General features: G+C 39.0%; 1 protein-coding gene across 2 annotated transcripts; it reads right to left on the bottom strand.

The window, feature by feature from the left end:
• Window positions 1-1,407: 1,407 nt before the first annotated feature.
• On the bottom strand, window positions 1,408-25,165 carry ASAH1 (N-acylsphingosine amidohydrolase 1). 2 transcript variants are annotated; one of them, XM_069484895.1, is made up of 15 exons: window positions 24,774-25,165; window positions 24,686-24,697; window positions 17,080-17,126; window positions 13,209-13,299; window positions 12,644-12,730; window positions 10,606-10,684; window positions 7,958-8,032; window positions 6,985-7,030; window positions 6,297-6,441; window positions 5,718-5,772; window positions 5,510-5,591; window positions 4,532-4,663; window positions 4,301-4,424; window positions 3,775-3,831; window positions 1,408-2,536 (listed from the first exon to the last, which is right to left on the bottom strand). In XM_069484895.1, exons 1-15 carry the CDS (start codon window positions 24,975-24,977, stop codon window positions 2,447-2,449), a joined length of 1,326 nt encoding a protein of 441 aa, XP_069340996.1. In that variant the 5' UTR covers window positions 24,978-25,165; the 3' UTR covers window positions 1,408-2,446. The 2 variants fall into 2 exon arrangements, with proteins under 2 accessions (XP_069340996.1, XP_069340997.1); XM_069484896.1 differs by lacking the exon at window positions 24,686-24,697 and having other exon boundaries at window positions 24,813-25,165.
• Window positions 25,166-60,948: the final 35,783 nt, after the last annotated feature.

The following is a 60,948-nucleotide window of genomic DNA, read 5'->3' as shown; positions in this document are numbered from 1 at the left end:
ACCTTCCTAGGGGTGCAGCAAGTTCTAGGTGTTACTGCTACCAGTGAGACAGGTTTGGGTCCTGGTGAAAAAGAATTGAGAGGGCCCACCAATGAGGACTGAGTGGCTCGATATCTTTATGTGGATTCGGTATTTGAGACAGGCAAGATCTACTTGGCTCAGGTCCCTTCTGGTCTGCAGGGCCAGTGATTTGTACCAACTCGGTCCATGCCTTGTGTGCCCCACCTCCTTCCCCAGCCTGGTGAGACCACAGGGAGATGCAGTCTATCCCACTCTGCTCAAGCCTGCCCTCCAAGGAGCCCCAGAGGCTAGTGGGAGGCAGCTGGCCTGGGGGCTGAGGGCTTGCGTGCCTAGGTGCCCCATGGTTGAGGGATCAGTATCCCAAGGAATACTTAGAACTCAAGTGCAGTACACTGTCATCAAGAACCACGAAGAGGGATTTTTTACCTTGCTTGCAAGCTATTGAGCCAGCCTGCCACAGCTTCATGGACCCTCACAGACTCCTGGTCAGAGGCGAAGGACTCCAGGCACAATAGGCAGCATGAGCTTCAGGTTTGCATCAGTTCCACTTGCCCCCCCAAGTTCCCCTTCTGTGAGTGCAACCTGGAGCAAGTTAACCTCACCTTCATCCTCGGCAAGTGGGATTACAAGTACAAATGCTCACAACTATTAATAATGTTTTGTGCTTTCAAAATTAAAATAGCCCTTGCTACTACCCAAGGGGAAAGACAGTCAACATTTTGGTTAACATTCTCCTGGTCATCTTTTTATATTCTAGATGTACATTTGGTTATACATAAATACATGTATAAAATGATAAGTAAATAGGCTTATACTGTATATCCTATTTTATAAAATGCTTTACCACTGAACAATACTACCTAAAATTTTAATACCTATTATTTTCTCCAAACTCTTTGATTCACTCCTGAGGAATCAGTCTGAAACAATTAGCACTTCACCTCTTAATTATCATGCATATCAAAGGTTACTATATTTTAAAAAATACATCATTTACCTCATTTCATTTTTACAAGAGGTACAAAATCTGAAGTTTTTTTTCATTAATAGAACCCTGTTTTAACACATATCCTCTTGTAATTCCTCTTGCTTCACTAAAATAATATTGGAATCACTGCAGTTCTGTGGAAGTGCCTCCTATCTGGGGGAAAAGCTGCCTTTGGACACCTGCAAACTGGGTTAAGAGGTGATAACTATTAGTTATGTAAGATTATGACCATTTAGTCATACGTTTAATAGTAACTCACTTACATAACCCTTGCTATTTAATTCAGATACCATGTTCAGCTTGTATTTCTCGATAATAACCCCCCACCCTCAAACCAACATATATGTACACACCCAATCAGCATGCATGACTGCTGACTGACACTAATTCCACTGACTGTTTATTGAGTGTCATGATTACAACTGAGATTATACAAAATGAAGTGAACACAGTCTTGTACAAATGGCGTACATTTCACAGTTAATTGTGAAAGTTAGAAAGGTTAAAAAGTTCTATTGGCACTTTTCATAAGTAGATTTGATTTCTGAAAAACATTTTTAATAATTACACGAAAAGTTTTTAAAAAAAATACATGTTGATCAGAAGTATAAACTGAAAACCTGTTTATTAAATGAATGATACTTAAGTTAAAATAAATGAGTTCACCTGTTTTGCACAAGTCTTTGACATATTTATTTACTAACTCACAGAACCTGGGAATGCAGTTTTTGAAGTTAGCAACTTCCTGGGGTTACTGGGAGGTAGAGAAATTATGAAAAAAGGAACACTTCATTTCTTTGCATAAAAGACCACCTTGCATACTGCTCACTTCATGAACCCCAAAAAGTACTATTTATAGAGTCAAAGGACCATTTATTGCCCATTAAAAGAAGTACACAGCTGAATGTCTGTCTCATCCCCCTGATCACATGTGAAATTATATTGTCATTAACAGCAAAGACAACAATGGTATATTAATTTTAGTAGTAGTTAGAACCAGAGGAAAAGATTGCTATATAGAAAAACATACAAATATGAGATAAAAATGAAAAACTGAATAGCGTGGACTATTTGCTTTTACAGTATTCACACACACATACTGGATTAAATACCCACAGAGAATCTTGATGTATTACAATGGAGGCGGATCCCACATGGTTTAATTGGCCATTCCTGTCCCTAAATGTCAAAGTGAAATGAAACTCAGAAAATTCTAGATGATTGTTTTACTTCACTTTAAGAGTTATCTGTAAATAAGAAAAATGATCCGTTACGGCAAAAACAGTCTGTAAACTAAATGTACGGAGGACAAGCTCAAGACACAGAGAACCTGTCCTGAGTCCGAGTCTTTGGCAGATCCGACAGCTGCACTGGTCAGCCACATCTGCGGTGGTGCCTTCGTGTCTCAGAGGGTGACTCTGTAGGCCAGGCGTGTGCTCACCAACCTATGCAAGGGTCCGGGCAGTCCCGCAGGTAAGCTTCATATTGACCTTTGGCAACATCTATCAACGTTGTGAATACAGTCAGCTGAAAGGAAATTATTTTTACTTTAAGGATGTTTTCAATTCCAAGATGTTCTGACTTACAGAATTGGCTTTATTAAATTAACTACTTGATATTAAACAGTGCTATATGTAATGTATTATATAGTTAATATATTTATATTAATGTATATTATATTAATATAGGATATTAAATAAGTGTTACATATTATTATTAATTAAAGCAACCAACTTCAATAGAACCATTGTTCCAGGTCATGAATATAAATAATCTCAGGAGAGAACCCCAGTTCTTCACAGGAGCTTATTCCTGGGCAGCACACTGCTGCACCACCAGTGCTTTAGGACTAACTTAACCCTCCTCAGTGTGTAACTGACAGTCATGCAAAGCCTAATGGTGTATTAATACCATGGAGCATAAACAGTTTAGCTTTGCTTATCCTTATCCTTAAAATATTTCTAATATAGTGAGGGAAACTGCAGGCACACTGATTACAAAGCACACACGCAAACTCACATGGAGGTCACACAGACTGAGAGTCACCGGATTGTGAGCTCACACACAGACGATGTGGGCAGAGTGAGAGGGAGGGCAGGGTCCAGGAGCTGAAGGCAGGCTTTCTGCGGAAGCCAGGATGATCTGGATGCTAAAGGACAGTAGGACTTTGTTCTCAAGGGGGGCACTAGAGGCATGTTTATCTGAGGGAGAGCTTAGGGAAAAGGACCCAGAAGGGAAGGAACAAGTGGAATGGATAATCAGGGGAGCACATCCAGAACATTCGAGGCATGACTATTGGCAAATGGGATGATCAGAAAATGTTTTGCATTTTTTTATCTATAGTATGAAGAAAAGATAAAAGGATATAATAAAGTTTAAGGGAAACCCTAATTGAACAAGACACAGAGCTCCTGTGAAAATGGATTTCAAACTTTTGTTTTGTGAACTTTTAGGTGTGAGTACAGCATGAGGTTTCTGACAGAAGAAGTCAAGAATAAAATGCTAGGCTTAATTCAAGTGCCACGTAAGTAAAGCTGTAAACAATACTCTGAACAATCTGGACATCAAGCCACGGTGATCAGCTTCTTTGTTGCATTGCAAAAGTTAGGGTTTTAGCCACACAAAAATATTTTTTAAAAATCAGCCTTATGTTTTAGAAAAACATAAGTTCTGTGCTCAAACTGATATAATAGGGAAAGATAAAACATAGGACCAAATTCTTTCTCTAAAAGACCAAAATATATAATAGATATGTTTTAAAATACCTTGTTGAGGACAGGTTTTGTTGACAGGACATCATACAGGGTTGCAAATGAGATATTCTAAAACACAAAAATAGTTTTGTTCAGTAAATTAAATACAGAAGTCAGCAGCCTTATCCACGCGAGTGGGTCATGATAAACCAAGACATTCTTCAATCAACCTCCCCCCAATTTCCCTAAAAGAATTTCCCTTGGGGTCATTGTTAGAAACAAGTAACAGTTTTACTGTATTACTTTTCTTTCTCTAGCTTCCTCCTAAATTCTTTCTTGTTTGTTATTCTAAATTCTTGCCTGTTTGTTATTCAGCTTCACAGAGCAGTATCCATCATTAGAATAAGAAAGGGAAAGTACTGCAAAATTTTGCTCTTTTTAAGTTAAAAAAAACAAAACAAAAACTCAGTGGAGATTGTCTAGAGATACTGAATAAATATGAGGTTTATAAATTCTCTGAAGGCCAAAGAAAAATGGCAGAACTGAGGTAATCTTTAATGGTGACACTTTCTTTCTATATATGACATTGTAAATGTACCTCTGGGGTTATGCGGTTTAGACACGTCTTTGCAGGTGTCCTTCGATTGTCAAGGAAGAAGGGGTTTTTCCAACGGTCATAATTTGTTTCTACCACATACCATCGACCCTGCTTAGGATCCAGTCTAGATACAAAAAGAGAGATTCCCTCTTAGGCTACATGCCTTAAACTTGTGCATATATGAGTTTATGCTTTAGTTTCTACTTATTTTGCTTTACCAAATGTACTTACTCATATACATCCAAAGATTCTTTCCTGTCTCGTGTAATCACACAACCTTCCCCAGACTGGTTGCCTCCCAGGATAAAGTATGCTGGGGCCAGTATCTTGGTCTTGGTCAATATATTCTTGGCTTCTTCATAACTACATAGAAACATTTAAAAAAACTTTTAGTTGACTTATAATGGAAATGTTTAGCTCTGTGGAAACTAAAGGAAACCAAGTATCTAAGGAATATGTTTTTTAAAAAAGGATGGTAAGCGATGGCTCTAGGAGGAAAAATCCCTGATTCCTGTGAGGTAAAATACTGAGATGGGAAGAGGGAATTGTAGAAGGTCCCTCAAAACCGAAGAAGAAATAAAATGGCCCCAAGATATCATCTTCCACCCTTATTGTCCACGCCTTTCACTCAACAATAGAAAAAAGGGAAATAATATTAATTGCAGAACATAGGACTCAGTAAACCTTGAAAATTGGGGCTATTAAAAATTGAGATGGATTATCAAAGAAGACTACTAATTAAATCTTATTCCCTGGAAGGTACTAAAGATAGGATTGATACCCATTTATTCTAAGTTATTTGGATTCAGTGCAGGCTGAAGGAAAGGCAGTTTTGCTATTGTAAGATTTCTTCTGTACCAGAGCAGAATAATATAACTTCTAGAATAATATGTATTACCACTTAGATGAAGATTTTATTGTACAATTTTTCTCTTGTGTATGGGTGATTATTTTTGTACACCAAAAACATTCCATAGGTGCCCTTCATAGTGTCAATATCCCTAGTACTTTTTAATAATTCATATCCTCACTATAAAAACACACAACATGGACAGAGAAAACATGAATAATTCATATGAGTGTCAAGGTTCATCTAAGACATTCTGCATAGTTCCTCAATGGATGTTAAGCTGAAGCTTGGCAAATATTTTTATATTTTCATATGAATAATTTACAACAAATATTTGATAAAGCAACCAACCACTTTACCTAGTACTATTTTCCAGAACTGATCTAGTGATAAACCCTATCCACATGGCATCTTTCTTTCCCATAATCCATTCTAGGACACCTGGAAGAGATCAAACACAGTGTCAGGATCTGGAAAAGGTTAGACTACTTAACCAGAAGGCATAGTCCAGTCCTCCTAGTAAAACAGTTGTGAAACCCCCAGTTCACTGGAGAACACTCTACTCACCCAGATAACCCCCATTTATACTGAAGCGTTCATTTAGTGTCAGACTAAACAGTCCCTGAGAAAAAGACAAAGCAATGAAGTCAGAAACTCCAACCTTCCTCTTTAAGGTCCTATCACTGTACTTTATAGTGGTATATAAAGGGTTGGGTAACAGGAAATGCAAAGATAAATCAAAACCATGTATTAACAAGGCTTTTTAAAAAAGTTTAAAGCATCTGCACATCTAGTGTGTGAGATAAGTAGGTGGGATGTTATTGGCCACACCTTTCGGACAGGAAACTAAGGAGCAGAGAATTACCGCCGACCTGCCTAAGCGAGCAGCAGACCCAGACTTTGATCCCTCTGACACCTGGCCACATTCTCCTTATCCCAGAACAGGCTCAGAAACCTTCATTTCCTTTCTACTCTTCTCTACCATGCAACCTTAAACCTAGGAAAGGGACAAGAAGTACAAAGGGATGAACTGCGGCTCCATATTCTTTTTAGGTCCTCATTTTCTTAGACTCCACCCTTTCTTTACACATACTAAAAGCAGGACACAAAGCTACCTTTAAAATTACACGACAAATGGTTCCTTACCGGTTTGAATCCTGTTAACATGCCCACATAGCCTGCAAAGCTTGAAGCCTTGAAGACAGTTTTATTGTTTCTTTGGAAGTCCAAATTCACTGTTAAAGGTTTTAATTCCTCAGTTATGACCCAGGTATTATTATTTGTGTTCCACCTACAAAAGACATATTTCGGTGACACTTAAGAACATTGATGTTAATAGTGATGAATACAGTGATGAAAGCCAGGCATGACACTATGTGCTTGATCTACCTAATCGCCATGATCCATCCTAACAACAACCTTTACAATATGGATCGCTTCATCCCCTATTTTATAGATGATAAAACTCAGGCTCAGAGAAGTTAAGTAACTCTGCCAATGTCACACAGCCTATAAAAAGTGAGCCCCAGATTCAAATTTAGGTCTCTAATTACAAAGTTCTTATTTTTTCCAAAAGGTCAAGATGACAAATAAAATAGAATGCAGACATGCATGTGTGGCCTTCAGGCATCCTCCAGATTTCTTTTCACTAGGTACAACTCAGATAAAAGCCCCAAGTAACTAAGTGAAAGTGTGCCCATCTTGTCTTAACATTTAGGAATCCATTTATCTTCAGTTATGGTCATATTTTAGGCGTGACTTGGGACTTACTTTTCATCAATGTGATATAATCTACTCTTCTTATAGAGTGATACATAATGTGTTCTTTACTTACCCAAGAAATACTCCAAAATCCATGTTTCTCCCATGTAGCAGATGACCTATTTGAAAGTAAGCAGAAGAGACCCACAGTGGTAGTTAAGATAATACAACTAATTCTAAATCAAAGATGGGACACTTAATTTTGGTTAATTTATATTTATAACTGTTTCACCTAACAGTAGGAATTAAGAAGCATCCTGAGACCCTAATCTTTAACAAGATCAAACTGTTGTCACTGTGACATCTGCGAGACGCCCCCACAAAATCTGAGAGCACGGGGTTCCAGGTAAGGTCAGAATATAGGAAAAGGATCAATGGTGATTCTTTGTCCATTATCACATGGTTCTATCAGACAAAGATATCTTAGCCTCAACTAATGTGACTTACCAAATGTTTCCCTTCAGGCATTGTCACCTACAGCTGGACACCTCAAGGGTTAGTTGTAGGCAGACTTTCTACCCAGAGTATTAGGTCGAAAACCAGGGTGAGTCGGAGTAAGACATCCTGTGCCTTGTCCTCTGGGGACCAGCCAGGAAAAAAAACATGGGAAAGTGAGGCCATTATACACAGGGTCCCTTGGCTGGGAAAAGACGGGAGAATGTTTGTTCTGGGCCTCAAGAAAAGCAAATATGTCGTTACATATGTGAAGATAACGTAGTCCCTCCTGTGAGGATTTCTATCCAATCATGCAGACAGCTATAAGCAGACTATAAGGAAGGTAAAAACGTTTCTAGGCCTGAAACACTTATTCTGGGTTTTTTGCAAGCCTGAATTAAACTTTAATAGGTATTCTAGTGGTCTTAAAATAAGGATAGTTTTCAATGTACTTATAAAAATTTACCAAGGTATATTAAGCTGTTTGCAACATACACAGAATTTACCTAGCAAACCTGCATTTTAAAAGTTCTAATTCCATTTATTTAGAAAATTTTTCTTTTACATGGTGCTTTGCTCTGCCCACCCTCCCATGGCACACATTTATTTACCTTCTTTATCTTCTGTTATTATTGAAGTACACATGGTAAAAAATTCATAAAAAATATTGAATGAAATAATCTCGCCTATGAGAAAAGAAACAAAAAATTTTTGTTAATGTACAGAACCATGACAGTGTAAGAAAAATTTGTTTTAAGAAGTGTAACTATTTTCACTGTATGAGCGTGTGCTTTGGCCAGTCGGGGTGTGCCTACAAAGCTGGCAGGGTGGCGCATCCTTCACCAGCCTGTCCTCTCTCTAGACTCGAGATAAAACAAGTCATCAAAGAGGCAGCTACTGGGCGAGCTGAACATACAGGCAAGTTGGAATCATTCTACAACATGATGTCTACATTTTTTATCAATATGTTCCACTCTAAATTTTCTTTGGGGAGCTCAAATATGATAATTTAATACATCTGAGAAAGGTGATTTAAGAACTAGTAATAAAATTAATGCAGAATTGCCAAGAAAATCCACTGTAGAATATTTTGTATTTTGAATATTTTTCCAAAACTGTGTAATACCATTTAGCATTTAATTCAAAAGTATACATACAGCACACTTTGTCTCATTTAATGTTATAATAGTATGTTAAGCTTATGTTTTTTTTCACCCCCCACTCCAGTGTTTAGTGTATTTCCATTTAATTTCTATTTTGGTGAAATTTTATTATAAATTTATAATAATTTTTATAATTTATACCATTACCATATAAATCATCTGTTAATCTTAATCCATTCTTCTCTTGAGATGTTTAATTACTTGCTAGAGTTTTTTACATAATAAAGGAATTAGACTTGCTTCTTATAAAGGCTGCAAATATATATTTCCAGTACATCAACTATCTTTTTAAATCCTTTTTTATAGAAGCAAAACAAACAAAAAATAGCCACTTTTGTTGATAAATACTACTGATTTTCACAAATTTTCAATCATCTTTCTTATAAAACTGATGATTAAGTACTGGCTACTTAAAATAATGACTGCTGCTTTGCTAGCTCAAAAATAAAACTTTTGGGGTGGTGGGGAAAATCTTTTTCATTAATACCATAAATTGGAAAGTGAAATTTAAAAAAATAACTTCCAAGAACATCCATACCTAAGGATAATTTTAATGAATGATATATAAGACCTTCTCCCTAAAAATAAAAAATACTACCAGAGAAATAACAACCTAAATAAATGTTGAGATTTATAGTATTCATGGATCAGAAAACTCAGTATTACAATCTCAAAGTATCAGTAGGCTCTTTGGTCCAAGCTGACAGGCTGATTTTAAAATGTACACAGGAATACAAAAGGCCTAGAATAGCCAAGACAATTTTGAAGAAAAACAAAGTTAGTAGAATTACACTACCTACTTTTAAGACTATAAAAGATTTATTATTAAGGTAGGATGGTACTGATATAAGGAAAGACAAATAGATAAGAAAATAGAAAGTCCCTAAACAGAACCATGTATATAGTCACCTGATTTATATCAGAGACACCACTTAATTTACTGAGGGAAAGATAGTCTTTTAAATAAATGGTGTTTAATCAATTGGATATACCATATGAGGAAAAACCTGACCCCTAACTCATACCATATACAAAAATTAATTCAAGATAGATCATAGTAAATATAAAAAGTAAACATAAAACATCTAGAAGAAAATATACAAGAATATTTTCATGGCTTTGGGATAGGCAAAGATTTCTTAAATGTACACAAAAAATACTGCTCGTAAAAGAGAAGACTGATAAATTAGACTTCACTAAAATTAAGAATTATTCATCAAAAGACACCAGTAAGAGAATAAAAATGCAAGTCATAGACTGGGAGAAGATACTTGGAATACATATTATTTGGCAAAGAACTTATATCCAGAATATATAAAGAATTCCATCAAACTAATAGAAAATGGGCAAAGACCTTAATCAGGAATTTACCTTTCCCCAAAAGAAACCCCCAAAAAGAAAAGGTCAATAAACTGTTCAATTTCATTAGTCATCAAGGAAATGCAAATTAAAACTAAAATGGGATACTATGACACTCAAAAAATGGCTCAAATACTATCCAGTGAAGACGTATCAAATGGAGAAAACTAAAACTCTCATATTATGCTGATTGTCAACTGATAGAATCACTTTGGAAAACTGTTGGCAGAATCTACAAGGCTATACATACAGCTACCCTATAATCCAATAGTTCACTTCCTAGATATACATCCAAGAGAAATGAGTGTATGTGCCCATCAAAAGACATGTACTAGAATGTTTTTAACTGCTTTCTTCTTCATATCCACAATCTGAAAGCAACCCAGACACCCTATTTATACAGTAGCATACTACCTATAATGATAAGTACAAGAAACCACACACAACAGTTCATATTCCAGTTCTATTTATAAAAAGTTCAAAACTAATTTATGGTAAAGTCAGAATAGTGGTTACTTGAGGAGGCAGTATCATCTGTGAGGGGGCAGGAGGGGGCACTCTGGAGTGCTGGACTTTTCTATGTCTTGATCTGAGCTGTGGTTACGTGCCCAGATGCATTTTTAAAACTTCAATGAGCTGTATACTTAAGATCACTATACTTTATGGATATCATACCTCAATAGAAATATTTTAAAGTGTTTTACTAAATTTTTTAAAAGCTGCAAAGTGAACTTTACCTAAAGGTATATCAGTAACAGCTGCAATTCCCTTCAATTCCTCTTCAAAGGGGCCAGGAAGGTTGCCAAGTAGACCAGGCTGAAAAACAGATAAATTAACAATCATTCAACCTAGAAGCATGGTTTGAGATCTGGTTTTTGCCATAAAATTTGTTCCACATGTTGCTATCACAATAGGTGATAGCCACCACACCTGGCTAATTTTTCTTTCTTTATTTTTTTTTTTTAATAAAGAAAGGGTCTCTATTGCTCAGGCTGGTCTCCAACTCCTGGCCTCAAGTGATCCTACTGCCTCGGTCTCCCAAAGTGCTGGGATTATAGGGTTATTTTTACATCATATATTTCTAAAAGATTTTCTATGTAATACTCAATATCGGGTCCCTATACAGAGACCTATGATTCTTAGACTGTTTTTTCCAGCCTTGTATTTCCCCATTCTCCAGAGAGGGTAGGACTATAATAATTCCACCTGGATGACCTGACGTGACCCCCAACACAAGAACATCATCATAACAAGCACTCCTTATCTTCGCTCAAATTCACCCTCTAGCCATTGGCATATATCCTTATCACTATTTCCTTCCCACACTCACAGCAACAAACCTGCACTATTTTATTCCTTCACAAAACTGTTTGTTATGGTTAAAGGCTGATCTTGGGATAAGATGCATTAATTGCATTCTGTTAGCAAACAACAGACATTGAGCAAATTCAATGGTGGATATCATAATTTTATTCTCAACGACAACTACTCACTAACATCTAGATCACAATTTTAAGTTCACAGCCTTTTGCTGAGATAATGGGCTTAAAATTTGCAAGTCCCATTTTTCACCAACTTGGTAATTATATGTAATATGACTTAACTAAGCATATTATTTTTTCCCCTAGCAATTCAAAGCATTGCACAAGTGGAATGTTCCAGCCAACTTAACAAACAAGTGTGACTTAATGAACATGTATTAAACCCATTACATCTAGGCACTGTGCTGTATGTCACTGAATCCTTACAACTACCATATGAAATATGAAATATATACTCTTAGTAAATACTATTCTCCCTGATGAGAAAACTGAAGTTTCATCGGTTAAGAAACTTGCCCAAGGACACAAAGCTAGTACGTAACTGATCCAGCCTTAAAACCCAAGGTTGTCTGATTCCAAGGCACCTAAACATTTTGCGGTGCTGCCCTCCCAACTGCCACTCAGAGTAGAGGGGAAACCAGGGCATGTGCAGTATGTGGGGTCCTCTTCCTCTTTTGCTTCTGCCAACACTTTTTATTTTGGGGAAGTCTGGCAAGTATGAACATCAAGGACAGCCTTAATCCACGGCTCTAAGAGCATAAACATGAGGGACACCAGGTGTGATGCTTGGCAGGTACAAGTGTTAGAGGGAGGATGTTCCCTAGAGAACCTCACGGGTTCTAGCAACCAGGTCCTAAGTGTCCCGTTGGTTCCACGGAAATAAAAAAGGGGCTCAGAAACAAAGTCTTCCTGCATGACCAGGAAGAAAACAGAATGGTTTGGCGATTGCACAGCCATAAGAAAAACTCAACCCAAGTGAGTTTCAAGGGTCAGAGCTCCACAGAATACAGGGCTCGGCTGAGTAAGTCATTTGGTCACATCTAGAAAAATCTCTGGTTGTCCTGATATATTCACGCAAAATACTTAAGGAAAAAAACCAAGTTTTCAATAGTGAACGTACAATCCTCAGTATATATAAAGGGTAGGAAATGCCATACTCCCAGATGAAATCTGTCCATTTGCCCACTGCTCTGTAAAATAGTCCATACTTTTAAAAAACATGAAAGATCACTTAACTCCAAAATTTGCCACGCTGTCATCCCATAAATCCCCAGAATGTAAGTACCTCTGAAGTTTTGGCAGTGATTCAGAATAAATGCAAATTTGTCCAAGTTCTTGAGAAGAAGTTGTTGAATAGTGTCTTTAAGTAAATACCAGAGCATTTTCTGCATTCTATGTTTATATGTATATTTGTGTGTGCTCATAATTTATTGTGGAAAATAATATTTCTTACCAACTTTTGATCCACTATCTGCATAACTTTTCCACTTGGCACAAATGCATTTACCATGTTCTTCATGGAATTCATTAAAACCTTTAGCTGAAAAATAAATAAATAGATCACTTAATAGAAGACACTTTAAAGTCCTGAGATTTAACATCAAGATTGCTACAATAAAAATATACAGTCCTTTTGACTTGCCCATATGTAACTAAAATATAGAGTGCTATTTGAAAATATTTTTAATTAATATGTTAATACAATGAGTCCAATTTTATCTTTAAAATGACATTTGATTCTTAATTATTTAGATGAAGATGATACAAAAGGAAAGAAACAAAGGCAAAGTTGCAAAAAAGGACAAAAAGCTACAGAGGAATGACATCTTTTCCTCTACTATTTTTTTTCTATGACCTTTGAGAGAAGTATCTTCTACTATCATTTATTCTTACGTGGCAGAAAGGTATCAAAAGCACACTTTTAAACTACTTTATGGATAACTTCATGAAGTATTCTTTTAAAAATACAATTATATTCAGTAAAGTCAGAAATAAGAGATGTAAGCATCACAGCATACCTGTGGTGCCTTGTCAGCCATCAACTGGTGCCATCTTTTGTAGGGTGGTAAATCAAGATTTATGGTGTACCACGGAACTGGGCCCCTGTAGCTGTAAGGAGAGGTGCATTATCTTGAAATGTGGGAAGCGGTTTTTTGAGGGGGTTAGTTAGTTACATCTATAAGGGTACATGAGAGACATATTCTTAATAAGTGTAGAAGTTGGTTACTCAAAGCAAAATTTGCAGAGAAAGTTCATTTTGTACCCAGTGCTTCTGCCCTGTGTTGCACATACAGTCATAACTCGTCCCCGACACCTTGGCCTCGAAGTACACATTAGGAAGGGCTGGTGTGACCTGGTTATATGTAAGGAAACCAGCAGTGGCTCAAGAGCTATAACCTGATTGTCACTGATGGAAAACACCTGCCTTTTCTCCCCTCTCCTAGATATTTGCAGAGTTAGTCTAGGCTCTGGACGTTTCTCCAATTGGTTTCCCGGTCTCAGAAATCTCTCTATCTAACCAAATTATCGCCACATCATTGTCTGTAGTGCTGGCTTCAGTAAGGTCACCTTTTAAAGCATAGAGTGGCAACATGTATTAGCTTCCCATGATTGGCTTCAAGAACCTTCACGATTGTCTCAGCCATCCTAATCTTCCCTACTATACACTTTCTCTCTTCTCATTCTTCTGTATTAAGTCCAAGCCTAAGCACTATTCTATTACATACACTCCCCAACTCCCTACTCTTTAACTTACACACAGCAACTTCTACTGTGAGGATACAGCGGTGTCCAGGGCCTCATCAATGGAGCTGGACCACATTTCTGGTGGACGAACCCTACAACTATTTCTGTTGCTACAGGAACATTATTTTCTGGCACTTATTACTAAACTGAAATAACTTTTAAGGGTGTGCCATAACATCAGCGTAAATCTATGCCTAAAAATAGCCATCCTTTGATCCACTGATCTGCTCTAGAAAAGCACAGAGTGCACTCTGGGTGTGCTACAGTGTTATCAGTCTCCTAAATTAAAATGTTATCTAGACTTATGTCTATAGCGGGGCTGGGTTATTTCCTCAAAGTCATGAGCTGTGTTTCTATTTGTACTTCTTCTGTAATGAATAATTACTTGGTTCTCTAAATATTGCTGCTGCGCTTGGAGCCCTGGTATATGTATGAGGTTTTATGAAGCTATTAACCAGCAGCCAATCGTGTTGCAATTTAGATAGAAAAGAAAAGCACTCTTAATTTGGGAAACATACATTTAAACAGTATCACAGTGAAATTTTATTTTTTTCTCAATGCACTTTCAAGTTCCCCATTTCCTTAGGAGCTGATATCTACATGAAATACTACAATACTTAAATCCTAGAAAAAAGATTTTCATTACAACAAATTCATTCCATTTCTGACTGACCTTAATGTCACATCTAAAATTTTGTCCCACAATTCAACAAAGTAATTACTATTCCCCCTATTATGGGGCAGGTGCTACATCTATTTGGGTTTCCATAAATCAGTGGGTCCCAAGATGTGTGTTTGACTTATGAACTCTAATCAGCTGCTCCTCCCCTATCATATCCAGCCAATCCCAAACCATGCCCCTACATCTGCCATAAATTCCTGATTCAGTCCAGAGCCTTGGACAGGCTCAAGGATTTCAGAGGAATGGGGAGAAAATTCACTCACTACAGTAAAGGATTATAATGAAGTGAGGTTGATGAGACCCCAGAAACCTCTCGATAATAAAACCTCCACTAATGAGAATTTTTTGAGAGAACTTTAATCTAATTAACAAAATTATTTTAATGACTAAAGCTTAGCCATAATCCTACATTTTGTCTCATTAAACAGTCTTCTAAAGTATTTTAGTATTTAACCTCTGCACTTCAATCTCCTACAGAAATAAAAGAGTGTCTACCTTAGGAGAGCAGCGAGGATTACACAAAATATGCAAAAAATACCAGCAATGGTATTCAATCAATAGTAGTTACCATAGGATTTTCCTAGTTTCATACAAACAATAAATATCATTGAATCATTCTTGAGACTTAGCATTTGCTATGTCCAGGTTATCATAACACCAATCATATCCCACATGGCTCCCCAGGTGGCCTGGAAACTAGACCGAGTGACACAACATGCACATACACAAATAAGAGAGCAGATGCCACGCACCCAGTGAGCAGTGGGAAAGAAATGCTTAATGGGATTCCGATGGATACAGGGGTGATCTGACTATCAGTTTCTGGATCTCCAGCATTGATTTGACTGGTCGTGCAGGATAAACAAGCATCTTTTTCTTCCTTCACAGCTGCCCATGCATGCAGCCAAAATCTATACTCTTGATTAAAAAGGATGACCTCACGGGTACAGGAAGACTATTTGTGATGCAAAGGTACATGAAACCACACTTCTCTCCCAGATCTCAAGATCCCTTTATAGTTGCAAGACAAGAAGAATCAGAGCAAAGCTGGGGATTTTTGGGTGTCCTGCTATACTCACGCAAAGTACTTTTAAGGAAAAAATCAAGTTCTCAAGGCCAGCGGGGTAGAAAGACATCCTGCAGAAATACCAAGGCAAGGAAAGAAACATGTACTTTATGTATTTGTGTAAATGTGTGTTTGTTTAGGTGCATGTAAGTGTGTATACATGCATGTACACATGCACATACCTAGACACACACATGCATGTAGCAACGTGCAACCAGTTAAAGGCCAAATCAGGGATGGTTTATGGTTTGCAGGCCAATCAATTCACAGACACAGGTAAAGCACACAAAAAAGGAAGTAGAAAAAAGTCCTTCAATATGGAAAATACTCCTTAAATGTTCAATGAATTGGGGCAGTGAGATCAACCAAGATGCAATCAGCAAGGCACTGATGGCCAGTATGATGCCAGCGATGACAGCAAGGAAGACCTTCAGAGAGCGGACCACTAAAGAAAGAGCTGGAACGTGCACTGGCTTTAGAATCGCATTGAAACTGGTTATCTCTACGTTACTTCCTGGTAGACATTTGCCTCTCTCTACATAAAGGTGAGTAAGTCGAAAGAATTTAGTTTATTATAGTTTCACGCTATCTGGGGCAGAGGCTGTTTAGAATACATAATTTAGATGAGTAGTACAATTAATCTGGAATGCTATAAAAACTGCAAATGTCATCTTGATGTTATTCTTTAAAGTTTGCTCTATTTTCCCCTACCCTCAGCAGACTACTTTCAGTGAGATGGAAGAGCAGGAAAAAACGTCACTATTCCCTACACCTTTTTCTTCTTTCCCCTGTCCTGTACCCTCTGGGCCTGTAAATTATTACTATGTCTTTCTCATAGGCTCATTTAACCACTAAAGATTTGGAAAGACCAAAATCTACACTAAAAATATTAATGCTAAGCACATTAAAACAAGATATTGACCCTTCTCTTATGTGTTCTAATCCCATCTTATCCTGAGTAGCTTTATCACATGTCAAGGTTTATTTCTAGAATGTTTCACATATGAAGTCTCATGATTTCTTGTTCCAATATAATTTGGTGGTTTATATTCAGGCACCACAGATAATCACAGGTCAGCTCAAACACAGGTTTGCATTTTCAAAGATGAGAAAAATGCTTAACAGTAGATAGAATTTAGTAGAGAATGAAAATCCCTTTTTTTCCTATGTCTCTGATAGGCTAGAAATGGACATTTTAATTATGGAGTATTTGCATATTTGTCTAAGATCTTAGCCAAATGCATTATACACAAACCCAAGGAAAAAAATCTTTGTCTCAGGATGGAAGACATGACTTAAATTTTTAGTCATTATCATTATTTTAGGAGAGCTCATCACATAGGAAAAAATCTCCACAAAGGTCAAAGTGAGTTTTGATCCTCTGATGTGTACTCACGTTGGTCCAGAAGGAGGATAGGTTGATTTTCTGCAGTCTTCTGTCCACTAAAAAACAAAGAAAACTAAAAGTTTCAGAAAATAGGTGTTTGCTAACTGAATACATAACTTTCAAGAGTAGTTACAATCTGTGAAGACAAAATCAAGTATGATTTTGCCCTTTTAGACTATTTCAGTGCCTCTTAAGTCTTTTCCTTGCAAGAAAATTTTCAACTTCCCAAACCATTAAGTGCATTTTCAGTCTCAATTCAACTTACACAAGTGCCAGGTGTTGTAATTTCGCTCTTATATTGTAAATATATTGAGTAACGAAGAAATATTAAGAAAGGAGATGGAAAATATGTTAGATGGGTTGATTTACCACTAGAAGTAAATGACTTGATAGGATGTGATACTACCTGAATGGATGACCCAACTCTATTGCACCCTGTCCTGGGATTTGCCTCCCAAACCAGATTTTCAGGGCACACTGCACAGGGCCCTTCTCAATCTCTCCGTAACTTACCATCCCAGCCTCATCTCCTGACACTCCCCCTCATACATATAGCTACCTGCAAGCACTTCCTGATCTCTTACCCTTTCATGTCCGTGCATGTGCTGTTTCCTCTTGCTAGAATGCCCCTTCTCTACCTGGGGAACTTTTGTTCTAACTTCCAAGATCCAGTTCAAATATTTTCTTTTTTATGAAGTCTTCATGTATCTCCCATATGAAAACACGCATCCCTTCCTCTATACACCCACAGCATTTGTACACAACCTCATTACCATATTTATAACATTGCATTATAATTATTTGTTTGTGTCTCTCTTCAATAATAGATTCTGTGCTCTTTGAGGTGAGTGAGGGCAGAGCCCCCAACACTGAGGTCACTGCCTCAGACAATGAGTAAGAGAGACTATTTCAGGGAGAGTTGCTCAAGCTTAGTGGCAAAACAATTTTCTCCTAACATAAAATGATCAAAAGGTCCGCACAGATTTATGATTCTTTTGGTACTAGTTCAACATGGCAAGTATATTTATCTCCTTTCCTTTGGAGGCCCAGTACTGTAAAACTAAAATAATTGTCTTTAAAAAGTACAAATCCACAGTAAGAGGAAGTATGGAAGAAAACTACTGGAACTGTAGTTTGAGCTCAGAAAACTTACCTGCTGCAAAATTTTTTTAACTTTTGATAGCATGGGAGAGTATATAAAGTAGGTTGACATCTGTGATTCAAACATTGTCAAAATGACCTTACCACTGAGTAAGTTTCTCATATAAGTGAGGTTTTGCCTTGTAATCTGGGGTCGAATTCATTAAGAAATAATACAAGTCTGTAGCAAAAGCTAATTTCCAAAGCCTTTAGGCTCAACAACAGTGGCTGAGGGCAGTTCTTGTTCAGAAAAAGTTTGGTCTCAGCTCTGAGCTCAAAAACTGTGTAAAACTTTACTGCTACTAAGCTTTATAACTGCTCTAAAATAGGAGATTCAGGATGTTCAGCTTCTATTTCTGACAAATATTCACAGAAATGATGATGGTTATGGCCACAAGAATGAAGCTCAAGGTTTACAATGCAGGTCCAATAACACATGTTAGATTCAAATATTTTCCACAAAGTATCTGAAACTAAATAATATAATTAATAACCATAAGCTTTAAACACCTTGCATTTTCACAAGTTTTGTGGATTTGCTCAACTCAGCCTTCTTCTGCTCACAGATATTTAGATATCTTAGCAGATTCCACTTCAGGTTATACTGAATTACTGTTTTCTCAACTTCTCTGAAAACATCTTTGCCTGTAGCTGTTTTACATAGACTATTCACAGAGGCTAATTCTTCAGCTACTTCAAACTCAGCACTGACTATCTCATATCAACAACTGATCGGTATTAGTAACTTCAAGAGCCAAGGAAAACCACTCCAAATTCCCTGCCGTGTTCTTTAATTGATATTTATGATGCTTCCAAAGTCTGGAACGACTGTTCTCACTTAAAGACACATGAACAATTTCATTTTCTCTGCACACATTTCTTCTGCTGCTACAATCAAATACAATTTAGTTAATGCTCCATTGGTAAATGGCTTTTGGACCTTTGCTAACAAATGAGCTACCTGCAGACTTGCTTTGGTTGCAACCTCATTTTACTTCCTAAAATTTGTTAAAAAAAAAAAAAAATCTGCTTTCATGAGCTACTCTGCTTTAAATTTTCTTGTTTTTCTGACCATTACTTTCCCATGAGTTGGGAATATTGTGATGTGTACTTAATCTGAGTGCTTAATTTTATTGTCGTGCCCTGGACAAGAGGCCCAGCTCCATCAGTGACATGCGGAAGGTCACACTGCTGGCGAAAGAAGCAGAGTCCGTGGCTTCCACTGCTCCATCACACAGCTTCCCACAGCGCGAACAGTAAAACCAATGCCTCAACTTAATTCCTAGCATGGAATATTCTGCATCCAGTTTGGGGCTTCCTATGATCACCAGAATCAACTCAGCAAGTAAGTGAAATGCAATGACTTTTTATCCCTCCCTCATAATTGTATTTGCATGCCCTGGGTTCTAAAGCCAAAATAAAAAACAAGTTATGGGCACATTTCTTACCAGACAACTGTGAGAGAAGTTGAAAATGCTCTGTCAAGTATTAGGAGAGAATCTGACCTGCCCCAGAGGTAAGAGCTAAAGAGCAACCTAGCAACAGTACACGCGGGAGTCTGAGGTTGATAACAATGGTAATCGCAGCTGCAGTAAACAGACAGGAAATCTGCATAGATCTGTCTGCAAGAAAAAAGGTAAATGTGAAAGAAAGTAAGAAAGCTAGCAGCCATGAGACCACAGTATTTCAGGTGTTTAGAAGACATCATCACCAGAGTCATTTACTCAAAAAGTTAGCTTTGGGGGTAGCATGGAGAGCTATATCCTCACCCTCACATAAGAATTCTACAAGGGACGCACAGTTTCAAAATCTGCATACAGCCCTAAAACAAGATTACAATGAACTTAATGTTAAAGTTTCTTACTATCCCTAAATTTAACTATACATGGTTTTCATAATAGACAACTTTATTAAGATTGGTAAAAATTTAAATAAATGATAGATAAAGATTATAAACGTAAGACAGGTAGAGACACTCTGTAACGGGCTTGGTATACTGTGCTACTCTATCAGAGGGGAGAAAAAAAATCAAACTTAGAAGCAATATTCTCTCTCTCCCCACCCCCCCTGCTTCCTAAAGGTGGATGTGATGAAAATCTGATGTTTCAATACATGTGAAACTCTCTGGAAAATGTTTTTAAAAGGTTTCCTGGGTCAGCGAATTCTCTAATTTTTCAAGGTATTTGGTAGGAACTTAGATCTCTTTGAAATTAATCAGTGTTTATGTCTTACCCACTCATTAAGAAAAACTACAGACCTACTGAACATAACCTACTTGGGAAAACAACATATAAAGTGAAAATTATTCATTAAGTACTCAGTGAATGCTCCATGCCTAACAGAAATGACATAACTCGTCCACCTCCTTAAAATATTTGAGTCCTACAGAATTAATAAGAACCTCAATGAACTGTACGCCTCTAGTAATATGTAAAAAAGTTCTGAAAGAACCTCTTAGTATTCAAATATTCGAAAAAAGACAATGAAAGATAATTTAAAATTATATAGCTCACACCAGTTTTCATACTCATCAGAAAAGTTGAAAAACTCTAAAACAGTTTTTAATTCAATTCTTTAATTCCTCAACAACTATTTTCTAACTAAGATTTGTTTCCTAAAGTGTTCTCTAAAACTTAGCAGACACACACTGAATAAGAAAAGGCGTATTTTAACGTATGTAACAAATCAGATGAGCAGTTAAATGTTTTCATTTTTCTTCTGGGCTTTGGATGGGATGGCACTCTATTTTTTTTTTTTTTTTTAATTTTTTCCTTTTTTTAAGAGACAGTGTCTTGCTATGTTGCCCAAGCTGGACTTCAACTCCTGGGCTCAAGTGATCCTCCCATCTCAGCCTCTTGAGTAACCAGGACCAGAGGGATGGGACCCTATGGGATGGCACCCGATGAAACTACTGATATTTAGGTAAAGGGAATGTGAATAAACCCTCCATGAGGAGAGGGACCCTGTCTACCTACTTGACTGGCCCATTCTTAGCACCGGGAACAGAGTCAGGCACACAGTAGGCAGTATCCGTTGACTAAGTAAACACATCACACCTGTGTGTTCCCTGCTTTGGCGTGCTGGGGAAAAGCAAACACCGAACAATGAAACTGGCTAGGCCAGATGGGGTTTATGAGATTTTTGGAAACTCTGTGAAAATCACTGCTAAAAAGCTGATTCAATAGCTAACGTCGACAATGTTATTACTTGTATGAGACACTGATGCATAAAAATAAGTTTGCTTTAGCAATTAATTACTGAGCATTATGTTTCATTTTCACACATCTCAGGAAGCTGCTCAGATTTGTAACTGAGAACAGTCATCTCTCCCACTCTAGTTTCTTTCCTCCTGATCACTGCTCAGCCCACTGCGCCCCCAGCATTGCTCTGACTAAGATGACCAACGACCTCTGGTTGATGGATCCTTGACATCTCAATAGTAGTCACCATAGCTCACCTGTCCCACTCTCTTCCCTGAGCTGCCTGTCACACTTACTCTCCTGTTTTGGCTGCTGCTTTAACTTTGCCAGTTTCTTCTCCGCCTGACATACACATGTAAGTTACTTAGCCTTCGCCTAGTTCTCTTCTTTGCTTCTCTTTCTCTGTCCTCTTTCCACCTGAGTTCATCTGCTCCAATGGCTTCAGATAGTATCATTTATGCCTACGACTCCCACAATCTCTCTTCTGAGCTCCAGTCCCAAGGGCGGACTGGGTATCTCTCTGTTACCCGGAATCCAACATAACCAAAAAGAAAATGATCCCACTCTTCAGCCCTGAGCTTTTCCCTCCCCGTGTTCCCTGGCAGTGATGCCACCATTCACCCAGCTGAGCACATCAGAAACATTCGGGGCATGCTGACACCTCACTTCCTTCTGCTCATTCTGCCTCCCGATGTTTTCCAGAACCATCTACTTCTCTCCCTCACCACTGGTGACACTGTCTTTCAATGCACCTTGTTTTCTCCTCTAGACTAGACACATGTCCACTCTCTCTCCCCTCCAACCCAGCACACTTCTGCTGTGCAACTCTGCTACCTCCAGACTGATCTTTTAAAAGCAAAAATGTTATCTTGTTGAAAACCATCCAGGGGCCTCCCATTGTTTTTAGGATAAATCTCAAAATTCTGAACAGAGTCTACAGAACCCTGGGTGATGTCATCTGGGTCGCCCTCTCCAGACTTTTCCTGTGCTACTCACATCACCACCATCTCTTAATAGGTTATTTAATAAATCAAATAATGAGGAATAACTCAGGAGGGCCTTAAAATATGCACATTGTGAAAAGCCTCAAAAACAAGATGTTCCAAATCAAATGATTTTTGTAATTTTAAGCCAGTCCTCGTCATTCATATTTATCAAAAGTAGTTCTGAAATATCTTTTGTTACCATGAGGCTACAAATAGCTTATCATATAATGAGTCAAATTGAAAAACTGCTTATTCTGGTCAGAATGAAATCACTAGACTTTTTTGAGATTCCAAAGGGCCTTTTGGCTGGCGGGTCCAGGATTTTCCAGCCCAGTAAAAAAAATCAATGAGGCTTTAGCACATGAGGATCCAAATTTTTATTCTGCCAAGTGGAGTTATTAAAACCAAACAAACCCCACACACATCATATCTACCTCTGCCGCTATTTTATTTTTTAAAATAGCATTTTAATAACAACAAAAATTGGGAGTCCATAAAATCAGAATAAAGGCTAACATTCTAAATTAGTAATTTTAGTTTTATGCCCTAATTTTGATATTTCACTGAAGATCTATGAAAACAGCTTCCCAAACTGACATTAGATTTTTGACAACAGCTATTCTAGAGTCTAGATAACAACTATTAAATTCTTTGAGAAGTATGATGATTCTTCATGTTCTGAAAATAGCTATTAAAATACTTTTGCTAGGAAAAGTATTGAGGAGGAAAAAAATACAAGCCCCTGACATCTGAAACTACTCTGATGTTGGTAGCTAGACCTCAATATTATTACAAGCTGGTCTGACACTCACGGCCAGGTTATATGTGTTCTCCCCTTGGACATAAACAATCTCAGGGTACACCTACCTCAGATAAGGTTATTTTGAGACATGATACAATGAGATAAAACAATGCCACCTCACGATTTTATCTAAGCACAGACAAAAAAACAAGGGCATTGTGCAACTCACAAAATACCAAACACTCCCTCCTCTTGCTAAATGAATGACTGTTACTTCTTTACCCAATTAGAATTGCCCCACTTTATAGAAGCATTCTATCTAAAGCAAACCCACGATTCCTGACCTACCCCCAACTCACACAACTACAGCCTAATTTCTGTAATAAGTTTTTTCCTAACCCACAGTTGCTCAAGGTGTAGGTTCCCCGCCTTTCCTCGAAGAATACAAAACCCAGTTTTCAATGATGGGCAATAACAGTATCAAAGTATTGACTTCTTTAAAAATTCCCATAATAACAACTACTCTCATGCAACTTAATTCCCTACCCATACTAAAGCCAAGTGATTCTATTTTTCCTTATAGCCTTTCAATCCTGTATACATGTATATACTGTGTACTTTTCTATTAGTGAGATCACTGTACATACTATTCTGCTTTTATCTGCTAAACATTATATCGGGTTTTAATGGCTGAATAATATCCCATCATGACTTTATTCTTAAAGCATTTCTCCTTACAGGAATCAAACAATAAAAGAGGAGAATGCACATCCTGCTCCCACTTTCAGTATTCTACCTAAGCTGTTCAATACCACTGTCATCTAGCCTCAGGTCAGACGCACCGGGTTCCTGTTTATCCAACTGTTGACAAAGACATATGCACTCTTATTGCTTTTAACGACATTAATTATGAAAGAGCACTGGGCGTCAAGAGGCTTAAGTTTAGGTAAGCTTCGATACACAATACTGTGTCCTCTGGCGATAGATTTTCTCCCTCTAGGTCTACTTCCTCTTCTGTAAAATAAGGAGTCACGCTGGTCCCTCACTGTCTCTTGCAATTTACCCAGTCTGTAGCCCTGTGACTCGCTAGTGGGAAAGAGCCACGGGACAGGCGTTCCCATGACTCGGGACCAGAGGCCACCGGGGTCACGCTGCCGGGCCTGCTCGAGGCTGCTTCCCGCGCCCCGGCTGGGGACCACTCGCCTTTCCCAGGGCCCTGCAGGATCCTGTGCTGGAACTTCTTCAGGAGAGAGCACCTGGTCATCAAGCAGTCTGTCGCTTGATTGAGTAATACACACAAACCGACGTTTTATGTGAACGTTTCAAAATGCAAAACCCTGGTAAAGTTCAAGTACAATCACTCAAATGTGAGGATGTGCGAATCACACCCAGCCATTCTGCAGAGATTAGGATTTCCCTAAAAGGTGTTCTAGTTCCTAGTATCGAATCAACCGGGGACGGGGTTCAACAGCCCGCTGTGCACCCACAGCCCCGGGCACGAAACCACAGACCCCCGGAAGGACGCCGCTCCGCCCGCCCCGCCACACCTGCGCCCGCAGCTGCACTCCCCACTCCGCGCCTGCACCTGCGCCCGCAGCTGCACGCCCCACTCCGCGCCTACACCTGCGCCCGCACCTGCACGCCCCACTCCGCGCCTGCCTCAAGCTCACTCACCGGCGGCGCGTGTTGCGCCACTGCACAGGCGACGGCCGCAGCCAGGAGGACCAAAGGGAGGCGACTGCAGCCCATCATCGCTCCAGTGCCGACGCCTCTCCGACGGGCGCCCGAAAATGCCTCTAGAGGGATCACCTGGGCCCCTCGCAGGCCGCGCCCCCACATCCGCGTGACCTGCGACCCGGGACGCACCACTCGGGGCTGGAGGGGGGTGGGGATCGGAGGAGACCAAGCCGAAGGGAGAGGTCGGGGCTTTCAGTGTTTCAGTGTCGTGGAAGGAGCAGTGGGCAGAGGGGACCTTCGGGCTGCTGAAGAAACCTGCAAAATGTGTCAGCGCGCGCGTCGGGACATGATGTCGTCCCCCCCACACCGCGGACAGTGGTTGGGCCGAGCCGGCGCCCCGCCCCTGCGGGGAGCCGGGCGCTTTCCCCAAGTCTGGCCCGCAGGAGTCCGTGCGCAGGGCACTGCGGGGGCGAGGGGCGGGGCCAGAGCGAGGGGGCGGGGCGAGATGGAGGGGAGGGGCTCGAGGGGGGTTGTGGGACCAGGGTTGGGGAGCGGGAGGAGGGCAGGGGGTGCTTCCGGGGGCTCCCGCCGGGTACCCCAGCCGGCCTGGCGAGGTCTACGCTCGGGCCGCTCTGTGCCTAATGCCCACGAAACGGACCCGCAGAGTCTCCCAACGCGAAGTAGCGCCCGCCCTGACCCGTCTTTGCCCTCTGAGGAAAGCTGGCCCCGAGCGAGGCAGGTTGCTCCCCCCGCCCATGGGGGACACGGGACGAGGCGCAGCTCGAGTGGCCGGGGGGTGGGGGACGAGTGGGCTCATCTAGTCCACTCGGACACTCCGGCCTGTGACTGACCCCCTTGGGCTCCCACAGCGGAGCTGACAAGTCACAGAACTGAGGCTCTGGCTGCTGGCGCTTAGACTCGGGGACGTGACCAGGCAGGCCCGGCGACCCTTCTCGGGCTCGTGTATGCGGCCGCTGGGCGGCTGCGTGTTTTCGCCCAACTCGGGGACGACTGTAGCGGAGCTGAGTAGACCGGGGAGGAGCGCGGACGCGGGCACAGGGCACAGGCTGGGCTTTCGTGCGAGGGACGCGAGGACGCCAGCGCCCTGATAGGGTGAGTGACTTAGAAGTCCAACAGGAAATCCTGCCCTCTGGGTTGCACTTCCTGCTTGAGCCTCTGTGACATCCCAAGCAGCATTTTTAAAATGTTTCAGTGAAACTCAGAACACTGTCACTAAAATCTTCATATGTTTCTTTTGCGCGCGCGTGAGAGAGAAAGAGAGAAATTGCAGCTTTACCCGTTTGTGTTACTTCTTTAGAAAATTCAGACTCTTTTGTTGGAGGTTGGAAATGAGAAGTTGATGTTTTATTTTTTTTCCCCCTAGATTTTGGAGAAAGGAAAGTAGATGACAGTGTTCTTTTGAAGGAGGAAGTTTGACTTTTGAAACATATCCCGTGATTAAAGCGCATTTGGGTTCTTGAGTAGTAAGCAACCAGATGGTAGAAATAGTCATTATTAAATAAAAGAATATTTAATGTGCTATGAGAATATTAACCGGTGACTATGTAGTCTGGCAAAATCAGTCTCTTTATGAGGAAAACGTATCAATTGTCATAATATTCTTAGGTACAGCTTTCATATGATGCCTATTACACATTGTTGATTTTTTCAGACAAAATTTAGATCTGCTTCGCTAAAATTATACCATTGTATGTATGTCTTTTACTTTTTTACATACACTTTTTTTTTAACCTCTATTTTTCGATACTAGAAAGATACAGAAAATCAAGGCAAGGTGTGTGGCTACAGGAAACTCTGCAGTGGTTTTTGGCATACTGACCTATTCATAGAAAATGACATTTAAGGGTACAAATGAACGATTATGTCCATGGAAAGGGTGATTCAAATACTGTGCAGAAACATCAAGTTTAAGACTTGGATAACCTGTTTAGTACGCAAGAGTCGGCATAAGTAATCTAATTGCTTATGGAATAGCTGAAGTTCTTGGCAAGCTGTGGACTTCCTAATCTCCTACCTAACATACTAGGTTCCTGAGGTGGAGCCTTGATTTAAAATCATTGCAACCTAACCTCTCCACCCTAAACAGAATCTATCACATATAACACCACATTACCCAGAACGGGTTTGACTTGATTTCATAAAACTGAATATTTTGTACTAGAAGGTCAAGAAATATAGAGATAATGTTTCAGTCTGAAAAATAACCATTTTAACAGAAGTATTTACCAATAGATTATTTACAATCTTATTTTTTAAAAAAGGTTTCATATATTTAAGATGTTTTCTGAGTTTCAAAACAGGTATTTGGCCGGGCGCGGTGGCTCACGCCTGTAATCCTAGCACTCTGGGAGGCCGAGGTGGGCGGATCGTTTGAGCTCAGGAGTTCGAGACCAGCCTGAGCAAGAGCGAGACCCCACCTCTACTAAAAAAATAGAAAGAAATTATATGGACAGCTAAAAATATATATAGAAAAAATTAGCCGGGCATGGTGGCGCATGCCTGTAGTCCCAGCTACTCAGGAGGCTGAGACAGGAGGATCGCTTGAGCTCAGGAGTTTGAGGTTGCTGTGAGCTAGGCTGACGCCACGGCACTCACTCTAGCAACAGAGTGAGACTCTGTCTCAAAAAAAAAAAAAAGGTATTTGTTCAACTCTTCAAGAATCTACGAGGATTGATTCTAGAAGGAATCTAGATAATAAAACATGGAAAATGGAAAATAAGAGGTCATACAAAATTATTACATGTTCTTTTCCTCTGGTAACTATCACTAAGAAAGATTACTCGATTTATGTTTCAGATAAAAAAAAAGTTCAATCATTACCTTCAGCTTGAGGTATATTGACACTGTACTTTATTGCATTACAAAACTACAAATTTAGTGGTCACATTTAATCTAATTGTCCCCACATATAATGTCAAAATAAGTTATATTATCCATCACTTTGTATTTATCTTTCTTCTGCTTTGTGAAACATTTTTGATGTTTTGTTGAATCCCTGACACCCTGGACATATTAGAATTTGAAGAGCCACTTAAAAAAAATCCTTTCTCTTATTTCCAGTTTCCTTGATGAGACTTACGATTCTGACCCCAAAATTATTTTCAATTCTATTCAAATCTAATAATCTCTAAATGTTTTTGTCATTATTACTTCATAATCCTGCACAGTTCCATTTTTTCATAGTTCATATTACATAAATAATTAGTTACTTTAACGTTCTAACATGTCATTTCTAATAAGTCTGTAGTGAATTTATTCTCACAATAAATACGGAGCACCTAACATAGGTGCTGGATAAATGAAGAACAAATGATTCCTTCCCTTCTAGATTTTTAGTTGAAAAAAATGAAGATGGAAGGGGAAAATGTAAATCAGGCAAATATCTTGAAAAATTTCAATACATTTGGTTCATTATTCTAGACTCTACCATCTGTTTTAATATTGTACATTGGCAATGTTTCACCAACCTCAACTCCACTCCCCCATTATGTGACAGCTATGTGACTTGGATGAGATATACCCATATCCTTATCCCTGGGGATGGGCCATGATTGACATTTAAAGTCACCCTATCCCTCTGGGAACCTGCAGCCTCAAGGCCACATGTGGCGCTCCAGATCCCCAAGTGCAGCCCCTCCACCCAATCCAAACTTCACAGGACAAATCCTTTTAATAAAAGATTTATTTGGATTCAATCAAAAGGCCACACTCAGGGATCCAGAAGGCCACATGTGGCCCCAAGGCCTTAGGTTCCCCACCCCTGGAGGCCTTAGTCACTCAAATGCTTGAGCCAGACAAGCTATGGTTTGATGCTCAGCACTTTTGCCCAGTGGTTGAGGCAATTGTGCTCTCTCTTCTGATAGGAAAGAGGAAGTTGGTAGTTCCCATTGCTGCTGGCATGTGTGCTATAAACTTGCAGGGAGCCGCCTAAGATTAAATAGATACCATGGACAGCACAGTGGAAAGATGGAAAGAAACTGGGTCATTGATGACATTGTTGAGATGCTAGGTCAGCCAACTACAGAGCTTGTCCAACAACTGGACTCTTCATTTACATGAGCCTCTACTCTTCTTTGTTATTAAAGCTAGTTCAGGTTGTTTTGCTTGCATTTGGAATTACTGTATCTGAGAGTATCCTAACTGATACACGTATAAAAGTAGGTATTTCTCCCTTCTCAAGAGCAGAGGAGGATGTACTGTAAAGCTGTGAAACTCATGTTTTATACCTTCACTTGCTTCTGCATTTTCCCAGCCTTCTACCAAATTTTATACCTGTAATGTTTTTTTCTTTTCCTTGAAAAGGACCACCTAAATTGCGTAAGCTTCAGGCCTCACAAAACCTGAATCTACCATCAGATGATTTGGGAAGAAAACTTCTACCTTTCTCTCCAATGCCCTCCATTCATGCCTCACTAGGGAAGGAGTGACATTTCTAATTGCTAACTAGCTGAAAGAATCATAGCACACACATGTCCTGGCCTCTCTCTCTGGCTCCCTCATTCACATCTGCCTGTCCACAGTGGTGAGTTCACTGCAGCAAGCCTGGATGAGAAGAACAGAAGTGGAAATAGTTGCTGCATTCGAGGACATTTTCCCAAACTGGCACATCACCAACAAATTTTAAAAACACTGTGTCAACAAGATGACTGTGAAGACTGAAGAAAGACACCCTGAGAGTTCTGGAAGATGTGGAGAGAAAGTAATCAAGGAATGGAGCCCCTAAGTACTTGCACCCCCTGCTATCAGGGTCCAGGTCCTGCCCTCAGCTTACCCCTTTCATGTTAGAAACTGGCTGTGCCCCTGGGAAGAAGTTTGCATTTGTCAAATGACTGAATGCACAAATTCATTCTAGAGGAAAAGGCATTGGAATTGAAGATCAACCGGAAATGACAACAGAAGCCAACAATAGCAATTATGATGTGTGTATAAAAAGTACTAAATGACCATTAAGTACAAAACAGAATACTACGTGCTATGGAAGATACACATGCAGTAAAATACAAATTCCAGATTTCCAGATCTCAGGGAGTTTACAAATTTACAACAGAAAAAGGATATAACATTGATATATATGCACACAGATACACAAGGGGACTTCAAAAAGTTTGTGGAGGCCCATCTGTATTGATATGGGGGGGAAAAAGTTTGTGGAACATGAAATTAAAGGTAAAAATAAAAATATATAAACTGTATTTCTCAACATCAAGGTCAAGACATTTTTGTAAGTGATGGTATCAGCCATTTAGTCCATTCCAAAAGAACTGAAGTTCATAGGAATTTAACTATGTCAATATAGTTTTTTATACATTATTTCTTTAAAAAATGGGTGTCCTTCATAGACTTTCTGAGATTAGGAAACAAAAAGAAGTCAGAAGAAGCCAAATGAGGACTGTAAGGTAGATTTTCCACCAAAGTTGTCACAAAATCGCCTTTGTTTGATAAGAGGAATGAGCAGGAGTACTGTTGTGGCGGAGACAGACTTTCTGGGCTCCTGGGCATTTTTCTGCTAAAGCTTTGGCTGACTTTCTCAAAACACTGTCATATTAAGCAGATGTTATTCTTTATCCCTCTAGAAAGTCAACAAGCAAAATGCCTTGAGTATCCCAAGCAGCTGTTGCCATAATCTTTGCTCTTGACCAGTCTGTCTAGCTTTGACTGGACCACTTCCTCCTCTTGGTAGCCATTGCTTTGAGTGCACTTTGTCTTGCCCTGGCCCCTCTCCATCTGTTTCTGTTGGTAATTGTCAGTCCTCTTCAGTTAGGGCACAAACACGATGAATTTTTTCTTTACAAATTGATGTGGATGGTCTGTTGCTGTGGGCATCATCTTCAACATAGTCTCATCCCTTCGTCAAATGAGTTATCCATTTATAAACTGCTGATTTCTTTGAAGTGTTGTCCCCACAAACTTTTAGTAAAGGATCAGTAAATTCACCTTTCTTCTACCCAATCTTCACCATAAATTTCATGATTGTTCTTGCTTAGATTTAAGTAGAATTTGTGTTGCTTGGATAGGGGCCCTTTCAAACTGATTATCTTATCCTTTTTAGTGCCTCAAACTAGACTCTGTTCAGACATGTTATAATTAAGTTAGTATGAGTTTATTTTGGTGTAAAAAATTTAGAAATCCATGTATAGTTTTTTCATAACATGCATTTTCCATGAACTTTTTGAAGTCCCCTCATATATACATACTTATGAAGGCAGCTGCAATTTAAACATATTTTATATCATGTTCAGTTATAGTAGGTTGATAATATGAAATTACCATGTTTGTAAATAAAAAGGTATTTGAACATTAACACCTTCATGTAGTCAACCTAATTGTACCATCATCCAAAACATTCACAGTTACTTGACTTGGCTAGGAAGCTGGGTGCCATCACACTGTAGTTATCTGCAGACCTCTGGGGGGGCTCCTGCTTCACCTCACTCCTTGAAGGTTTTCACACCTAACTCACTGTCACCCTTTCTAATACAATTCTTGCCAACTTTCTTGGTGATTTCAATATCAACAAAGACAATCCTTCCAACATTTTGGTTTCTTGACCTCTTTTCTTACAATGTTCTTGGACTCTATTTTACCTCAAACACCCGGTTCCATGGTTATATCTTAGACATTGGCATATTTACATCATTTTGCTTCTGGGAAACCACTCTCTTTTGATCCTTCTCTTGCTCACTGGCCAGATTTTGAATATCCTCTGTTGGTTTCTCATCAACTGACCTCTATATGTAGGAGTGTCCTGGGGCTTGGTCTTTAGACATGTTTCCTTTTTTATCTGTGCTCACCCCCTATGTGATCTCATCTAATCTCATGGATTTACTCCCACCTGAATATTGATGAGTGCTGTGGATTAAATGTGTCCCTTCCAAAATTCAAGGGGTAGTATTAAGAGGAGGGTCCTGTAAGAGGTGAATAAGTCATGAGGGCTCCTCCCTTGTGAATGGAATTAAGGCCTTTTTAAAAGAGGCTTCACCTGGCATCTGGCCTCTCTTGCCGTTCTGCCTTGTGTCATGTGAAGACAGTTAGAAGGCCCTCACCAGAGGCTGGTGCCTTGATCTTTGACTCCTCAGCTTCCAAAACTATGAGAAAACAAATTTCTGTTCTTTGTACATTACCCAAGCCCAGGTATTTTGTTGTAGCAGCACAAACTAAGACAATGACTCTCAAATGTATGTCACTAGCTCAGACCTGTCCCCTGAATTCAGACTCTAGCTACTTCTACTTTGGATAGCTAATAAATTCTTAAATGTATCATGTCTACAAATGAACTTATTTTCCCTGTCCCAATTCACACCATCCCTCCCCCAATCTTCCCCATCTCAGTAAATGGCAATTCCATCTTTCTAGTTTGCTTAGGCCAAAAATCTTACAGTCACTTTGACTTTTTATCTTCTTACCCTACACCAAATATACCAGCAAATCCTATTAGCTTTACCTTCAAATATGTGATACCCAGAATCTGGCCACTTCTCCTGCCTTGGTCCAGGTTACTTTCATCTGGATTACTGCAGTAGCTTTGTCATTGGTACCCCTGGGTTCTCCCATTCTCGATCTAATCTCCATCTAAATCAGTGACATGCTCCTCAAAACCCTCCAGTGACCTTCCACCCCACTCAGAATGAAAGCCAATGTTCTTACCATGGCCTGCAGGCCACTTTTGGTCCAGCTAGCCCAACTCATATCCTACTAGTTTCCCCCTTCCTCATGATACTCCAGCTGCATCAACCTTTTTTCTGCATTTCAAACATGCCAAGTATGCTCCCTTTGCATGTACTACTTACTCCCTCAGTCTGGAATGTTCTTTCTGAGATATCCTTTTGGCTCACTTACATGCTTGAATAACCTCTTATTAGGGAGGCCTTCCTATAGCATCATATATAAGACAGGACTCTGCAGGTACTCCCTGTCCTCCCTACTCCGCTTCACCTGATATGGTACCTACACTCTTTTTTATTTGTTTAGCATCTGTCTCCCTCTGACCAGAATGTAAGCTCCATGAGGACAGAGATTTTGTTTTGTTTACTGCTATGTTCTCGTGCCTAGAACAATGTCTGGCATACAGTAGCACTTAATGAATATTTGCTGAATAAATGAACTACCAAAAATAACTGCATTGGCATTATAATCCATGATGTGTCTACCAATATAGATATAAGTATAGATATAAATCTATAAATATAGATATAAATCAAATTAAGGTTACTAACTGTCTTCTCCTGAGGACTGTCCTTTATTCTGTTACATACTTCCTACTTTTAAAAAAAATTTATGCTTTTTAACAAAATGATGGCACTAGGAGAATTTTAAAAATATTTCTGCTTAGCAAAGTAAAAACTTACTAACCCTATCTAGATAATACAAAAATATTTTGCATTTATTACTGTTCCCTTAAGTTAAAAAGTGTCAAACTGACTTTGTTCTATCTATTTCCTTCTCACTAACCCACCAACACTTTTCTATCTGGATATTTCACCAATCACTGTGACAAACATGTTCTTACTGAGGTACCCAGTGAGCTCTGTAATGCAAAAGATGATTTTCATTTTACTAGATCTCTCAGTATATCAGATAAAATTGACTACTCCCCCTTCCTTAAAAAGCTTCCTTTTATGGCTTCCGTTCCACTCCATTGTGCTGGTTTTCCACGTCCTTCCTTGACTTCGTTTCCCCAGTCTTTTGCCAGCTCCTCTCTACCAAATCATCCTAGTGTTGGAAATCCTAGGTCTCTGTCTTACTCTACACTGTCTCCCAAGGTGATCTCATTCCCTCCCAAGGCCTCTGTGTCCAAATTCTGTACCTGGTATCTACCCGTGGTACTTCATAGGTGCCTCAAGACAAGTCGGAAACTGGATTCATCAGTTTTCCTACCTGCCTCCAAATTTCTTCCTCCTCTTCAGTAAATAACATCACCACTTACTGTAATACTCAAACCAGGAATTTAGGAGTTGCCTTGACTCCCCTCTTTCCTTTATCTCCTACATTTAATCTTAATCATTAAGACAGTTAATTACATTTTGAGCAATTCTCAAATCTGTCATCTTCTCTCCACCCTCCCTTGTAAGCATCCTAGTCCAGGCTACTATAATTTCTTGCCTCCACCCCTGTAATGAATTTTTGCCTGACTCATAGTTTTCTTTATCACTTTTCTCCAAAACATCCTCTAAAACTGCAACCAGAATGGTCTTTTAGAAGTGCAAACCTGATAATATCTCTTCCCTGTGTAGCCTTTCAGTGATTTTCCATTACCCTCATGGTCAAGTCCTGAATTCTTAACATGGCTCAGAAGGCTTTGCTCCCAAGCTGGATTGCGTCTGGCTTCATTTCTCATTGCTCTTCCTTACTCATTCCCTTCCAAGCAGAAAGCAGTTCCTCCAAAGCACCCTACTCTCTCCAATCTCAGTGTTCCTGCTCGTGGGGTTCCAATGCATGGTATATTTTCCACTATTCATCGCTCAGAGTTCAGTATAACTTATGTCCTCCTTAGAGAAGCGTTCCCTGACCTACATCTCTCCAAAGTAGATTTGTTCCCCCATTAATGAATTGTCAGATAGCCTGTAATTTTCCTTGCCTGTACTTTGCATACTTATAATTATTTGATTGATCATTTATGAATTATTTAATGTCTGACTTCCTTAATAATCTATAGATTCTATGAAGACAAGAATCATATTTATGTCATTCATCAGCATATCTGCAATATCTAGCATAACGCTTACCATACTGTTGGGCCATGATATGCTATGATTGATTAATTGACTACTTATAGAGTGAGGACCTACCCTCTTTAAATAACAATACTTTATGGGAAAATGCATTCAGGTTCTAGCCTGGGTTCTACAAGCCTGTCCTTCACTCTCCTTAACCACATTTCTTTCATTTTTTTTCTTTCTCTCTCTTGTTCTCTCCATACACAAAGAAATGGCATTCACACTCTCCAGCATATAGGTATGAAGTGTCTAATGTGATAGGCATTGGAAGTGTGGGTTCTGGAAGAAAGATTGGGTCAAGAACCTAAATATGAGGCACCTTGAGGATCAAGTTTGTATATCAGATTATATATGAGATAAGTTTTCTTTTTATTCTGCAGGTTCTAAAGTAAAGTTTTAGGAAATTTTTTTTTGTTCTTGTAAAAATACAAGAAGCCAACCAAGCCAATCACAACCCTATGCCTCATTTTATTAGGATCATGTAGGAAAAGATAAAATCCACTCTGGGACACTAATGTTAGATCTATAAATCAAATGCAAACGTCTGAAGGCATGGGATCTACAAGTTGTGGAATATGAACAAAATTAACCAAATGACTAATCCCATTTACTACCACAAACAGTGAGTAAAAGTCCCCACTATTTCATGTTCTTGCGAACTCTGGTATTAACTGATTTTTAAATTTTTATCAGCCTGGTGACTGAATATGCTATCTCGTCGTCGTTTTATTTTGCATTTCTTTAATTATTAGTGAATCAGGGTGTTGGAATTGGCTTTTATTGGCTCTCAAGAGCCACTTGGGTTCAGTTCCATCACACAGGAAGCTTGAATAGTCTATGATATTTACCCTACAGAAATAAGCAAACACTACAAGTCAGAGCTTTCTGGCCACTGGAGGGCCAGTTGTTAAATATTAACCAGTCCATCACTGTTGATAAGGCTGTTTACTCATCTCTTTATGGGCTTTTGTTTCCTCTTTTTGAAACCCTTGTTTGGTTTTGCCTATTTTTTTAAAAAACTGGGCTATCTTTTTTTTTTCTTTTTAACATATGCACAGTTGCTCTTTATGTATCATAGATACTAATCTCTAACCAGTTAAGTGTGTTACAAATATCTTCTCCCAGAATGCAGCTTGTATTTTCATTCCTTTTCTGTGTATGTTTTTTTATAATCCTTTAAAAAAATTTTTTGGACATTCAAAAATCTGTATGTAATTAATATGTACAACTTGACGAGTTCAAAGATAAGTATATACTCATAAAACAGTTCCTGTAATCTATGCTATAAACCTATCTGTCAACCTCCAAAAGTTTCCTCCTGACCTCTTATTATTATTTTTGTGATAAGAACATTTAATATAAGATCTATTCTTTTAGCAAATTCTTAAGTATATAATGCAGTATTTTTAACTGTACTCACTATGGTATACAGTAGATCTCTAGGATTTATTTATCTTTTATAAAAAAAAAAACTTTGTATCCTTTGACTAATACCTCCCCGTTTCCCCTTCTTCCAGACTCTGGCAACCACCATTCTACTCTGCTTCTATAATATGAATTTGACTGTTTTAGATTCATCCTATAAATGGTATCATGTAGCATTTGTCCCTCTGCATCTGGCTTATTACACTTAGCATGAAGTCCTCCAGGTTCATCCATGTTGTAGAGAATATGCAGGATTTCATTATTTTTTAAGGCTTAATGTTATAACATTCCCTTGTCTGTGTATACCACATTTACTTTACCCATTCATTTAAGTTCATCTCTTGGCTATTGTGAATAGTACTGCAATAAGCAAGGGAGTACAGATATCTCTTTAAGATCCTGATTTTAATTCCTTTAGATACGTAACCAGAAGTGGGATTACTGGTTCATATGTAGCTCTAATTTTAGTTTCTTGAAGAACCTCCATGCTATTTTCTATGGTGGCTGCACCAATTTACATTCCCACGAACAGTGTACTAGGGTTCCTCTTTCTCTGCAACTCCACCAATGTTTATCTTTTTATTTTTTTCTTTATAAAAACCATCCTCATAGGTGTGAGGTGATATCTCATTGTGGTTTTAATTTGAATTACTGTAATGATTAGTGATATATAAGCACTTTTTCACATATCTGTTGGCCATTTGTATGTCTTTTTAGAGCAATGTTTATTCAGTTCCTGTGTGCATTTTTAACCAGGTTATTTGTTTTTTTCTTTTTGCAATTAAGTTATAGAAGTCTCTTATATATTTTACATATTAACCCTTTATCAGATATATGTATTGCAAACAATTTCTCCCATTGTGTAGGTTACCTTTTGCCTTATTGTTTCCTATGCTGTGCAGAAGCTTTTTAAGTTTGAAGTAATTCCAGCTTCTTTAGGAAAGCATTATGTGCTATTTTGTCTCAGTAGATGGAAATGTTTTGCAAAAGAGAAAACTGTAATCAAGTGTTTAGAACATGCTTTTGAAGGATGTTTCTTACTTTTGTGTTTAATACCTTATTTTGATGGGTTTACATATATACATTTAAAAGCTAAATCTAAAAATGCTTTAGAAGCATTTTATGCTGTTTTCTTTCAGTGAGGAAAACTGTCTCCCAAAGAAAACTCTCTAAGCACATGTTTAGAACATGCATTTGGAGGAAAATACAACATAACAAAATCTACAAGACATAGTAAAAGCAGTGCCAAGAGGGAAGTTGATAGCAATAAAGACCTACATCAAAAAAGTAGAAAAATTTCAAATACAAAACATAATGATAAACCACAAGGAACTAGAAAAGAAGTGGGGAGAAAACCCAAAATTATGAGAAGGAAAGAAGATCAGAGCAGAACTAAATGAATCACAAAATATGAAGAGAAAACAATCTAATTAAATCATTGTAAAAAACTGATATCAAAGGAAGACTGCAAGCTTGGAAGAGAGAAAACAAAAGAACCACAAAACCAAAGAAAACAATGTTTAAAATGGTGATATTATAGAAGCAGACAAGAGCAACATGGCAGAATGCAAGGTTCCTGACTCTCCTTCTCCCCCATATGCACTGAGTCAACATCTATATATGGATCAATCCACTCTGAGAGCAAGTCAGAAATAGGTTGAGAAACATAAAATGGGTAGGAAAAGGTAAGGCACACTCTGGCACAAACCCCATACAATTGGGAAGGAATCCCCACACCCAGGTTGACCCTGAGGAAAGAAGGCTCTGGACCACGTGGATAGAACTCAAACTTTAAGGTTCCCCATGGTTTGGCTCCTAATTCACCAAGCTCTGAGAACAAAAGGGATTAGGCCTACACAAGTCTGCGTAGACCGTAGAACAAGGTGGAAGTTTTATACAAACATACAAGTACTTCCAGGGCTTTTATCCCTTGGGATAAGAACAGAGAAGGAGCTAAAACTCAAAGCTCTTAGGATCTCTCTGGAAGGGGTTTGCCAGGGTACTCCACCAACTGCTGCTGTGGACAGATGAACTTTTAACTAGCCTGCATCAGGGAGTTAATTGGCCAGCAAATACAGACTTCTGGCAGCCTGAAGAGAGTTCAGCACTTCCTGATTCTTCTCTTCCAGCTTGCCCCACCAGTAAAATAACTGCATCTTAAACCTTTTAGCTTTGGAAGAAGAGACTAGATATATGCCAGTCTCCCTAGCAAACAGTACTAAGACGTTTTAAACAGGCACACATGTACTTCCAGGATCTAGGTATACCTCCTGGGAGCAGGGCAGAGAAAGGGCTAAAATGTATAGTTCCCAGTTTCTTTTCAGAAGGAGTATCTTACATATCCTTCTAGTGGTACTTGATGGCCTGCCTTCAGGTAGTTAGTGGGGCAGGTAAATAGACCTCCAGCAGCCTGCACAGGGACTCTGTGCTTCTTTAATCTTCTCCCCTGTCTCCACTCTTGGTAACTCCATGTCTACTGACTCTTCCTGGAAGGAGTTTGTCCATGCATTGAGTGCCACAACTTCTAAAGCTCTCACCCAAGAGACTGCCTCATTATCCACCTATCCCTGGGTGTCGCCCTAGACACAGTAAACAAGAGGTAGACTTAAAAGGGGACCTCTCCAGCAGCTATCTCCCTAGGATCAGAGACTGCAGTCTGAGTGAAAGTACAGGTACTGCCACAGATCCTCTACCTGGCTTCGTGCAGAGAGTCGGAGATAAATGCCTATTCTCAGATTTACCCGGAGGAGAGAAGGAACTGAACTAGACATTTAACACCCAACCTTTGCAGGTACATCTAGAGGGTTTGGATTCTATTCGACCTGTCTTGGGGTATAAAAGGGTGTGGCACATCTTACTCTTGTCAGAGCTACCACAAACCGAGGCAGGACTTTGGAAAAACACAAGGATTTGAGAGGTACCTAAGAATTTCTGATTGGCTGGAATAAATCAGGACAGTGTTATTTCGGTGAAATACTGTATTCACCAGTTTGTACTTCATGCTATGCACTGTGTAAAGACACATGTAAAAGAGCATTATAAGAGGTCCACTTGCCTCAGTGAATTAGATTAGTGTCATTTCCTAGAATCACTGTTAGCACTCTGAGCTGCATGTTATTCATTCTCTAAAAAGACACGTATAAAAGATGTATGTAAGAATGTTTGCCCTCTGGATGAATCAGGATAGTGTTATTTTTGTGAAACACTGTTAAGCGTTACCTGCTGTACGCTCTATAAAAATCATGTACAAAAGATATTTCTGAGTGCTAGTTTCATGAATGAGTCAGGATAGTGTTATTGTGTCATTTCTGTGACACACCTTGTTTACCACTCTGTCCTACATGTTATAGTCTCCCTATCGAGGTAGTGTATGATTTTAATAGCTCTTTTTACTTGAATAAATTAGGTTACTGTTCTTTCTATCTAACCTTGGGTTCACGAGTCTATGCAGCATGCTGATACTCTCCAAAGAGACAGGTGTAAAATATGTTTGTAGGAATGCTTGTTGTGTGAATAAATCGCAATAGTGTTTTTTATGTGAAGCACTGTGTTCAGCAGTCTGTGCTATGGGTTATCCAATATCTATTGAGACATGTGTAAAAGATTTTTCAAAGTACTCTGTTTGCGTTAATGCATCAGGATAGAGAATGTTCTGTGAAGCATTTTGTTCAGCAGTCAGTGCTGCACATTATATTTTCTCAATAGGCATAAGGGGGAAAGATGATTCTAAGGGCTGCTTTTCCCTGGATGAGTCGGGATACTGTTTTTTCTAACACTGCGTTCTCTGCTCTGTGCTGCATTTATACGTTCTGTAAAAAGCCACATGTAAAAAATGTTTCTAAAGGTGCTGGTTGCGTGAACAAATCAAGATAGTTATATATGTGAAACACTGTGTTCAGTACTCTCTGCCACATGTTACACACTTTCTAAAGACATATGTATAAACATGTTTTTAAGAGTGCTATTTGCTAGAATTAGTGTAATATTATTTCTCTGGAACATTGTGGTTTTGTTTTCTAGGGCTGCCATAACAAAATACCATATACTGGAAGGGTTACAGAATGGAAATTAATTTTCTCACAGTTCTGGAGGCTAGAAATCCAAGTGTTGGCAGGTTTGATTTCTCTTGAGCCCTCTCTTGTTGGCTTGCGTATGGCTACCTTCTCACGGTGTCCTCACATGGCCTTTCCTCTGTGTAGGTGCAACCCATTGACATCATTTTAACTTAATCACCTCTTTACAAATTTATCTCTAAATATGGTTACATTCTGAGGTGTTAGGGATTGGGATTTCAGCATATGAATTTTGAGGGGGACACAATTTAGCCTGTGTTCCTCAGTCTGTTGTGCCTATTATCCACTCTAAAGCAATGTGCATAGGTGATGTTTATATGAATGCTTGCTGTATGGACGAATCATGATAATTTTTTAATGTGAATCACTGTCCAGCACTGTGCTGCATGGTATGCAAAGACATACATATAGTGGTATTGCAAAGAGCACTAGTTGTGTGAACAATTGATACTGTGAAATGTCTTGGAAACACTGTGTTCACGACTCTGTGCTGCGGGCTATACATTCTCTAAAAAGCCATGTGGAAAAGATATTTTTCAAAATACTTGTAAAAATGAATCAGGACAGTTTTATATCTGTGAAATAATGTGTTCAATAATATGTGCTTCGTGTTACATATTTTCCTAAGACACATGTATAATAGATGTTCGTTAAGAACCATGATATGAATGAATTAGTGTAGTGCTAGTACTGTGAAACACTGTGTTTAGTACTTTATGCTGCCTTTCATACATTCTCTACAGATACATGTGTAAAAATATTTTGAAGAGTGTGATTGTGTGGCTGAATCAGTAGTTTTATTTCATTGCATCATGCATTCAGCACTCCTCTGCCCGGTATACACTCTGTAAAGATATGTGTAACAGTTGTTTCTTCGAGTGCCAGTTGCATACATCTATCAGTATAGTGTTATTTAATGAAGCGTTCTGTTCAGCTTTCTGTGCTGCATGTTAGACACTCTCTGAAGACACATGTATAAAGGAGTTTCTAAGATTTCAACTTCTGAGTATGAATTAGTTTAGTTTTATTTCTTGGAATTAAACTGAGTTCAACACTCTATGCTACATGTTACGCATTCTTTACGACACATGTAAAAGATGTTGCTAAGACTGCTATTTATATGCATAAATCAATGTGGTGTAATTTCTGTAAAACTCATTGTTCAGCACTATTGCTGAATGTCATGCACTCCATAAAGTTTTATGGATCAAAGATGTTTCTCAGAGAGCTAGCTGTGTGAATGGATCAATATGTCTATAAAACACTGTCATCTCTATAAAACACTATTTGCAGCATCCTGAGATGAATTATATAATATCTCTAAAGAGACACGTGTTAATTATGTTTCTCTGAGAGCTGTCGTAGTCCATTTAGTGTTGCTAGAAAAGAATGCCTGAGGCTGGATAGTTTATGATGACGAAAAGAGGTTATTGGCTCACAGTTCTTCAGGCCGTATAAAGAATATGGTGCCAGTATCTGGTCAGCTTCTGCTGAGGGCCTCAGGCTGCTGCCACTCATGGCAGAAAGCCAAGGTGAGCCAGAGATCACAGGGTGACAGAGGAAGCAAAAGAGAGAGGAGGAGGTGCCAGACTCTTGGCCTCTTAGGGGAACTAGTAGAATGAGAACTCACTCACTCCCCACCCCAGGGAAGGCATTAATCTATTCATGAGGGATCCACCCCCATGACCCAAACACCTGCCATTAAAACCCACCTCCACATTGGGGATCAAATTTCAACACGAGGTTTGGAGGGGAAAAATATCCAAACTATAGCAAAAGCTAATTGTGTAATGAACATATGCAATGTTATTTCTGTTAAATCATACATAGTGCTCTCTCTGCTCCATGTTATACACAGAAAATAGAAATACATAATTGATGCTTTTAATATTCATATGTGGCTCAATAAACTAGTATAGAATAATTTCTATGGAAAACATTGTGTGTATAATATTTGTAATAGTGCTAGGTGCGTAAATGAAGATAGCGTTATTTCTGTAAAACACTGTGTTCAGCACTCTGTTGCTTTGTTGTATGCTCTAAATACAAAGGTGTAAAAGATATATAACAGTGCTAGCTGTGAGTTTGAATTATTATACAGTTGATCCTCGAACAACATGGGTTTGAAATGCACAGGTTCACTTATACATGAATTTTCTTCCACCTCGCCACCTCTGAGACAGCAAGACCAACCTCTCCTCTTCTTTCTCTTCCTTAGCCAACTAGTACAATGTGAAGATAATAAGGATAAAGACCTTTATGAGAATCCACTTCTAATTAATAAATAGTGAATATATTTTCTTTTCCTTAATTTTCTTAATCTTTTCTCTAGCTTTTTATTGTAAGAATACAGAATATAATGCATATACAACATATGTGTTAATTAACTATTCAGGTCATTGTTCTGGTCAGTAGAAGGATATCAGTAGTTAAGTTTTGGGGGAGTCAAAATTATACATGAATTTGTGACTGTATAAGGGATCAGTGCTCCTGACCCCTGAATTGTTCAAGGGTCAACTCTAGTGTTATTTCTGTTAGGAATGTGTCAGCATCCCAGGCTGTGACTGTGACATACTACTTTTTAATCTCCGTTATAATTGTCGGATAACTCTATATATAACTCTACATATAGTAGAACCCCAATAAGTTAAATTAGATAAGCAAATTAAAATGATCTGTATCTTTAAAGAAATTAAATCTTTGTAGATGAATGTGAAATCTTTTGTAAACCATTATATATATCAGAAGGTTAGTCATATACTTGATGTTTTATGTAGTAAATCTCTCAATTAGTAACTAGCAGAACAGGTTCTAGCCCTAGCTCTGCCAGTAACTAGCTATTTCACCACAGGCAAGACACTTTCTTTATTTGGATCTTAGTTTGTAAAGGAGCAGGTATTGGGCAATAGAGCATAACTGTGCCTTTTAATCCCAACTTTCTCCAACTCATTACTCATAAACTACATGTGTGTGTAGATTTTATTTCTGTTCTAGAAACTGTAGCCTCTATCTCTGCATTTTTTATTGACACAAAATATTTTGCATTACTTATGGAGGACATGTATTGGTAACACGTACAGACTGTGTAATAATCAAGGCAGGGTGTTTAGGGTATCCATCACCTGGAGTATTTATCATTTCTGTATGTTGGTAACATTTCACTTCCTCTCTTCTAGCTACATTTATACAATACATTGTTGCTAACTATAGTCACTCTACTCTGCTATGGAATATTAGGGCTTGTTTCTTCTATATAACTGTATGTTTATTCCCACTAATCACCCTCTCTTTATCCCCTCTCCCACCCACACACACTTCCACCCTCTGGTATCCATTATTCTATTCTCTACCTCCTTTTAGCTACTACATATGAATAAGAACATGCAGTATTAGTCTTTTTGTTCCTGGTTTATTTCACTTAACATGATGACTTCCAGTTCCATCCATGTTCCTGAAAATGACAGGTTTTCATTTTTTTATGGCCAAATAGTATTCCATTACATATATATACACACACTGTATTTTCTTTATCCATTTGTCCATTGATGGACACTTAGGTTGATTCCTGATCTTTGCTATTGTGAATAGTGCTGATATAAACATGTTTTGTGAATTTACCCCCTTGATATTCAAATTTCTTTTTGTTTGGATAAATGTCCAGAAGTGGGATTCCTGTACTGTATGGTAGTTCTGTTTTTGGTTTTTTTGAGGTGTCTCTATACTCTTTTCTATGGTGGTTGTACTAATTTAAATTTCCACCAATAGTGTATAAGGGTTCCCTTTTCTTTGCATCTTTGCCAGCATCTGATTTTTTTTATCTTTTTAATAATGGCCATTCTAACTGGGGTAAGGTGATATCTCTTTGTGGTTTTGATTTGCATTTCCCTATGATTAGTGATGCTGAACATTTTTTCATGTATCTGTTTGCCATTTGCATGTCTTCTTTTGAGCAATGTCTATTCATGTCCTTATTCCACTTTATAATGGGATTATTTGTTTTTTATTGTTGTTTGAGTTCCTTGTATATTCTGGATCTTAGTTTCTTGTAGGATAAATAGTTTGTAAATATTTTCTGCCATTCTGCAGGTTGCCTGTTGACTCTGTTAATTGTTTCCTTTGCCATGCAGAAGCCCCTGGTCCACAGGTGGCATGTGTGGGTGGGTGCCAGCTGTGGGGACAGGAGTAGGCCACTGGTCTTGTCCTTAGGCCCCTGGTAGCACATTCAGGCATTGGCTGTAATAGGCAGGGGCAGGGTGGTCCTCAAGCTGCCAGCAGAATCCTCAGGTGAGGGCAGTGGTGGCTGTGCTGTGGGTTTGCCACTGAGGAGGGCAGGGCCCCTTTCAGTGGGAGCAGTATATTCAGGCAGCTGTGGCCTGAACAGTTTGCTCACGCCTCATTCCTGGAATAGCCCACAGCAAATGTAGTGGTATTTGTCCTCAGGGTGTGTGAAAGTACCTGGCCTCCCTTTGCCCTCCTTGGCCCGGCAGAAGCAGCAGCATCGATCCCACAGCAGGACTCAGTCCATTAGGGGCTGATCTCTCAGAATGGTGCCATGCTGCATCTGCTCAGGGATCAGAGCCTGTGGGACTTCACATGAGCTCCCGCTCTGGAGCAGTGCCTGTGTCTAACCTCTAAGCAGCTCCCTCTGTTAGTCTCAAGGCCTGTAAGGATTGAGACGCTCTCCCAAAGCTAGGATTGTAAAGGTCTATGGTGGACATGTGGAGTCCTTAGGGGAGGGGGTTCTCTCATTTCCCCTTTCCTCACAGCCAGGAGCTTCTCTCAGCTCCCAGCCAATCCCAGTCAAGTGAGCTGTTCTGAGAAAGCCCAAGAAACTGCAAGAAAACACAGAGAAGGAATATATAAATTTATCAGAGAAATTTAACAAAGAGATTGAAATAATTTTTAAAAATTCTGGAGGCGAGGCCGGGCGCGGTGGCTCACGCCTGTAATCCTAGCACTCTGGGAGGCCGAGGTGGGCGGATCGTTTGAGCTCAGGAGTTCGAGACCAGCCTGAGCAAGAGCGAGACCCCATCTCTACTAAAAATAGAAAGAAATTATATGGACAGCTAAAAATATATATAGAAAAAATTAGCCGGGCATGGTGGCGCATGCCTGTAGTCCCAGCTACTCGGGAGGCTGAGACAGGAGGATCGCTTGAGCTCAGGAGTTTGAGGTTGCTGTGAGCTAGGCTGACGCCACGGCACTCACTCTAGCCTGGGCAACAGAGTGAGACTCTGTCTCAAAAAAAAAAAAAAAAAAAAAAAAATATTCTGGAGGTGAAAAATATAATTAATAAACTGAAAAATACATCAGAATGTCTCAACAGCAGAATTGATCAAGCAGAAAAGCAATTAGTGAGCTTGAAGACAGGCTATTTGAAAATACACAGAGGAGAAAAAGGAAAGAATAAAGAAGAATGATAAATGCTCACAATATCTAGAAAATAGTCTCAGAGAGGTATATCTAAGCATTATTGTCCTTAAAGAGGAAATAGAGAAAGAGGTAGGGTTACAAAGTTTTTTCAAATAAATAGTAACACAGAACTTTCCAACCCTAGAGAAATTTATGAGTGTACAGGTACAAAAAGGTCAAAGAACACCAAGAAGTTTCAACCCAAATAAGACTACCTCAAGGCATATAATAATGAAACCTTCAAAGGTCAAGGATAACAAGAGAATCCTAAAAGCAAAGAGAAAAGAAGCGGATAACATATAAAGGAACTCCAATATTTTTGGCATCAGACTTCTCAGCAGAAACCTTACAGGCCAAGAGGGAGGGCGATGGCATATTCAAAGTACTGAAGGAATAAAATTGTTAACCAAGCCAGGTATGGTGGCTCATGCCTGTAATCCCAGCACTTTGGGAGGCCAAGGCAGGAGAATCACTTGACACCAGGAGTTTGAGACCACCATGAGCAACATAGCAAGACCCTGTCTCTACAAATATAATTAAAAAAATAAAAAAGTCATCACCATGACTACTGCCTGTAGTCCCAGCTACTCGGGAGGCTGAGGCAGGAGGATAGTTTGAGTCCAGGAGTTCGAGGTTGCAGTGAGCTATGATGATGCCACTATACTGTAGCCCAGGCAATAGAATAAGACCCTGTCTCAAAAAAAAAAAAAAAAAAAAAAGTCAATGAAGAATGCTGTATCCAGCAAATCTATTTTTCAAATATGAAGGAGAAATAAAAAATTTCCCAAACAAACCAAAGACTACCATACCTGTCTTATAAGAAATGCTAAAGGGAATTTTTCAGTCTGAGAGAAAAGGATGCTATTGTGCAACAAGAATAGCATGTGTATAATCTGAAGGTATAAAACTCATTGGTAATGGTACGTAGACAAATTCAGAATACTCTAATACAATCATTGTTGTGTATAAACCTCTCATCCATTTAGTATGAAGACTGAAAGGCAAATCTGTCAAAAATAATAACTACAACAATTTGTGAAAAGATAAATACAAAATGATATAAATTGAGACAATAAAAATTTTAAAAGTTGGAGTGGGGGATAACCCACTTTCACCAATGGACAAATCATTCAGACATAAAATCAAGAAAGAATCATTGGGATTAAACTATGCATTAGACCAAAGGGGCCTAACAGACATTTACAGAACATTTTGCCCAACAACTGCAGAATGAACATTCTTCTCATCAGTACACAGACATTCTCCAGAACAGACCATGAGTTAGGGCACAAAACAAGTCTCAACAAATTGAACAAGATCAAAAATTATATCAAAAATTATATTTGATATAATAATTTTCTGCAACACAGAAAATGTGTTGCGTTTTCTGACCACAATGCAACCAAACTAGATATCAATAATAAGAGGAACCTTGGAAATACACAAACACGTGGAAATTAAGCAACATGCTCCTGAATGATCAATGGGTCAAGGAAGAAATTAAGAAGGAAGTTAAAAAATTTCTTGAAACAAATGAAAATGGAAATATACCAAAATCTATATGATACAGCAAAATCAGTAGGAAGAAGGAAGTTTATAGCAATAAACTCCTATATCAAAAATTAGAAATACTTTAAATGAACAACATAATCCTGTGTCGGAAGGAGCTAGAAAAGCAAGAACAAATCAAACCTAAATTTAGTAGAAGAAAAAGAATTAATGAGCATAAATAAATGAAGTTGAAACTTAAAAAGATACAAAAGGTCAATGAAATGAAAGCTTGCTTTTTTGAAAAGATAAAATCAACAAGCATTTACCTAGACTAAGAGAAAAGAGAGAAGATTCAAATAAAATCAGAAACAAAAAAGGAGACATAACAACTGATACCACAAAAATGCAAAGAATAATTAGCAACTACTGTGAGCAACTATATGCCAAAAAATTGGAAAACCTAGGAGAAATGAATAAATTCCTGGACACATACAATCTACCAAGATTGAACTATAAAGAAACAGAAAAGCTGAAAAAAACAATAATAAGTGATGAGACTGAAGCAGTAATAAAAATTCTCCCATCAAAGAAAGGCCCAGGCCCTGATGGCTTCACTGCTCAATTCTACAAAACATTTAAAGAAGATATAATAACAAATCTACTCAAACTCTTCAAAAAAATTGAAGAGGAAAGAATTCTACCAAACTCATCCTATGAGGCCAGGATTACCTTGATACCACAATCAGATAAGGACACAATAACAACAAAAACACAGCCCGATATCCCTGATAAACAGAGATATAAAAATTATCAACAAAATACTAGCAAACCAAATTCAACAACACATTAAAAAATCATTCACCATGATCAACTGGAATTCAACCTAGGGATTGAAGGATGGCTCAACATATGCAGATCAATAGCCAAGATATTGAATCAACCTAGGTGTCCACCACTGGATGAATGGATAAAGAAAATGTGGTACATGTATACAATGGAATATTACTCAGCCATAGAAAAGAATGAAATCCTGTCATTTGCGGCAACATGAATGGAACTGGAGGTCATCTTGTTAAGTGAAACAGGCCTGGCACAGAAAGACAAAATCACATCTTCTCACTCATATGTGGGAGCTAAAATGTGAATCTCATGAATATAGAGTATAGATTTGCTGTTACCAGAGACCAGGAAGAGTAGAGGAGAGAAGGAGATGAATAGAGATTGGTTAATGGGTACAGAAATACAGTTACATAGAAGAAATAAGACCTAGTGTTTGACAGATCAGTAGGATGACTATAGTTAACAATAATCTATTGTATATTTCAAAGTAGCTAGAAGAGAAAATAGCTCGATGAGAATATTTTAAAATAGCTAGAAAATAATTGGAATGCTCCCAGCATAAAGAAGGGAAATGTTTAAGGTGATGAATATACCAATTACCCTGATTTGATCACTACACATTTTATGAATGTATCATAGTATCACATATAACCATGTACATCTGTCATATGTCAACAAAAAAAAAAAAAAAGGAAAAAAAAAACAACAAATCCCACTGACATTTTGTGGCTGAAATAGAAAAATCCAACTTAAATTCATAAGGGATGTTAAATAGCCAAAATAATCTTGAAACATAAAAACAAAGTTGAAGTCTCCTGATTTCAAATTATATTACAAACCTGCAGTAATCAAAATAGCGTGACACAGGCATAAAGCAGACATACGGATACAAATAGATATAAAGACCTATAGACAGGAACAGAGTAAAGCCCAAAAGTAAACCTTCACATATATGGTCAAATAATATTTGACAAAATGTCAAGACCATTTAGTGGAAAAAAATCTTTTCAAAAATGATGCTAGGAAAAGCCAGTCAGTAGCCACATGCAAAAGAATAAAGTTGGGCCCTTAAACTACACAATATGCAAAAATTAACTCAAAGTGGATCAAAGACCTAAACATAAGAGCTAAAACTATAAAACTCTTAGAAGGAAACATAAGCAAAGCTTCACAACATTGAACTTGACAGTGATTTCTTAGATATAACACCAAAGGCACATGCAACAAGAGAAAATAAGACAGCTTGAACTCCAGAAAATTAAAAACTTTTGTTCCTCAAAGGACACTATAAACAGAATGAAAAGACAATCTGTGGAATGTGAGTAGTATTTACAAATCATATATCTGATTACAGACATATCCAGAATGTACAGAGAACTCCTGAAAACAACAACAAATAACAATTCAAAAATGAGCAAAAGACTTGAATATTTATTTTTGCAGATGATATACAAATTCTCCATAAGCACACAAAAAGATGCTAAGCATCATTAATCATTAGGGAAGTGCAAATCAAAACTATAATGAGATATAACCTCATAGTCATTAGGATGGCTACTGCCAAAAACCAAAAAATAACATGTTTATGAGGATGTACAGAAATTTCAACCCTGTGTAGTCAACACTATAGAGGGGGATGGAAAATGATAAAGTCACTGTGAAAAACAGTATAGCAGTTTCTAAGGAAAAATAAAATTAAAAAAAAAATTACCGTATGACCCAGCAATTCCATTTCTGGGTATATATACAAAAAGGACTCGAAAGCAGAATTTTGAAGAGAGGTTTTCACACCCATGTTTATAACGGCACTATTCACAATAGCCAAGGGGTGGAAACAACCTAAGTGTCCATTGATAGATGGATGGATAAATAAAATGTGGTACATAGACACAATGAAAGGAAATTCTGACATGGATAGATCTTGAAGACATTATTCTAAGTGAAATAAGCAAGTCACAAAGGGAAAAATATTGTATGATTCCACTTCTATAAGGTCCCTAAAGTAGTCAAATTTATAGAGGCAGACAAAAGAGTAGTGGTTACCAGGGGTTGAGGGATGGGTAGAATGGGGAGTTACTATTTAATGGGTAAAGAGTTTCAGTTTGGGAAGAGGAAAAGCTTCTGTAGATGGATTGTGTTTATGGTTATGTAACAATGTGAATGTTCATAGTATCTCTGAACCTTATGCCTAAAAACAGTTAAGATGGTAAATTGTATGTTATGTATATTTTACCACAATGACAAATTGTATGTGGGATACAGTTAAGAGAATCTTGTTCTCTCCAGGGGAGAAGGGAAGTGCAGAGAGGTACAGAGATGTGCATGTGACTATTTGAAAATTAAAAGTTCTCCTTAAATAAGAGAGAGAATAAACCAGTTCTGATTATTAGTTATGTGACTTTCTGCAAGTGGGTAAACCTCTCCAAGCCTCAGTTTCCTAAACAATAAAAACACAAAGGGTGATATTTTTCCTTTATTGTTAGTGTTCTTTTTCTTCCCCCCTCAGATGGATTGCACAGCCTACCAATCAGTGCTCTTAGGGCATGATTAACACTACTGTTCGCCAAAGCAGGAACCCCCCTATTATACCTGCCTATTCCTGTGCATTCCACAATAGAATGAATGAATGAACAAGTGAGTGATTACTGTGGACTGTTCTGTTTCTTTCTATCTCACGCTTTCCTCGTCTACCCATCCCATGTGCACACAGGCACAGAGACACACACACACGCACACACACACGCACACACACACGCACAAAGACATGCAAATTTTGTAAATCTGTTCTCCTCCTACTCTAAGAATCACCAGATTTATTTTATTGACTCTCTTTTATGGCCAATTTTCTTCCTAGCATTTTATATCTTTTTTGGCAGTTCCCTGAAGGAGAAGGAAGTATGCATTTTGTTGCCAGGCAACGAGTATCTCCAGAATGCACATTGCTTTTTTTAGATGGAAAAGGGAGTGTTTAATTTTTGCAGCTGAGGTTTGATTTCAGTTCTTGAAAGGTCACTCAAATAATTGAGAGTTATGAAGAGTTTCTCAGTGCAACTTGTAAGCCCAGTCTTTCCCTTTTCCCCAGGTTAGGACCAGGAACTTTCAGCCAAGTTGTCCCTGTTCAAGGTCTCCTACCGTATTTTAAGGGAGATACTTCTGTCTACAAATAGCAACAAGCCCAGCAGGTCTTTACAAAAAGGCAGATTTTACTTAGCCTGAGAGGCAGGAGCAAGCAGACAAAAAGCAGGAGCATGTAGATAAAAAGAGATGTTTTAGATATTATAGATATGCATAAGGAAACATTTGTGGCAATAAAACAATCTAAATGATATCTTTTATGGGGAGGGGGAGTTTTAGGGTGACTGCAGGAGGGAAGAATATTCCTTCAAGATAATAATGGAACAATGAAGTCAGATGTCGTCTCCTGCACCTCATTTCATTTAATCATAACTCACACACAAATGATCAAAACACCTTTTTTGATTTTCATCTTTTTTATATTTTTCATTTGACTTTATTGAAAAGATTGGTAAAAAGTAGGTTTTGAACTTTTTAAGGATGACGTATCTGTTCACTTCCCTTAGAGTCTATGGTCCAATGGGGACAATGAATATTTTAAATTTTCTATCTTACTTATTTTTTATTTATTTATAATTTCCCTTCTCTGTATTTCCCTATGTGTTCTATTACCTCGTCACCCAGAAGATGCCACTGCCACTATTTATATCATTCGTAAATAGACACAATCTCACATGCCACCTCCTCCAAGATGCCCTCCAGTTTCTATTATTTTTTCCTCTGTGATCTACATGTCTGTTCCCGTGTGAGAACGTTTGGCTCACTGTAACTGGTAAAAGAGTTAGTTGGTTAAAAGGTTTGACAGCCCAAGTAGTTTGTGAATAATGAGAAGGTTTGGTTCATTTCTGTATGCCCCTAATGTTTAGCATATGAGTGAGTACTCAGTGCCTACATAAATGAGCTATGGTTATAGGCAAGTTTATCAATAGAGATTTCACAGTATTCTTGTAGTCTAGCACAGAGTCTCTTTCTTGGGTGTGAAAGTTCAAAGTCATGATTCAAAAACATATGGCAAGATCTTCAAGAATCTCCTAAAAAAGAAAACATTATATCTAACACAGTTTTATTGTGTATCTTCTAATCCTTTGAAAATGGATAACTACTGTAGAGTTAAAAAGGCAATCAGCCAGTTAATAAAAGTGTTAAATTAACTAGAGTATTTGAAAATAAAGCCACACTGACCAATAGTTGAAAGAAAAAAAAACAATGGTAGATGCATTATAATGACACTGACAGTTTCATTTTTTTCCCTTGCCCATCAAGCGCTAGGTGCCATAATGCCTTTCTCAGAAACAGTATGTATATATATTAAACTGGAGGCAAAAAAAAAAAAATCCCCTTTCTAATATAAAATAATCACTCTGGTTCTTTAAATAGTGAAGAGCAGCTGCCATCTAGTGACTTGTTGCTTAGCAATGCTGCTGTATACCTTCTCTCCTCTCTGAGCTAGGGAGTCCTTCCCACCCTATGCTGGGATTGAAGCATTGGCATTTTTCTGGAAAACCACTTTTCTAGCCTTCTGTTTTTAAAGCTGTTACCAGATCAAGTAGAGTAACTAATGAATTCTAAGTTTTGAAGTTCAGGCAAATGAAAGGGCAAAGTGAGAGCTCACAGACATACAGGCTTCCATGTGTAAATCGGAAACCACCTAGTAATTATGCACTTGCCCCAGTAACAGGAAGGAGAGTAGCGCAGAGGAGGTGAGGGAACTTTTTTTTTTTTTTTAAAAAAAAGCAGGCAGTGACTCCCGGCATCCTTCAAGATCTGGTGCAAAAGAGAAGGACAAACAAAAACAAAATTCAGGAAGATAGTAGCACAGTGTCAGCCTTTTTTGTTGTTGTTTCTTTTCTTTTTTCTTTTTTTCATTTTTTGGTTGAAGTCAAAGTTCTACACATAACTGGTTAAAAGGTAATGGAAAAATTTTGTGTGAGATAATTGACAGAAGTTCTTTCTTGATAACCTTTAAAAGCTTGCTAATTGGTGATCCTAAAGGCTTTCAAACGAAAGCCAGAAACAAGCTAAATGCATCCAATATGTGACAAAACTTAACAAGCGATAGGAAATCAATTACTCTGTGCAGTCACACCTCAGAGATAGTACAGGTTTGTTTCTAGACCACTACACTAAAGTGAATATCACACTAAAGTCACACACGTTTTTTTGGTTTCCCAGAGCATGTAAAAGTTATATTTACACTATACTACAGTCTAAGTGTGCAATAGCATTATGTCTAAAAAAATGCCTACCTTAATTTAAAAATACTTTATTGCTAAAAAATGCTGGCACAGAGACACGAAGTAAGCGCATGCTGTTGGAAAACTGGCACCAACAGACTTGCTTGACACAGGGATGCCACAACTTTTGATTTGTGAAAACACACACTATGTGTGAAGTGCAATAAAGTGAAACACACAATAAAATGAGATGTGCCTGTACTCACAGAGAAGAGTATTCTAATTAGCTGCAAGCCCTCGAGAGGATATGAAAACCCTAAAACACTGCTTAGATTTCAGTGTGCCATAACTTACCCATTCCAATGTTCTCATTTGTCTCGTATTCAGAAGTGAGAACTCTTATTGTTCCCTCTCTCATGTTCTTGTGTGATGAAGGCAGCAGTGTGGCACACTAGGGAGGGGTGTGAGGTTGGGTCTCAGCCTGCTGAAGGAACTGGGATAGCACACATACTTTCTGGGTCTGGGTTTTCTCATCAGTCAGACCAACTGATCAAAACATTTCTTTCTTCAGGCTTAAATTTCTTATTCTGATCTTGGTCTTATCAGCTATGACGTCCGGGAAAGCCACAACCTTTCTGATCCTCTGACTCCACCAGGGGAAAAAGTATCAGGGAAACTGGGCACCGTGATTCTAAATTCTTTCCAGTTCTGTATTTCAATGATTTCTTGTTCCTTCACCAAGGAGATAATAGAATGAAAAGGACTCATGTTTGAATGAACAAAGCCACGGAAATCACAATGGGAGTTTTGGGAGAAAGAAGGATAGCATGTATGACCCAGGATCATTACATACTGGAAAACTAAGCATGAAATGTATTAAGAAGGAAATTCTTCATCAGCAAAAACAAACCAAAAACAAGGCACATCACCACCCATTTCCCTAAATCCTTCCGTCAGATGTTATTTACAAAACAGAGAGAGGCAAATAGAACAATAATACCTCTCATCTAGTGTGCACACATGTATAGAAATCTGAAGAATGGCAAGCTGATAATTCCAATGTTTAACACCCGGCTCTCCAGTGGGGATTTCCTAGACATGCAGCTGCAACCAACTCAGCACAACACTAGATGGCAGTAGATATGGTCAGAAATGAAGCCTTATCTAGTGATTTGAAAATCAGGGGAATTAATTCCCATCTACAGCACAGTTCATTCCTACAGATTTGTTGGACCTATTATTCTGCTTCCCCGTAGCAATAAATCTTTTTTTAACTCAAGCATCATATGACCTTGGAAATCATGTAGACTTGGAAAGGTAATAGATCTTTGAATGATGCCTTATGAAGTCATTCTGATGGTTTCCAGATGATGATGAGTTTTAAACATGTTTTAATACTGAATTGTTAGGTCCTGAAGATGCCTGTCTCGTGTCTTGTTGTGAATGTTAATAGGCCTTGCTTATCTTTCTCCTTTCAATATATGTATTTATCCACTTGTATATACATAGCTACTTATATAAACATCGGAGTAAGCATATATAAACAACATGATGGACCTGGCTGCTTGATATAGTGTGTAGAGCACTGGACTAATAGTCGAGAGACTAGCTGGAATTATTCAGTGCTGTTCATATTACATCCTCCATCATTTCAGGCCCAGGTTATTATAAATGGTAAATTAAGGATTGAGAGTATAGGACCCTTAACTAAAGTCTCTTTTAGCTCTAACATTTCCTAATTCTATATTCCTCCTAAACACAATTTTAAACCACCTTAGACAAAGAAGACAATATCCTAGTGCTACAGAGATCAGAAACATTTTATCTCAGTTATATAATTATCTTTTCTTCTGATAATCTCCTGGGGAGAGAGGTTAAAGCTAAATTGACAAGGGGACAGGATCAGATCTTATTAACTGTTGTAATTTTGTAACTGTAACCCTTGCTTACTGGTGACTAGAACTAAGCACAACAATTAAACAAAATACCTCCATGTAATACCTGGACAAATGTCTTTACTTGGTGTCTGTGGCCAGGCTATAAGTGCCATGTACCCAGGAGAGCCAGATAATGAGGAAGGATCATGTATAAATGTTCTTAAATACCACTTCTGCAAAAAAAAGGATAACAGTTTAAAGTGATAGTGCTTGTTTTAAATCCAGGGACAAACACTTCAGAATAATAAATGCTTTTTCTGGTAACAGTACCTGACTGTGGGCTGTTTGCATTTTTGGCAAGAAAGGAGAGAAGAGCACTGAGATAAACAGCAGCTTAATTCCTTTGTTTAGCCATCAAGAAGTAATTACCTTTCAGTTTTCCAGATACCTGCTAGAAAAACTCATCAAAATGTTTAGACTATCCACAGAAACAGACTCAAGTAGAGCGTAGACCCTAGAAATGGATACAGCTGGATAGGTCCAAAGAGCATGAAGAAAGCCTCCATGCTCACCCACCATGTGAACAGAATTCCCAGCATTGTATGGAATCATTATATATTCATAATGTTGCTGTCTTATTCAAAATATAAATACTTCCCAGAAGAGATCACAGGGAAACTGATATCTATTAGTCCCCTAGCATGCATTGTTTTATGCTGTCAGTTTCTCTCTAGCATCCAGCAGATTGAAGACCTTGGAAAATAGAAAGTGTGAGAGGTGCAGAGAGTAAGGGAAAAATTGTGTGCTGTGTGCCATAGACAGAAATCTCGTCTACAATATTCCTAGTTACTTCAGCCTATCTGGCTTGCAGACCCTCCAAAATCCCCAACAACTTCCCATAGCTGAACACCAGTTTGTCAGTGTACCTCTTAAGACATGTTTCAAAGAACTAAGCATGTGTCAGTTATATGTCTGAATGGTTGGGATGCCAGGTTGCTGAGTGCAGGCACCAGGTCCCTCAGAGAGGAAAAGGAGCTAAGAGGTGGATTTCACCTTGGGCTTATTTCCCCTGCATCAGCCAGGTTTCTTAGCTGCCACCACCAGAATCAACTCTGCTTATTTAGACTAAGAAGTGCTTAATCATAAGGATATCCAAAAATTTTTAAATTGGTAAGAAGGTTTGGTAACAAGGCAAGAATGCAAAGAGACAAGGTTTAGCAAAGATCATCCCATAGAAAGAGCTTGCTCAGGTGTCACTGGACAGTCAGTACCACCATTGCTAGACTGTCTGCACCACCCCTGACCCCCAGCCAAACTCTGCCACCCTAGGTCCATTACAGCCACCACAGGAAGACATCCCTGTTCTTTGTGTCCCTCCTGAGGATTCAAAGTCCTTAGTGTAGCATCAGATTGGCTGATCCTAGGTCTCATGTATACATTCCCATTCTTCAAGATGTAATATCTATCTGCCTAGCCTTCAGCTTCCAGTGTAGAATATTGGACCTGCGTTTTCATCTTGAAATTCCCTCCAGATGGGATGTGTGTTTGGATGCCAAGAAGCTCAAAACCATTGTCCGATGTTTTAGTCATAACTGAACCAAGGCCTTGGAGATGAAGATACGTGTAAAATAGGTCACTCTTTTGTTCTGTTTAATTTTATGACATCAGGCACTAAACATAGTTCTGTATTAGCTCCATCTTCTACAAATGAAAAACGTGAATTTGAAAAAAATACATTTCTCTAAAAACAGAGAGTCTGAATTACCTGGGGGAGAGTTGTTGCACTTTAGTAGGATTTTACCTCTATCCTTATTTATCCCCTAAAGTTGAGGATCAATATTCTAACAGCCTCATCCAAGGTTTCTTTTTTCTTTTCACTTTGAAGAAACCAATTTTAGCTAAGCCCACAGATTGCTAAGAGGAAAGGTGAGAAGCCAGAGGCAGCTTGTCATTCTGGGCTTAAAAAGGGAAGACACTTGAACCCAATTTCCTTGAATCTGAATGATGAACAAACTGACTAATTTTCTGGGTTGATTGAAACTCAAAGCCGAATACTCCCACTATCTCCCCTGGAATGTAGGCTCCACATGTGCGTACTGGGAATTCTGACAGGAGTGAGTGACAGCCTTAATCCCCGTCTCTCTTTATTTCAGTGACCTTTTCCGAGAGGCAAACTCAAATGTGCTCGAGTTTGCAACCTTGTACAGCTTAAAGAGAACTGAGGGTAATGTGGGAATTAAGGACATAAAAGGAAGATGATTTCACCTTAACAGACATGTTCTCTAAATATGGCAGAGTAATAAAATTTGAAATATACCTCATTCTTTTCCTTCTGGGTCCCTTAGAGATTCTCCTCCCCCTCAGCTCCCAGCAATCCTCAAACCATTAAAACTAGAACATGAGATTGAGGCTTTTAGCCCTGGGAAAGGGAAAGGAAAAATGTTTTCTAAGAAGGGGAAGAATGTAATGACAAAATAGAAACACCTAAATACAGGGTGTCCCAGAAGTCTCCATACAAAGGAAAAATTTTGTAAAATTTTATAATGAATATTTTGTAAATAAGGGTACATTTAGCTACTATTTCCCATTTTCCCTATAGATGGTGGCCTTTGGGACACCTTGTAGACTTGGTTGAGAGGGGACTTTAGAACCACAAAGTTGGTGCCACATTTCTCTGCAGTATGTCATTGTGACCCAACATGGTGCCAAAGGAGGCACAGGTGGCTAGCTGATGAAGGTACCCATTTGGGTGGACCTCAGGGTGCCATCTTAAGGCTCCACCCTCAAGTGTCGAGTCAAATAAACAGTTGAGAGAAGCTAATTACAAGATGGAACTAAAATGTGACTGAAAAACACAGTCAACTGGGAAATGCCTGGGATCAGAATGTCAAGGCTGTAAGATGCAGGACTCTTTAGAACTCGAGGCAATGGCAAGGTCCACGGTCACCATGAGCAGAGGCCAGGAAGGACCACCCATATTTCAGGAGATGCTAGCACCGGATGTCCAGATGCCGGTGGATGCTGAAGTAAAGAGCCTATGCGCAAAGATCTTACAAGGTCAGACATCGAAGCAGAGGCCAATAGCAGGACGCATACTGACCACACACCCTCCGTGATTACCTATGATATTAAATGTACATTTTCTACTTCTCCCAAATGCCATTTTATGGAGGAAGAGGAAAAGGAAAAGAGAAAAATATTCCAAAGAGAGAGTTAACACTTCAACATACCAAGTCAAATTGTTGTGAATCTGGCTAAATATTGACCCAAATGAAATGAAATTTTAAGCCAAAAGTAAAGGAGATAACTTGAAGAAGGAAAGCAAGTACCATGGAAAACAATAGTTCCAGAGTAAATTGAATTCAGGAATAGGTAAATTTTTAGAAAGGCATTTGTCAGTGTCTCAGTTGAGATGCATACATTTTACCAACTATATAATGAAGCACAGCTTGGGGTAGCTGGCAACCAGAAAGTATATGTGGCATTTTGTAATTTGAATGGCTTTCTATTTGTGCCACTGGGGGCACCAAGAGCAATTTCTCCGTCCCCAGCTGAATCCCTCGGATTTCTGGCCTCTGGTCTTCCCTTTGGGCCTGTCTCCCACCGAGACCAGATTATGGTACAAGACACATAAAACTAGCCATTAAAAGTGCACAGTCTGTTTTGCTATAGCTGAAGGGACCATGGAAGTAAAAACTAGAACTGTAAGACTGGAAGGGCCCTTCGGGATCAATTAGTTTGTCTTTACCATCTTACAGAGAAAGCTGAGAATCAGTGAGGCAGCAGAACTTGGCCCAGGTCCTACAGGTAGATATTGACAAAACTTGACATAAAGCTTGCAATATCTAATGATGGAAAACCTTATTAATAATTACACCGAAGTGTGGTTGCTTCTACAGTAAAAGAATACAAAAAAGACTGAGAGTCAGAAAAGACAGCAGCTTCATTATGAGAGTCACAGAAACAACTTGCACACTGGATCTTAAGTGAGAAAAATTTCAAGACTTGTAAAAGAGGGAATAGAAAAAGAGTATTTTAAAAAAAACAGAAGAAAGATGCACAAAAGCGTGTGGTGGACCTACGAGCCTGACAAGGTGGAGGAGTGATAGAATCTGAGATAGGAAAGGGATGTCCTCTTGGCCAATCTCATGTTCCCGTCTCCATTCCAGGCTCTGCTGTAGACCTTTATTTCTTCCCATACTGTCCAGGAACATGGTTTTCTTATGTCCCTGGACCAACATACTCCTTTCTTGATTGAGTTCTCATCTCTTCAGGCTGTCCGTGAATAGGGACATCCATCTCCCTTCTTGCCACATAATTCCAGCTTTCCGAGAACCCCAGAATCCAGTAAGGAGGTTGCAGCATCCCAAAAGAGCACAGAACCAAGAATGACCACGTTGAAATGGGTAGGAAGAGCAGTTTCACTTTGCCCACATTTCCTCCTCCCTCAAATTGGCACAGATAACCTCTGAAAAAGATCCTCTTAGCCCACAATTTCTTCCACGGAGAAAGGAGAGAAAGGGATGCATCCATCATCCCCACATTTTAGGGCCCTGTCCAAGAGAACTGCTCCTCTCTTGCCTCACTGAGAAGGCTAAAGGATCCAGCACAGTTTAAACACCTATGGACAGCTAATAACGGAGAGTTGGAATACGTGGCTCTCACCATCTGCCAGGGCCTCCAATAGCCAGTGTGGACTCCCACAGCCACACATTGCCCAGCAGCCTTCATGGCTCCAGCAGCCTCACAGCTTCCAGTACTTGGCGAGTCTCCCTGCCACCAACGGGACCCCCAGGATCCTGCACAGCCTGGGCAGCCATGCAGCACCTGGTCTCCAGCATGGGCTGCAGCTTCCAGGACTGACTGCAGTTGCTGGTGCTGATCACAGCTGTCAGTGGAGATTGCAGCTGCCACTGCAGTCCCCAGGGGCGGCATAGCCCCCAATGCCAAGCATGGCCCCTTAGCAATGGCAAGCATCTCAGTCGATGGTGCGGATCTTACTAGGTGGCATGGATCTCTGCAACCAGCATGTGTCTCAGCAGCCAGGTTAGATCTGCAGGATTGGGAGAAGGCACACAATCTTGAGACAACTCCTTTAGGAGAGACAGAGAGAAGTGGAAGCTGCACCCAATATGCGCTGCTCTAGGGAAAATGTGAGGTTGACTAAACCATTTTCCTTAGACGAAGGTTCACAGCTGTAAGTTTACCATCCAGCCAAAATTTTCCCAAGGGACTTTTAGACGGAACTTTCCTATGTCGCAGGAAAACTTGACAAACAAATATAGACAATACAGAGAATTCTCAACACAAAATGCCAGGCCTATCAAACAAATGGGAAAACCAAAGGGAACGGAGCCACCCATATTGCACCTCCACAGTGCCCCAAATGCCCTGCCATAGGACTGGAATGTTCAAACCTTCCCCAAACAGTGGCTCAGTCTGCCCCATTCCCTGGGAACCGCAAAAGAGCTCCAGGTCCTTGCCCCACTAAACCATTGCATTTCCACCTGCAAACGGCACCTCTATACCAGCAGGGAGGTCTGAAAACACCCCCAAAATGGGTGGGAACACAGTCTTGGCATCCCAGGGGGCTTTACTCACAAATAGCCATGACTGTTGTGACGCTTCCCAAATCTGTTTGCTTCCCCTCCAAATCATCATGTTGGTCAAAGCTTCATCCATCTGGAAAGAAAGAGATGGGACTTCCCAGAGCGAAGTTGATCCTTGGCAGCTGCTGGAAATCTATTTCTTACCCAAAAAGGTGATGCCCTTTTCCCACGGCTTGTCCCAGAGCTGTGCCCTCTGTCTTCTGCAGGGTGCCATTCTACCTGAAAGCCAGTGGGGCCACCCAGCTGTGCCAAAATCCGTTACCAAAAACTCGGACACTTGTTCACGAGGCCAAATCAGAAGAACAAGGACAAGCACAAACAGTTTGAGGAGGAAGGAAAGAGTTTACTTAGCCCACAAAGGAGGAAATACGGTAGACCTTCTCGTCTCAAAATCCCAAATTTGCTCAATATGTACAATTTTTA

The sequence above is a fragment of the Eulemur rufifrons genome, chromosome 12 (assembly GCF_041146395.1).
Source record: "Eulemur rufifrons isolate Redbay chromosome 12, OSU_ERuf_1, whole genome shotgun sequence".
In the NCBI taxonomy this organism is placed as follows: Eukaryota; Metazoa; Chordata; class Mammalia; order Primates; family Lemuridae; genus Eulemur; species Eulemur rufifrons.
This window is presented reverse-complemented; position numbering and strand designations above follow the sequence as displayed.

Bases quoted from the DNA above. Each gene is read 5' to 3' on its own strand.
- ASAH1 (XM_069484895.1), bottom strand. From the start codon at position 24,977: ATGTGGGGGCGCGGCCTGCGAGGGGCCCAGGTGATCCCTCTAGAGGCA. The intron at 7,031-7,957 runs GTAAATAAATGT...ACTTTCAAATAG, and splicing joins AATAACAGAAGATAAAGAAG to GTCATCTGCTACATGGGAGA. The intron at 6,442-6,984 runs GTAAGTAAAGAA...TGTCTTTTGTAG, and splicing joins GATTTTGGAGTATTTCTTGG to GTGGAACACAAATAATAATA.